This window comes from Symphalangus syndactylus, chromosome 7, assembly GCF_028878055.3.
Source record: "Symphalangus syndactylus isolate Jambi chromosome 7, NHGRI_mSymSyn1-v2.1_pri, whole genome shotgun sequence".
Lineage (NCBI taxonomy): Eukaryota > Metazoa > Chordata > Mammalia > Primates > Hylobatidae > Symphalangus > Symphalangus syndactylus.
Window position 1 is genome coordinate 136,675,453 of NC_072429.2, and position 72,089 is coordinate 136,747,541.

Consider the following 72,089-nt stretch of genomic DNA (forward strand, 5'->3'; position numbering starts at 1 on the left):
CTATTTCTGGTGGCAAATCAGGACACTTCTTTGCATTACTTAATTGAAACTTCTTGGCCTAATAATCTTTGGTCAATTTATTTTCAATCTTATATATTTTTGTAGATCCCTTATGTCTTCTGTAAGACTTCTTGAATTAAGAAAGTTATATCACTTTCATTAATTTTCATTGGCAAATGTTTGATTAAGCTACGACTTTAGAGAAACTTGACTCTGCTGGAATCTGCCATGGTGAGACTTAACGTTCTTTGACAAAGCAAATAGCTAACAACAGTTTTCACTATTTAAGAAAATCTTCAAAACAGGCACTGTTTCATTTTAATGTTTGTGAATAGCAGTTTGTTATGGAATTTTAATGGTTTGATTATAACAACCATTTCTAAAATGAATCACAGTTATTATCATTTAAGGTATGGCATAAATTGTCAATTGTAATTGATTACAGACTTTCCTAAAACAATAATAGGTCTACATCATATCTGGAGCTTGCTGTTGACTTAATAAACTGAGGAAAGGTTATCACAAAACTAAAACAAAAGATGGAATGACAGAGAAAGACTGCTGTAGGAATAAAGATTTACTATTTCCTCAAAGTAAAAATTAAACTGAAATTAAAGCAGCAAAAAAGGTAATTTTCACCTTCAAACTTATAATCTTTATTGCATCTTCCTTTACTAGGGTCTGTGAGAATTTTATGTAGAAAGAATACTTGAAATTGTTTCAGCTAATGGATTTTTAATTTCTTTTTTCTTTTTTTTTTTTTTTGTCTGTCGCCCAAACTGGAGTACAGTGGCGCGATCTCAGCTCACAGCAAGCTCCGCCTCCCGGGTTCACACCATTCTCCTGCCTCAGCCTCTGGAGTAGCTGGGACTACAGGTGCCCGCCACCACGCTCGGCTAATTTTTTGTATTTTTAGTAGAGATGGGGTTTCACCGTGTTAGCCAGGATGGTCTCGATCTCCTGACCTCGTGATCCACTCACCTCGGCCTCCCGAGGATTTTTAATGTTTTTAGCTGTGGACCTCTCATTAAGAAATTACTCATAGTCTCAATAGGAAAAATAGATTAAAGATGGATTTTTTATACATTTGAATCAAGAGCAAAGGTTTCTGGACATTTGTACCTCAATCTGATCCCCCATTCCTTATCTCCTATTCAATTTGATATGCCCAAGTCACCAATGAAGGGTATAAACTCTGCAGCACTATTCTACTCATCTAATTATTTGACTGAAAATATTAAAACCAGAAAATAGACATGAATTTGCCAATACTTCAAACCTTATTAGTACAATACTTCAAACCTTATTAGTAAAAATACTTCAAACCTTATTAGTACAAACCTTATTAGTACCAAGTACAATACTTCAAACGTTGTTAGTACAAACTCTGGACTAGGAAGTCAGGTTTCTTGGAGGTAATAGGGAGAATATTCCATTGTGTTGGCTACTGTTCAAGAATCTTAGGATTTCTCCTACATTCATGATATTCTTCTGGAACTTGCAGCTCCTTGCCTTGTTATTAAATGCTAGAATGCCCAACTATCATTTGGCTAAAGAAATGAATTGTAATTATGTGTAGAATATGCCTGAAAAGGTGGCTATAATTCAAAAATAATTTGGAAAAATATGAATATCTATTTTTATTTTTACCAAAACCAAAGAAGTCAAGGGAACAGAACATCTAAAATAGAAATGGTAAAATTTGAAGAGTTGGAACATTACTTTGTGAGCCAATATTCTAAGGGTAAGTTAATAATCTTCACTTAATGAATTCAAATTATAACCCTGTGTATCTTTGCCAGTGACAGAGGCTTGTTTTTTGAAGTTGGACTTATCAAATTTATTTATCATCTGCTGAATTGATAAATCAGATTCCTGCTATAATACTGCCTTACACGTAATCCCACAAATCTTAGTGGCCTACAATAGCAAATATTTGCAGGTCAGTTGCAGTAGGTTTCTTTCAGGCTGTTGGTTGGTATATTCACCTGCTTCCCAGGTAAGACAACACTATTGTACATACTGAACATCACATGCACCCACACAAATACAAACACACACTTAATGTATTTAGACAAATCCCCTAAAGAACAAATCATTGAATCAAATATTATGTACTCTAAAATAATGCCAATGGATTATCTTTGAATTGCTTCTCTAATGACTTGGGATTCACCTAGTATTTTCCTTTTAAATTTTCTAATCTTCCTTACTGACTAATAAATTTGTAACATTAGTCCAACCAATCAATGGCGTTTGGTACATGAAGAGCAAGTAAGAGGCCGGGTGCGGTGGCTCACGCTTGTAATCCCAGCACTTTGGGAGGCCGAGGCGGGCGGATCATGAGGTCAGGAGATCGAGACCACGGTGAAACTCCGTCTCTACTAAAAAATACAAAAAAAATTAGCCAGGCGTGGTGGCGGGCGCCTGTAGTCCCAGCTACTCGGAGAGGCTGAGGCAGGAGAATGGTGTGAACCCGGGAGGCGGAGCTTGCAGTGAGCCGAGATTGCGCCACTGCACTCCAGCCTGGGCGACAGAGCAAGACTCCGTCTCAAAAAAAAAAAAAAAAAAAAAAGCAAGTAAGGATCCTGTGTTCCTATATATTGAATACAATTTTTTCACTATTATTATTGAGCAATTTTCACCAATAAGCAACTTTTTCTACTCATAGTTTCTAGTTCTCATATGTAGCATGCTGGCATGGTGAGTCATTCGTATGTGCCTATCTGCAGAGGTGTGGAGTTTTCTTTCAAGTTTTATGTTTGTTCTCTCTCTCTCTCCATATTTCTTTTTCTTTTTCTCTTTCCATTATCAAAAGCTCATCAAATAGTGAAAAGGAAACTTAAAAATCAAATTGTCAAAAATTGTATTAATCAGCCTTCAGTTTCCTTGATTATTTGTTTGATTCTTTTAAGAACAAGAAAAGTGAGTATCCAAAGATTTTCCAGCCCATAGGCTTTTACAAATGCCATTGTCTTTAAAACAAAAAGATGGGGAAAATCTAACAGTGCAACAACAAATAAGCTAATGTAACTAACTCCATTTTTGTTTAAGGGCCTTTACTCATTCCTCAACACAGGCTAGGATAATTTTAGAACACAGAGATGAAATGCAAAAAACAGCAATCATATAGTTTTTGAAACTAACTCTGGGATTAAAGAAGAAATATGTAGACAACTAAAAATGTTTTGTTGAGTTAATAGGAGCATCATGAACTGACCAAAGACAAAGGTCTTCCCAACCTCCTTAGACCCTCTCTGGTGCCCAGATGTCTGAGGTCATCAGTCACCTCCTGATCCCAACCCCCTCTTTTCCCCCTGTCCTTAACACAAAAAGAGTCTGAAATTTGTACCAACTTGAGATGCTAGTCCACCATATTCTCAGTTTGTTGCCTCTGTGAATAAACCTACTTTTCCTCCCACCAACCCTCATCTCTCAAGTTTTGGCTTTTGAGCGGAGAGCAGCTGGATTGCTGTTGATCCATGTCATGTCATTGTTAGCAAACACCAGGGGTTTGGTCCAAATCCCATTGCTTACCACACAGAAAACCAGTCACTGAAGCAATGAGCATCACCAGGAAAGAAAAAAAGAAAACACTTTATTTTATGGGTGACATCTGCCAGAGAGATGGGAGCCAAATCTCAAATCTGTTTCTCCTCTCTGACAAAAGTTGGGGGTTTATGCAATGGAGAAGGAAAAAAGAGAGGTGGGGAAGTGGAGTTGGTTAACAAGCAGCAGATGGTCAGATAAGGGCTCTAGTATTTCATTGTAACCACAGGCAGAAAAATAGAAACTAGAGAGAGATAAGGTAAGGAAGGGAATGGGTCAATAGGCAGCAGATGTGTCTTATTGTCCAGGTGTGGGGATCCCAATAGCCTCATCTCCCTAATATCATCTGGGAGGCCTGAAAGTCGATTTTGTAAGAATGGATGTAAGTTTAAAATTGGGCCAATTTCATCCTGGTTTCTGATCTTCAGTTCTCCAAGCAAAGAATTATCTTATTTGGAAAGTTGATTTTGTACCCTAGGTAAGTCCCTTTAGTTTGGGCGCTCAGAGGCTTTCAATATGCTTTTCTCTGTGATGTGTTTATCTGATCCTGATCCAGAGACTTGTTGTTTAAAATTCTTTCATTTGTATACTTTAAAAATTTTTAATTTTTAATTTTTGGTGTACATGGTAGATATATGTATTTATGGGGTACATGACATATTTTGATACAGGAATATGGTGCATAATAATCCCATAATGAAAAACAGGGTATCCATAAACACTTATCATCTCTTTGTGTTACAAACATTCCAATTATACTCTTTTAGTTATTTTTAAATGTACAATAATTATTGACTGTAAGCACCACATTGTACCAGACCTTATTCATTCTATGTATTTTTTTTAACCTATTAACCATCCCCACTCCCATACCAACTACCATTCCCAGACCTTGGTAATCATCATTCTTTTTTCTTATTATTATACTTTAAGTCCTGGGATACATGTGCAGAACATGCAGGTTTGTTACATAGGTATACACGTGCCGTGGTGCTTTGCTGCACCCATCAACCTGTCATCTACATTACATATTTCCGGTAATGCTATCCCTCCCCTAGTCCCCCACCCCCCCGACAGGCCCTACTGTGTGATGTTCCCCTCCCTGTGTCCATGTGTTCTCATTGTTCAACTTCCACCTTTGAGTGAGAACATTTGGTGTTTGGTTTTCTTTTCCTGTGTCAGTTTGCTGAGAATGATGGTTTCCAGCTTCATCCATGTCCCAGCAAAGGACATGAACTCATCCTTTCTTATGGCTGCATAGTATTCCATGGTGTATATGTGCCACATTTTCTGTATCCAGCCTATCATTGATGAGCATTTGAGTTGGTTCCAAGTCTTCGCTATGGTTAATAGTGCTGCAATAAACCTACGTGTGCCTCTGTCTTTATAGTAGAATGGTTTATAATCCTTTGGGTATATACCCAGTAATGAGATTGCTGGGTCAAATGGCATTTCTGGTTCTAGATCCTTGAGGAATTGCCACACTGTTTCCACAATGATTGAACTAATTTACACTCCCACCAACAGTGTAAAAGTGTTCCTATTTCTCCACATCATCTCCAACATCTGTTGTTTTCTTTTTAATGATCGCCATTCTAACTGGCATGAGATGATATCTCCTTGTGGTTTTGGTTTGCATTTCTCTAACTACCGGTGATGATGAGCTTTTTTTCATATGTTTGTTGGACACATAAATGTCTTCTTTTGAGAAGTGTCTGTTCATATCCTTTGCCCACTTTTTGACAGGGTTGTTTGTTTTTTCTTGTAAATTTGTTTAAGTTCCTTGTAGACTCTGGATAATAGCCCTTTGTCAAATGGATAGATTGCAAAAATTTTCTCCCATTTTGTAGGTTCCTTGTTCACTCTGATGACAGTTTCTTTTGCTGTGCAGAGGCTCTTTAGTTTAATTAGATCCCTTTGGTCAATTTTGGCTTTTGTTGCCATTTCTTTTGTTGCCATTTCTTTTGGTGTTTTAGTCATGAAGTGTTTGCCCATGCCTATGTCCTGAATGGTATTGCCTAGGTTTTCTTCTAGGGTTTTTATGGTTTTAGGACTTATGTTTAACTTTTTAATCCATCTTGAGTTAAATTTTGTATAAGGTATAAGGAAGGGGTCCAGTTTCAGTTTTCTGCATATGGCTAGCCAGTTTTCCCAACACCATTTTTCAAATAGGGAAGCCTTTCCCTATTACTTGTTTTTGTCAGGTTTGTCAAAGATCAGATGGTTGCAGAAGTGTGGCGTTATTTCTGAGGCCTCTGTTCTATTCCATTGGTCTATACATCTGTTTTGGTACTAGTACCATGCTGTTTTGGTTACTGTAGACTTGTAGTATAGTTTGAAGTCAGGTATTGTGATTCCTCCAGCTTTGTTCTTTTTGCTTAGGATTGTCTTGGCTATACAGGCACTATTTTGGTTCCATATGAAATTTAAAGTATTTTTTTCTAATTCTGTGAAGAAAGTCACAATGGTAGCTTGATGAGGATAGCATTGAATTTATAAATTACTTTGGGCAGTATGACCATTTTCATGATATTGATTCTTCCTATCCATGAGCATGGAATTTTTTTCCATTTGTTTGTGCCCTTTCTTATTTCCCTGAGCAGTGGTTTGTAATTCTCCTTGAAGAGGTCCTTCACATCCCTTGTAAGTTGTATTCCTAGGTATTTGATTCTCTTTGTAGCAATTGTGAATGGGAGTTCATTCATGATTTGGCTCTCTGTCTGTTATTGGTGTGCAGGAATGCTTGCGATTTTTGCACATTGATTTTGTATCCTGAGACTGAAGTTGCTTATCAGCTTAAGGTGATTTTGGGCTCAGACTATGGTGTTTCCAAATATACAGTCAAGTCATCTGCAAACAGAGATGATTTTGGGAGGTGAAGCCAGCTGGGCTTCTGGGTCGGGTGGGGACTTGGAGAACTTTTCTGTCTAGCTAAAGGATTGTAAATAAACCAATCAGTGCTCTGTGTCTAGCTAAAGGTTTGTAAACACACCAGTCAGCATTCTGTGTCTAGCTAATCAGGTGAGGACATGGAGAACTTTTCTAACTAAAGGATTGTAAATGCACCAATCAGTGCTCTGTGTCTAGCTAAAGATTTGTAAACACACCAATCAGCACTCTGTAAAATGGACTCTGTAAAATGGACAAATCAGCGCTCTGTAAAATGGACCAATCAGCAGGATGTGGGCGGGGCCAAATAAGGGAATAAAAGCTGGCCGGAGGAGCCAGCAGCGGCAACCCGCTCAGGTCCCCTTTCACACTGTGGAAGCTTTGTTCTTTCGGTCCTTGCAGTAAATCTTGCTGCTGCTCACTCTTTGGGTCCGCACTGGCTTTATGAACTGTAACACTCACCACAAAGGTCTGCAGCTTCACTCCTGAAGCCAGCAAGACCACGAACCCACCAGGAGGAATGAACAATTCCAGATGCACCACCTGTAAGAGCTGTAACACTCACTGTGAAGGTCTGCAGCTTCACTCCTGAAGCCAGTGAGACCACAAACCTACCGGAAGGAACGAACAATTCCAGATGCCCCGCCTTTAAGAGCTGTAACACTCACCACGAAGGTCTGCAGCTTCACTCCTGAAGTCGGCGAGACCAGAAACCCACCAGAAGGAAGAAACTCTGGACACATCTGAACATCTGAAGGAACAAACTCCGGACACACCATCTTTAAGAACTGTAACACTCACTGTGAGGGTCCACGGCTTCATTCTTGAAGTCAGCGAGACCAAGAACCCACCGGAAGGAACTAATTCCAGACACAATTTGACTTCCTTTCTTCCTATTTGAATACCCTTTACTTCTTTCTTTTGCCTGATTGCCCTGGCCAGAACCTCCAATACTATGTTGAATAGAAGTGATGAGAGAGGGCATCCTTGTCTTGTGCCAGTTTTCAAAGGGAATGCTTCCAGCTTTTACCCATTCAATATGATACTGGCTGTGGATTTGTCATAAATAGCTCTTATTATTTTGAGATACGTTCCATAGATATCTAGTTTATTGAGAGTTTTTAGCATAGAGTGCTGAATTTTATTGAAGGCCTTTTCTGTATCTATTGAGGTAATCATGTGGTTTTTGTCATTGGTTCTGTTTATGTGATGGATTACGTTTATTTATTTACATATGTTGAACCACCCTTGCATCCCAGGGATGAAGCCACCTTGATGGTGCTGTGTAAGTTTTTTGATGTGCTGCCAGATTAGGTTTGCCAGTGTTTTGTTGAGGATTTTTGCATTGATGTTCATTGGGGATGCTGGCCTGAAATTTTCTTCTTATTGTGTTTCTGCCAGGTTTTGGTATCAGAATGATGCTGGCCACATAAAATGGGTTAGGGAGAAGTCCCTCTTTTTCCATTGTTTGGAATAATTTCAGAAGGAATTGTACCAGCTCCTCTTTGTACCTCTGGTAGTATTTGGCTGTGAAATCGTCTGGTCCTGGGCTTTTTTTGGTTGGTAGGCTATTAATTACTGCCTCAATTTCATAACTTATTCTTGGTCTATTCAGGGATTTGACTTCTTCCTGGGAGGGTGTTTGTGTTCAGAAATTTATCCATTTCTTCTAGATTGTCTAGTTTATTTGCATCGAGGTTTTTATAGTATTCTCTGATGTTTGTATTTCTGTGGGATCAGTGGTGGGATCATTTTTTATTGTCTATTTGAATCTTCTCTCTTTTCTTTTTTATTTGTCTGGCTAGCAGTCTATTTTGTTAACCTTTTTAAAATACCAGCTCCTGGATTCATTAATTTTTTGAAGGGTTTTTCTTGTGTCTCTATCTCCTTCAGTTCTGCTCTGATCTTAGTTATTTCTTGTCTTCTGCTACCTTTTGAATTTGTTTGCTCCTGCTTCTCTAGTTCTTTTAATTGTGATGTTAGGGTGTTGATTTTAGATCTTTCCCGCTTTCTCTTGTGGGTATTTAGTGCTATAAATTTTCCTCTAAACACTGCTTTAGCTGTGTCCCAGAGATTCTGATATGTTGTGTCTTTGTTCTCACTGGTTTCAAAGAACTTATTTATTTCTGCCTTAATTTCATTATTTACCCAGTAGTCATTCAGGAGCAGGTTGTTCAGTTTCCAAGCAAAAGCAAAAGAATGGAAATCATGACAGTTTCTCAGACCACTGTGCAATCAAATTAGAACTCTGGAATAAGGAGTCATTATTCTACACTCTATATCCATGAGTTCAATAGTTTTAATTTTTAGCTCCTACAAATGAGTGAGAACGTGTGAATTTTGTCTTTCTGTGCCTGGCTTGTTTCACTTAATTCCCTCTAGTTCCATCCATGTTGATGCTTTAAATAGCAGGATCTCATTTTTAATGGCTGAATAGTATTCCATTGTGTATATGTATCACAGTTTATTCATTCATTTGTAGATAGACATTTAGGCTGCTTCCAAATCTCAGCTATTATGAATAGTGCTGCAATAAACATGCGGGTGCAGCTATGTCTTCTATATACTAACTTGCTTTCTTTTGGGTATATACATAGAAGTGGGATTATTAGATTACATGATAGCTGTATTTTTAGCTTTTTAAGGAACCTACATCCTGTTCTACATAGTGGCTGTACTAATTTACATTCCCAGCAACAGTGTATGAGTTTTTCCTTTTCTCCATATTCCCACCAGCATTTGTTATTGCCTGTCTTTTGAATAAAAGCCATTTTAACTAGGGTGAAATGATATTTCATCATAGCCTTGACTTGCATTTTTCTGATAATTAGTACCTTTCATATACCTGTTTGCCAGCTGTATATCTTTTTTTGAGAAATGTCTATTCAGATCTTTTGCCCATTTTTGAATCAATTACTACATTTTTTCCTCTAGAGTTGTTTGAGCTGTTTATATATTCTGGTTATTAATTATTTGTCAGATGGATTGTTTGCAAATACTTTCTCCCATTCTCTGGGTTGTCTCTTCACTTTGTTGATTATTTCCTTTGCTGTGCAGAAGCTTTTTAACTTGATGTGATCCCATTTGTCCATTTTTGCTTTGTTTGCCTGTGCTTGTGGGGTATTACTCAAGAAATATTTGCTCAGATCAATGTCCAGGAGAGTTTCTCCAAAGTCTTCTTTTGAGGCCTTAGATGTAAGTTTTTTATCCATTTTATTTCATTTTTATATATGGTAACAAATAGGAGTCTAGTTTTATTCTTTTGCATGTGATTATCCAGATTTTCCAACATCATTGATTGAAAAGACTCTCCTTTCCCCAGTGTACATTCTTGGCACATTTGTTGAAAGTGAGTTCACTGTAGATTTATGGATTTATTTCTGTGTTCTCTATTTTGTTCCATTGGTACATGTATCTGTTTTTATGCCAGTACCATGGTGTTTTGGTTACTATAGCTCTGTAGTATAATTTGAAGTCATGTAATGCGATTCCTCCAGTATTGTTATTTTTGCTTAGGGTAGCTTTGGCTATTCTGGGTGCTTTGTGGTTCCATATAAATTTTAGGATTTTTTTCTACTTCTGTGAAGAATGCCATTAGTATTTTGGTAGGGATTGCATTGAACCTGTAGATTGTTTTAGTTAGTATGGACATTGAGGAAAGATTAATTATTCAAATTCATGAAGATAAAATATCTTTCCGTTTTTGTGTCTTCTTCAACTTATTGCATCAATCTTTTATAGTATTCATTGTAGAAATCTTTCGCTGTTGGTTAAGTTTATTCCCTGACATTTTATTTTATTTTTGGCTTTTGCAAATGAGATTATTTCTTGACTTCTTTTTCAGATTGTTCACTGTCGGCATATAAAAATGCCACTGCTTTTTGTATGTTGATTTTGTTTCCTGTAAATTTACTCAATTTTATCAGTTCCAATGGTTTGTGTGTGTGTGTGTGTGTGTGTGTGTTTGGAGTCATTAGGTTTTTCTGAATAAGGTCATATCATCTGCAAAGAAGTATAATTTGAATTCTTCTATTTAAATTTAGATGCTCTTTATTTCTTTCTCTTTTCTAATTGTTCTGGCTAGGACTTCCAGTACTATGTTGAATAACAGTGGTGAAAGTAGACATCCTTGTCTTTTTTAAGATCTTAGAGAAAAGGTCTCCTGTTTTTCTCCATTCAGTATGTTACTAGCTATGGGTCTGTTGTATACGGATTTTATTGTGTTGAGGTATGTTCCTTCTATACCCATTTTATGAGGACTTTTTTTGGTTATGAAGGGATGTTAAATTTTATCAAATTTTTCTGGATCAATTTAAATGATCATATCCTCTTTGTCCTTTGTTCTGTTGATATGATGCATCACATTGATTAATTTGCATACATTGAAACATCCATGCATCTCTGGGATAAGTCCAACGTGGTCATGATGAATGATCTTTTTAATGTGTTGTTGAATTTGATTTGCTAGTGTTTTGTTGAGTTTTGAAACAATATTTAAGAATAATATTGGCCTGTAGTTTTCTTTTTTTTCTTTCCTTTTTTTAATATGTCTTTCTCTGGTTTTGGTATCAGGGTAATACTGGCCTCATAGAATGAGTTTGGAAGCACTCCTTCCTCCACTATTTTTTGAAATAGTTTGAGTAGGATTGGTATCAATTCCTCTTTAAATGTTTCACAGAATTCAGCAGTGAAGACATCAGGTACCAGGCTTTTTGTTAGGGGCCTTTTTATTACAGCTTCAATCTTGTTACTTGTTATTGGTCTGTTCAGGTTGTGGATTTCTTCATGATTCTATCTTGGTAAGTTTTATCTGTTTCTTCTGGATTTTCCAGTTTATTGACATATAGTTGCTGGTAGTAGCCACTAATGATCTTTTGAATTTATGTGGTACCAGTTGTAATGTCTCCTTTTTAATCTCTGATTTTGTTTGAGTCTTCTCTTTTTTTATGGCTAAAGTTTGTCGATTTTGTTTATCTTTTCAAAAAACTCGCTTTTTGTTTCATTGATCTTTTGTATTGTTTTCTTTATTTCTGCTCTGATCTTTATTATTTCCTTTCTTCTACTAATTTTTGGTTTGATCTTCTCTTGCTTTTCTAGTTCTTTAAGATGCATCGTTAGATTGTTTATTTGAATTTTTTCCTCTCTTTTGAGTAGGCACTTACAGCTATAAATTTTTCTCTTAGTTCTGCTTTTGTGATATCCCATGGGTTTTTGTATGTTGTGTTTCCATTATCATTTGTTTCAATTTTTTTCTTCTTTCTTTATTGTTCCACCAGTCATTCAGGAGCATATTCCTTAATTTTCATGGGTTTGTACAGTTTCCAGAGTTTATCTTGTTATTGATTTCTAGTTTTATTTCATTCAAAGAAATACTTGGTATGATGCTAATTTTTTTGAATGTTTAAAGACTTGTTTTGTGACCTAACATATGATCTATTCTTCAAAATGATCCATGTACTGAGGAGAAAAGTGTATACTTTGCAGCTGCTGGATGAAAGGTTCTGTAAATATCTATTAGGTTCATTTAGTTTATAGTACAGATTAAGTCCAGTATTTCTTTTTTGACTTTCTATCTGGGTGATCAGTTCAATGCTGAAACTGGGATATTGAAATCTATTATACTGGCGTCTATCTTTTTATTTGTATAAATTTAAGGGGTACAAAATCATAAGTTAGCCCTTCCAAATCTGTTCTTTACTTTTTTTTTTCTCTGTTGAAGTTGTGTTTCTTTGTTTTTTAAAGGTATTTTTTAAAGGTATGTTTTTTTTTTTGGTATTCCATGAGGGAAATCTGAAGTGATTATTTTTACCCTAGAACTTCTACAGATTAATTTACATAATTATTTTCTCAGTATGTTACAGTAAAGATTTTGGGCAAAGAGGATTAAGAATGATGAAATAAATAACTGGAGTCAAGATTTCTGTTGGCCAAAATTGGAAATTTGATGAGTATTCCTCCTGGTCCTTTACATAAACCTGACCCTCAGTCACAACACTCTCTAGAAAGTTCATGAAAGCAACCATGGTACCAGCTTTATCTCTGGATTTTCCCAGATATCCTTTTTTACTAGCCCATTTGACAAACTGTTGTCTGCACCTCTCTTCCTAGCCTATCATCTAGCTTTATATATCTCATCTTCATATTTGTCTGAGTTCCTTTTTCCTGCCAGCACCCTCTATCCACATTGTCAGGTAAAAGTGGGAGAGCTAAGGTTCTTAAGCTGTCACCACCTGAGATGTCGGGTCTGTTGCCCTGGGAGCAGTGGTGACAGACAGCTATGCCCCTCACTGTATCTAGGCCATAAAAAGCAGCTTTGTGATGACAACCCAAGGTTGCACCTACAGGTAACAGCCCTAAAATGTCAACTGTCAGAGGCAAGAAAGGACTGGCCTCTTCCAGGCACCACCGACCCTGTGATGCCTATAGATGCTGTCTGTGTCCAAAGAGTTTCATGGGGAAATTCGCCACATTTCTAGCTTTATAATGTAAAGAGGGAAACTTGAATGAGTAGAATGTTCTTATGACTGATAATTTCAAGAGATTGAGTGGCCAAGCATTATCCTCTGTTTGCCACTAAATGCTGTTCAAACCAGTTTCTTGAGCTCGTCTGTCAAAGTGCAGCGAATAAAAATAATTTTTGACTTAGAAATGATTTGATTTGGCTGGGCACAGTGGCTCACACCTATAATCCCAGCTCTTTAGCAGGCTAAAGTGGGCGGATCACAAGGTCAAGAGATTGAGACCATCCTGGCCAACATAGTGAAACTCCGTCTCTACTAAAATACAAAAATTAGCCCGGTGTGGTGGCGCGTGCCTGTAATCCAAGCTCTGTAATCCCAGCTACTTAGGAGAATCCCTTGAACCAGGGATTCGGAGGTTGCAGTGAGCCAAGATCACACCACAGCACTCCAGCCTGGTGACAGAGCGAGACTCTGTCTCAAAAAAAAAAAAAAAAAAAGAAAAGAAAAAAATGATTTGAATTATCGTCATTCTCAGTAACATGCATCATCTGACAAAGAAAACTTGTCGAAGGGACAGTGGGACCTAAACCCAGCAGATCCTAGGGGAAATGCTCTGCGGATCTCACCTTCACAAGCCTGCATGTTGTGCCCTTGCCTCGGACTACGATATTCTGAAACCATTTATTGCAAACTGGCTTTTAACATCCCAGTCTCATCTTGTCAGTCATCCTTCAAAGAGGCCTTCTCTGACTACCCAAATTATAACTTTCTTTTTTCTGATTTTAATATTCTACCTCTTTCATATGCTTGATTAGACTTCATGAGTCTTATAATTATTTTATGTATTTTCTTTCCAGCTTGTTTATCACCTTTATCCTTTGAAGGAATGCAAGCCTAATAAGGACTGAAATTATGTCTGTATGTCTACCTTACTTGCTATTTTATCCCCAGGGTACAGATTTTTACACATGGTAAATTATAGGCAATATATCAGGTATCCTGACTGAATGCCACTAAACCACTTCTATTCTCTTTCCTGAAACTCCTGCATTTTGGCAACAAGTTCTGATACAACTTCTTTTTACCTCATGCCTTTCCTGTCTGGGCTACTGTTTTCCAAATCCTCTACCTATGGTTCCTTTATGTGGCTTACAAACCCAGCGGTTCATGCCCAATGTCCTTCTCTGCCTTCTCCTGGTCTGAGCATGAAGTCTTCTATTCTGAAAGCTGACATTCTACATGTTTAAAATGCAATTACTTTCTACTTACAGACTCTAGCGTCGTCTAGCTCTATTGGTTCTTTATAGCTTCCTCTGTTTCTATGGAGATGGATGGATTTAGCTACTACTGTGTAGGGCCAAAGATTACAGAAACAGAAGAGATGGGATTAACTTGGACACTCTTTGTGTAATTAGCATCTAATGAATCCATCCTCAAAATAGATCAGTTACAACCCCATTAGTCCAGAATCATAGCCGCTCAGACTTCATGTTATAAGAGGTCGAATGATGATTCACAGCAGGGACTCTAGAAAGCACTTCTGGGGGAAAATGTTTACTGAATAAACAGTCTGATCACCAGAGAGAGAATGACTCATTTTCGTTTCCTGCCTTAATGTGTGAAAATGCTTTTCCTATAGAAATGGACCGCATTAAGAAGCTTGGAGGCATTTTGCCAGACTCATTTGTTCAGTGGATTAGGATCTAAATATCATTATTGAATTGTATGTCTTAGAGAAGAAAGAGAAGCATGTGTGGTGTGTGCAATTTCTCTTCACTTTCAAAACCATGCTACAAGATTTTTTTTTTTTAACTCTGGTAGGAAAGAGTCTATAAAAGTCTTCCCTTTCACAAAATAGAAAAATTAGGCTGAGAAGACAAGGGATTAGAACAATGTTAAAGACCTAATAAGTCACACAGTGAGCCTAAATCTTGGGTGCCCCGATTCCTGATACTTCTCAAGGCAGAACACTTTCTCTCAATTACTTGGCAGCCTCTCACACTTACAAAATTTTAAGTCATATATCATGACAGAAGATGGAAGCTTCTTGACTAAAGATAAAAGGAAAATTACAAAACCATACAGCAGAAAGTAGAAATTATAATGGAGCTCATGGCCAGAAAGTAATTTCAAATCAGACTGCCCTCTGTCCTCACTTAACAGAAAGCATTCCCCCCATGTTTCAAGGTGTCTCTGCTGTTGCCCTAAATTGTGATCTAAGCTTAAGTCTCATGGATTAACATGTGTTGCTTATTCCATTCAATCACACTGCTTTGGGACAAACTTGAATGGCCCTAAAGGGGTGTGGTGGAAATATTTGCTATCGTGTCTCACAGTGTCATGGTCCCCCTTTTTGATCCAGTAATTGTGGTATCAACCACCTGTATGTAAGTGTAGTCTCATGGCTCTTGGTGTCAGCTACACCATGCTTAACTTGCTCCCATCTGTGGTCTCTTTTTCTCTTTGTGGCAACAGCATGCAACATCAGGAAAAATAAAGGGATTAATACCACAGGGGTGATATTGACAAACAGGGCATGGACTTCAATGGACAATTGTCCACTTCCCCATGCCTCATGTAGATTACACTGAAGAATACTCTCTAGGGTTTCTCACAGGGTGCTAGTGAAAGTTAGCATTCATTGCCCTGTGCAGCAAGCAGCTCAATTATTCTCCCTTGCTATTTATTTTCCTGAAACCTTCAATGTTTCGCAGGCCACCCACTTTTTTCCCACAGGGTTACATTCTAAAATAAATTGTCTGTGTACATATGCTTGCTTACTCTCTGTTCAGGAAGAACACAAGCTGCACAGGACTATTTCTTGTGTACTTAGTAGATGCATTAGCCATATTTCTCCAAAGAAACAGAACCAATAGAATCCATCTGTCAATTGATTTATTACAAAGAATAAACTCATGGAATTATGGAGACTGAAAAGTCTTAAGATCTGCAGCTGACAAGCGGGACACCCAGAATAGCTGATGGTACAGTTCCAGTCCACATCTGAAGCCCTGAGAAGCAGGAGAGCTTTTTGTGCAAATTACAGTCCAAGTCTGAGTTCAAAGGCAGGAGATAAGAAAAGTCTCAGCTCAAAGATAGGCAGAGTTCCCTCTTATGTAGCCTTTTTGTTCAAGTTAGGTTTTTTAATTAATGGGATGAGACCCACCCACATTGGGGAAAGCAATCTGCTTTTCTCAGACTACTTATTCAAACGTTAATCTAATTCAAACACACTCTCACAGTCACACCCCAAATAGTGTTTAACCAAATGTCTGTTATCACATAGCCCAGTCAAGTTGACATATAAAATTAATCACAGTGGGGTAGAGTATTGCATTAATCAAAATTAATAAAAAAGCTGTATGTTCTAAAATTTATATATGTTATGTTATAAATCCTTTTAAAAACCCACGTATCAGATAGATAGTCATTTTTAATTTTAACTTACAGAGACAAAAAACTAAGGAACAGCCTGGCACGGTGGCTCATGCCTGTAATCCCAGCACTTTGGGAGGCCGAGGTGGGCAGATCACCTGAGGTCGTGAGTTCAAAACCAGCCTGACCAACATGGAGAAACCCCATCTCTACTAAAAATACAAAATTAGCCAGCCAATTGTGGTGGCACATGCCTGTAATCCCAGCTACTCAGGAGGCTGAGGCAGGAGAATTGCTTGAACCTGGGAGGTGGAGGTTGCCGTGAGCCAAGATGGCACCATTGCACTCCAGCCTGGGCAACAAGGGTGAAACTCCGCCTCAAAAACAAACAAACAAAAAACTAAGGAATGGTGGGTTAGATAAATTAGTCAAATTCACACACATACTTACAGTAAAGGATCAATATAACACAAAAGTATACAATTTTTCTAAAATTAAATACTACCTTTCTAAGGAGGTCAAAGTCATGTCCTAGGCACACCAAAATAATTTGATTTATTATTTTTTTCTTCAAAATCTAAGCTCCTTAGTATGTTACCCAAATCAATTATGATGATTACACTGTTATCTATTCATGCTTATTTATTTTCAACAACCCAATCTTTATTGGTTTGTTTTATGACAATTAAATGAGATAATTTGTAAAAAGTACCAATAAGTACTAGTTATTGCTGTCCTTTGACTTCCACTTTATTAAGAAATAGAGATATAGGTATGAATAAATATAAATATATAGACACAGAAATGGAAAACAAATAAGTGTATTCATAGCTTCATTTGAAAATGTCTGTTTTAATGTTCTTACATTACTTGTTTCAACAATGTTCTCATGGAAATTGTATTAGTCCGTTATCATACTGCTATAAAGAAATACCCAAGACTGCGTAATTTATAAAGAAAAGAGGACTAATTGACTCGCAGTTCCACATGGCTGGGGAAGACTCAGGAAAACTTAACAATCATGGCAGAAGTCACCTCTTCACAGGGTGGCAGGAGAGGGAATGAGTGCAAGCACAGGAAATGCCAGATGCTTATAAAATCATCAGATCCCATCAATCATCAGAGACTCACTCATTTTCATAAGACTAGCATAGGGGAAACCATCCCCACGATTCATTTACCTCCAGCTGGTCCAACCCTTAATATGTAGGGATTACGGGGATTACAGTTCAAAGTGAGATTTGGATGGGGACACAGAGCCAAACCATATCAGAAATCCTCACATATCACTTTAATAACATTTATTTCTAATTTCTAAAGTGACACAAAAATGAATAAAGTAATGCGTGTGTTATAAAAAATTTGTAAAGTACCATAATCTATATTGAAAAAAAAACATATCTTCTCTACCACCTTGAGAATAACTATTAATATTTAATGATAAGGTATTTGTGTGAATGTACATTTCTGTCTTTATGTTTGCTTCTATATACCCATCCATATGTTCACCTATATCCATTACAGCAGTTTAGCTAACATATAAAAATATAGGTGTGATGATTAATTTTAGGGGTCAACTTCATTGGATAAAACATAGCCAAATAGCTGGTAAAGCGTTATTTCTAGCTGTGTCTGTGAGGGTGTTTCTGGAAGGCACTGGCATTTGAATCAGTGAACTGAAAAAGGAAGATTCACTCTCATCCAGTATGGGTGGGCACAATCCAATCAGCTGAAGGTATATATATATATATATATATATATATAGCTTTTCTAGCTTCCTAGCTTGCAGACAGTGTGTCATTTTCACCCTTTCTTATCATATGAGCCGATTCCCCTAATGAAGCCCCTCTCATATATTTGTCTTTTATCTAACAATCAGTTATCTATCTATCCTATTGGTTCTGTCTCTTTGGAGAACCCTTGCCTAATAAATCGGAAAATGATGATCTATGTATTTTCTTTCAGATGTTTCAGTTTGGAGTGATGTGATGTCTTTTGAAGGCTGCTTCAGTTTCAGTGAAAGCAGATGATTAAGGGAAATAAAAACATTCATAACAAGTTTTGTAGGGTGGGATGGTGGCATTTGAAAGTGAGTTTGGTAAGTAACTGAGAAGAGACCTTGATTGACAGGATTTTCCAGATTACTCAGTCACTCACAACAGATGCCAATTGTCAATATTAGGAAGATAGGAAAGTGATTATTAACACAGACACTGTGGAAACGATCCCAGGAGTTTCTCATCTCTTATAAGGCACCAGAGGAAGGTGTATGAAATCAGAGGAAAGCTATCTGTCTCAGCTCTCTTTTACTATTGGTGTAGGCTTGCATATATGCTGTGATCTGAATGTTTGTGTGCCCTACAGATTCATATATTAAAACTATATCTCCCTGGGTGATAGCGTTAGGACGTTAGGTTATTGAAAGGTGATTAGGTGATGAAGGCAAATTCCCTTCTGATTGGAATTAGTTTTCTTATAAGATAAGCCAAGAAGTCTAGCTAGCTCCTTTTACTATGTGAGAACATGGCAAGAAAATGCCATTTGTGAATCAGAAAATGGGCCTCTACCAGATATCAATTCTTTTAGCAATTTGTTTGTGGTCTTCCAAGTCTCCAGAACTGTGAAGAATCAATTTCTGTTGTTTCTAAATCACCCAGTTTTTGGTGTTTTTTCATAGCAGTTTGAACAGATTAAGAATATATTTAGCTTAATACATTTATTAAACTTTATTTTTGTTCTCCATAAAATGAGAATCAATAGTCACTCTATTAAGTCTTCATGTATTACTATCTATTCAACAAATATGTTGAATAAATGAATGAATGAACAAATATAAAAGGGCCTTATCAACTGTTTGCTTTATAAAAAAGTGTAAGCAGCAGAGGAGGCCGAGCAAGATGGCGGAATGGAAGGCTCCACCAATTGTCCCCCCATTCAAAGGCACTGATTTAACAATTATTTACACAGAAAACAACAAAAAAAAGCACCTTCCTAAGAACAAAAATTAAGTTAACACTCACAATACCGGGTTTTAACTTCATATCACTGAAAGCAGCACCGAAGAGGTATGAAAAATACTCTTGAATCGCTGATGCCATGCCTCCTCCATCCCCTGGCAGCAGCAGTCTGGAGAGCGTTTCTGTGCGTTGGAGAGAGGGAGAACTCAGCAGTTGTAAGGCATTGAACTCAGTGCTGCCTTGTTATAGCAGAAATAATAAGCAGACCAAACTCAGCTGACACCTGTCCCTGGAGAGAGCATTTAAACCAGCCCATGCCAGAGGGGAATTGCTGATCCCAGCAGTCAGAACATGAGTTCCTCCAAGTCTCGCCACTGTGGGCTAAAGGGCTCTAGGGTCTTAAATAAACTTTAAAGGCAGTGTAGGCCACAGAGACTGCAAACCCTGGGCAAATCCTAGTTCTGAACTGGGCCCAGAGCCAGAGGACTGCAGGGGCACAAGACCTACTGAGACACCAGCTGGGGCAGCTAAGGGAGTGCCGGCATCATTCCCCCCTTAAGCCTAGGCTGCAGAGCTCAGGGCTCTAAAAGGGACCCCTTCCCTCTACTTGAGGAGAGGAGAGAGAACCGTAGCGAAGACTTTGTCTTGCATCTTGAACACCAGCTTAGGCATAGCAGGATAAGGTACCAAAGACATGAGGCTCCCTTTCTAGATGCTACCTCCTGTACAACATCTCTAAACACACATGGGCCAGAAGGGAACCTGCTGCCTTAAAGGAAAGGATCCAGTTCTGGCGGGCTTCATTACCTGTTAACTGAAGAGCCCTTGGGCCTAGAATAACAAGTAGTGATTCCCAGGTACTACATAGAGGGATTGGGTGAAACATTGAGACTTGCTGACTTCAAGTGAGACAGCACATCCCCAGCTGTGGTGGCTATGGGGCGAGACTTCTGCTTGAGAAAAGCAGAGCAAAAAGTCAAGGGGATGTTGTCTTGCATGTTAGGTACCAGTTTAGTCAGAGGGTAGAGCACCAAGTGAGCTGTGGGGGTCCCTGATTCCAAGCCTTGGCTCTTGGATGGAATTTCTGGACCTACCTTGGGCCAGAAGGATGCCCATTTTCACCATTATTCAGTATAATATTAGAAGTCCTAGCTAGAGCAGTCAGGCATAAGAAAGAAATACAGGTAATACAAATTGGAATGGAAAATTTCAAATTATTTTGGTGGGCAACTGGTATAATCTTATATTTGGAAAAACCTAGAGATGCATAAAAATACTATTAGAACTAATAAACAAATTCAGTAAAGTTGCAAGATACAGAATCAATATACAAACATCAGTAGCATTTCCATATGTCAACAGTGAACAATCTGAAAAAGAAATAAAAAGTCAATCCCACTTACAATAGCTACGAATAAAATTAAATACCTAGGAATCAACTTAATGAAAGATGTTAAAGATCACTATAATGAAAGCTATAAAGCACTGCTGAAAAAAAATTGAAGAGGACACCAAAATAAATGGTAAGATATTCCATGCTTATGAATAGGAAGAATCAATATTGTTAAAATGTCTATACTATCCAAAGCAATGTATAGATTCAATGCAATTCCTATCCAATTACCAATGACATCCTTCACAGGAATAGAAAAAACAATCCTAAAATTTATATCTAACCACAAAAGACCCAGAATAGCCAAAGTTATACTAAGCAAAAAGAACAAAACTGCAGGAATCACATTACCTGACTTCAAATTATACGACAGAACGATAGCAATCAAAACAACATAGTACTGGCATAAAAACAGACACATAGACCACTGAAACAGAATAGAGAAGCTATAAGTAAATCCAAACACCTACAGTGAACTCCTTTTCTACAAAGGTGCCAAGAACATACACTGAGGAAAAGACAGTTTCTTCAGCAAATGGTGCTAGGAAAGCTGGATATCCATATGAAAAATAATGAATCTACACCCCTATCTCTCACCATATACAAAAATCAAATAAAAATGGATTAAAGGTCATCTGCCTATATCCAAACATCTCACATACTCACTAAATATATACAACTACCATATACCCACATACATCCAACAACTACCATATATCCACAAAAATAAAATTTCACATTTTTTTTAAAAAAATATGAGCAGTAACCATTAACAATAGCATTTTCAGGTCAGTGCCTTTGTGATGAATCTTTCCAGTAAGAAGAGGGAAATCATAAGCCAACAAATCCAAAAGTATAGTGAGGCAACATGGAGGAATGAAGAAACAAAATGTACTGAGATGCAGATGTTCTAGGTTTACAATGTAGCTGCTTATGTTTCCTTTCAGCAACTCGATCAGTTTTGCTCCACTTTCTCCATCTCTATGATGGGCTTCATCTTTTAATAAAGGACTGATGACTAAATGTTAAGAGCTCACTCCATGCCAGGGATATGTCTAAACATGTAGAGCTCAGTGGCATGTCTCTCCTACAGCCACTGTCCTCCTGTGTTATAAGAATGTACTTCATTTTCTCTAGTAAAACATCCTTTTCCAAATTCAACCTCATTGTGTAGGAGGAATTGACATGGCCCTACACCACAGGATTAGCCACCACTTTTATTCTTGACTTGCTAAGTAAATCAGCACATTGTCCTCCACTGGCTGCAGGGATTGATTCAGGGTCAAAATTTACTTCCAAATCAAGCCAATGAGAATTAAGGCAATGCTCGCTGGGGTTTCTGGGAATGAAAGATTCTTCCACTTCATCTAGACATTGTGTGAGAAGATCAGCAATTTATTAGCCCAATCTGAAAATGAAGAATGTGCTCAAAAGTAGTAAGGCTAAAATATGGGTACTGGTAATTACATGTGCAGTTTGTATCTTTGTAATTTATATTTATGTAAACCAATATGTGCATGTAAATTTATTCAAACGAAGTATTTTCTGTTTAAACCCAAATCACTTTAAGATGGACTTTCTATCAGTTGACAAACACGTGAAGACTTCTGTCTAATATCATATGATTATCTCTTAAAATAGCCCTCTGTCATTATATAGACACAGTCATTCTCATTCTCATCTTATGGATCTTAAAGTTGAGAAAGCAAGAATTTTAATAAATTCTGAAAATCCTACAATTAATAAGAAACAAAACCAATTTATACTGATTGTAAGCTTAGTGTCTGGATTTTCAAGCATTCTGCAATACTGACTCTGCAGATTTAGACCCAATTCCGTTTTCCACATTCTGTTGTACGCCAACAACTGTGATGTAGTGCAATGATGCTATAATAGTTCTTTATATGAACAGAAATGAGACCAAAGAGGAAGCGGTCATTAACCATTTGCTTTATGTTACCTTATAGGTATTGGAATACTGATAGATCTGTCTTTCTCACAGAGTAATTTTAAGGAAACAGTAGCATAAGCAAGATTAAGTTTGAAAGTCCACTGAATGTTATATAGTGAAGCAGAAAATCTTTCACCTTAGTCAGGAGACATGAATTTGAGCTCTTAGTTTATTCTAAATATATCTACACTTTTCTGGTCCCTGTTTTTCTTATTCATAGGAAAGGAAATTCAACTAGATTTTCTCCCAGATCTAACTTTGGAACTCTGTGGCTCTTTGGCGTGTTTCTATCAGCTAGAGCTCTGCTCCCTGCACTTGTGAGTGTGTGGTGGTGAGAGTCCTGATGGTGATCATGCTTCCAGCCTTTCTTATCCCTGTGCCTTCAAACTGACCTGTGGTTTGATCACTGGTGTGCAAAATGTTGCAGAATTTCACCCCCAAAGCAGTTGCATTTCAGATGGCAACCCTATAATAGCAGGTGAGAAATAGATGAAATGGTGAAATAGCATAGTTATCAAACGCTGTGACCAGAAAAAAAGCAGAACAGCTTAAAAAATCAGCCAATCAACAGTTGCTGCTAATGCCAAGTTTTCCATAAATGATTAAGGGGTAGGTTATTGCTCTGCCTGCCATCGCGAATTCCTTAATTATATTATGTTCCTCAGCAGTGCCTGGCACAGGCTTGGGAGTTTTCAAAATTCTCCTTTAAATAATTCATAATTATCAACAATTAAAAATGTATCAGTAAGAGGAAACAAACAAAAATCTCACATGAGCAAGTATTCACACAGTAGATGAAAGGCTAAAACATGGAATACCCATGAGAGATCTTTCTATATTATTTAAACAATGAGCTCAATAATCTACTTAGCTTAGGAAGGGCATGTCTCTATGATACCTAATTCCATAAACGTGGAGATTCGCTGTGACAGAGGAGAGTGAAAAAGATACATCTCCGTGTGTGTGTGTGTGTGTGTGTGTATACACATGTGTGTACTCATTCAGTTTTCAGAATGGCAATTTATTAAAATTATCCACCCAGTATTGGTGATAATATAGTGAGACAACCTCTTTCTCCATCCCGAATATTACTGGTGAGTGTAGAAATGACTGTTGAATTAGTAAAATTTTAAATTAGTGAGCTCAGATTCAACAATTTAAACTCTAGAATTTATCCTAAACAAAAAGAACTTGTGTACAAATATATAATTTTAAGGTTTATCACAGCAAGTTTTATAAAAGACAAAATCACAAATAACTAAGTTATTAAAAAGGGGATTACTGAAATGAAACAAAAAAGATATTAATACAACAAACTGCTATGTAATAATTAAAACAATGACTGGTAATGATTTACATCCACTGTCATGCAATTCTTACTCATAATATAGTGTGCGATATGGCTTAAAAACACTAACCCATGAATTCCTACTCTATATATGTTCACAGAAAATATTAGGTGAAATGAAATACAGTGTAATGAGTGGCTACCTCAAGACAATTACTACTTACTTTACTGCCTACAATATTTTATATTTCCCAAATATTATTATCAACAGTTCAAAGAACATATGTTAAACCATGATAGTTAATTTAAGCTGCACTTTCCTTTGTATGTTTCTAGTTCTTTCACTGATCCTGGAGGAGAAAAAATGGTGCTGAAGAAAGTATTTGCATTTATTTTTAAGTATATTTTCATTAACTCTTATCTCATCTTTACTCTTTCCCCACTTAAAGCAACTCCTCATCCACTTCAGGCCCCAAATAGCCATCTCCCTGTACCAGGAATTTAGGGAAGAAAGAGCTTTCAATTCAATCCCAATAATGTCCTCAGGAAGCTCACAGTTTTATCATGTAAAATAAGAAAAGTTCATAGAATATTAATTGAAAGGTAGAATGTAAAAAATGGGCTTGTTCAAATGAGAGAGGCATTGTTTCTAGCTAAGGTAAACCAGGGAAGTCTTGAGAGTTGAAGGGTCATTCAGTAGACCAGAAAGATAGAATAGGAATTAGATCTTAAATGATTAAAGGAGACTATCCAAGGCAAAATGATAAATCAAGGCCATTCTGCATGGGCATGACTGAGTCATAGTGAATAAATAGGAATTGTGGGATGAATATCTGCATACACATATTGGATCAGACTGAAAAGGTCTAGAGGTCATTTTTAAATATTTAGGGCCTTATTCTACTATCAATATGGGTTTTTGGAAGGCTTTTAATGGAGAAGGGTGTATTATTGTCAAATTCACAATTTATAAGTTTTCATAGTTTGGTGTAGTGATTTTAAATCAAACTTAATCTTTTTATCATTATTAGTTCCTGTATTCATCTACTCATGTCATGAGCATTTGAGCTCCTTCCATATGCAAGGCAAGATGCTATTAGGTCAAATAATACCGCTAGGATATTTGTGGTGTCACCAGAGATGAAAGTATTACACAGAAGGTCAGACATCAGCCAGCTTCGTGGACAGATATCACAGTCTCTGAATAGTGTGGTGATAAGACATGAGCTTTGGGCTAAACCAGACCAAAGGATGAGTCCCAGCAGGAGCCAGTCCCTCCATATCCTGAACTTTAATTTCCTTTTGTATTGAACCAATGTTCATATACATGCCATAAACTCACAAGAAGGTTGCAATGAGATACTGCAAAACCAGATGCTTCACACATGTTAAATCTCTCTCTGCCTTCACTTTTCTCACCTTTTAGTTTATATCTAAGTAATGGAGAAAAAAAGCGATGTTGCTTTACTGCTGCTAATTGGATACACACAGTAGATTATTTTATCTCTATATTTAATATGTTTTGAAACTCTAGAGTCATGTATACAACTGTCTAACAGACATGTCTATCTCACTATTTCTTAACATACTCAAACTAAGTATGTCCCATACTGCCAAAATGTACCACTAGTCTCTGTCCATAACTGTCCATACCCAGACACATGAGTAAAAACTTTAGTCTCATCTTCAAAATTCTTCTTCCTCTCAAATGTGATGCTCATTCCTAGGTCTTTAATTTGCACTTTTATTGTCTCTCTGGATGACAAGATTGTAATTTCAATTATCTCCAGCTTCCTGCACAGTATCTGGCAAAAAAGGTACATTCAAGTTTATTCATTTGAATAAACTTTTGTTTTTCAAAGCTCAGTATAGGAAGTACTTGTAGACTAACCACAAAGAAAATAAATTATGGTTTGTTGCTAGTCTCCAAAGAGAGAAAGTCAGACTGATGGAGATATATTCAGAGAAAGAGGCTAAAGAAACCATTTATTTCACTCAAGGGTGATGTTTACAACAAGTCATAAAATAGGTAATGTTCCTTTACATCTCCAGTGAATGATTTGAAGAGAGCTAACTACACAGAGAGTGTGGTTTTTCTCCCAATAGGGATTACATCGAGATTATAATGAATTATTTAATTCCAGTAATTCAACCTTAAAGCAGATCCAGTCACTTTTCCCTTAACAGTGTAATTAATGCTCCAGGAAGTATATTTCCCTGGATGTTACTAAAGATTTTACTGTACTAAAACTGGAGAATAGAAATGAGCAATTTGGAATGCTCTAGAATGTCAAAGGACTTTTTGGGTACATTTTAGACAGACCAGCCCTAAAAATGTCTCTCTCTGTTTCCATAGTGACTACAGAGGACAGAAATAAGGTTTTGTTGAACTAGTCTACATAGCTTGGTTCTAGTACCTAAGGTTTTAGTCTTTCTTCAGGATTCTATACATTAAAAGAGGAGGCAGAACATTGGAGGACTACAAAGGTGGGCATTATCATGAGAGTTTATTGATCCTTTCTTCCAACTGTTACCAGATGAGATTCTGTGATATAACACACAGGGTGAAAATTACTGGAAATGCACACAAGGAAGCGGTTGAATTACAGGAGAGCAGGGCAAGAATTCCATACCCAGACTTGAAACCATGGGAGTGTGAGAAAGGAGCTGAAGATGAGAAGATACTGTACATCAATGAGATTTTGTTCGTACTGACCTTTCCCCAGAGCTCAGCCCTCAGTGCCCCTATTTTCCTTTACTCTCATTTTTGGTGACCTCACTCTTTCTCATGTTTTTAAACACATGTTTATGTTCGCAATTCTGATGTTTATATCTCCAGTTGAAACCTTTCACTGAATTTCAAGATCTCATGCCCAGCTTTCTACCCAATTCCTCTGCTTAGACATAAGCATATTAAACTTAATTTCAACACTGATATCTTAAGAGAGTCTTGTCTTAAAGTGTCATCTTCCCTTAATAACTGCTCTTCCCATCTCATTTGCAACCATGAAAATAGAACCATGTTTGGTCCATGTCGTCAGGCTATAAAACTGATAATCATCATTAACACCCTTCCTTTTGCACCACCATATACAAACCGTACTTCCCTTTGTTGATTCTACCTCCAAAATGTCTTGAATCTTTCCACTTGTCTCTACAACAACTGCCCCTCACTTACTCCAACTTGTCATTAGCTCTAACCTTGATCACTCCAATATCTCACTTTTTTCTATATTATCACTTTCATCCGCTTATAATCAATACTATGCACAGCAACATAAATAATATTGTAAAGAATCAATCCTTTTATACCAAGCCCAAGCTTAAGTTTGTTCAAGGGTTAAATAAACATGTTTTCACTTAAGCTAAATTCCAATATCCCTATGTGACCCTTATGGCCCATATAGCCTGTCTTTTGCCTACTTTTCCAATTACACATTATTCAGCTTTCCCAGTATAATTCAGCAAAAGTGGCTTTATTTTTCACCAGTTTCTTTCTCATTTTAATGGCTTCTGGTATTTTCTTTACCTAATATTCTCCTCTCCAATTATCTGTAAATCTGGCTCCTTTTCATCCATTACGTCTCACCTTATACATCATCTACCGCAAGAAGTTGGCCATGTCCACCATGAGCAGGCAGGCATTTAGCATTAGGAATTATCTCTCCCATGTGTTTCCTTCATAGCGTTTATCACGAGGTACATGATTACTTCATTTTTCTTTATTGTCCCTCATCCCCAGTAAACTGCAAGCTCCGTAATGGCAGATGTGTGGATATATATACAGTATACATTTACCAAGGTGAATAACTTGCAGAGACTCTGTCACGTAGTGGACACTGAGCACATATGTGAAGAACAACTCATGGACATACTGAATGAATGAATGAATGAATGAATGTCTTGCATTGACCTAGAAAGCTAGCTGCTCTTAAAAATATAAAGCCTTCATTCAATCAAATTTTACTGTATGCTCGTATTTAGGCCAGTGTGGGTGTTCCAGGTCATGAACTGCTGCTAGGATACTTTTCTTCACCAAGGACTAAGTCTCTTCTATCTTGCGCCTTCCCCAATTTTAGATTCCCAGAATTGTCTCCATTCAACCTCTGGATGGAAAAAGAGAGATCAATGTGAGAGGTCACTATAGAGCAGACCTGGAAGTGCATCCCGACTGCTCACTTTCCTCTGGACATGCCTGTCACGGGACCCACCACATGGCCCTACCTAACTGCATGTGGGGCTGGGAGACGTAGTCAAGCTCTGTATCTGGAAGGTAAAGAGAAGAGTTGGGTCAAAAATCTGACCATCTTTGACATAAAAATTTTAATTTCAGGGTGTGAAACCCTATGCTGCACCTTGATGTTTTTCTACAATTTCAAATCTATAGTTCATCAATCTCGTGTGAACTCATGGTGTGAGCTAAAACTATTAGTCAATTATTTGGACATGTTTTCTACATATTTTCCAACATTGATCTTATTTCAAAATGTGTGTGCATAAGGGAATGATTAAGTATCCAAAGTCGAGGTGGAAGAATGAATACTTTACTTTCTATTTGTCCTTTAAGTTATGTGCTTCAAAGCACGTAGTAAATGAGGAGAATTCCACAGCTCCCAACTTCGATTTGGGGAATTCACTGGCTGCCTATTACGTAAGCCCCAAAGTGCAAAATTCTCCCACATGCAAACATTTCTGATAATAACTTGAGATAATATCCTATGATAGAAAACCCTGACATCTGAGGAGGCAGTGGACAAGTGATTCTTTTTTCTTTGTCGTTCTGGCAAGGACAACAACTCTGAGCACTATAATTATAATTGAGACTTCCCCTTAACAAAATCCACAAGCAATAAGAGTAATGAAAAGACACTAGGGAAGGAAAGATAATGAAAGAGCCCACACACAAAGCTCAGAGAATGTCCTTGGCAAAAGAATGTGAGTAGGAGATTAAGAAGTGCTCGAGAACAAAATAAAAAGGTAATACAATTAATTCTATGCTGGGGCAGCTGTTTTTGCTATTAAGAAAATTGAAGAAGATGTACTTAGCCCTTGGAATAGCACTTCAAATGTATGAGAGGAAGGACCCTGAGGGAGCTGAAGGCTCCATGCACTCAATTTTCAATACATGAGTGAGCACATGAATGAAGCAAGACCAGGGATGAGGGAGGCATGCTGTGCCAGCTAGTTTGTCAGGGTCCTTTAATGTTTCAGGACGTTCTGGAATATGGTCAACATAGTGGTGAGAACAGGGTGCAGACACTGTAAGTATGGGAGGATCAAAGGATCGATATCCTCAAAAAGGCCCCCTCAGTGAAGTCATATAGCAATGTCCCATTTTCACCTGGAGTGGTGTTAAGCCCAAGACTGAGATAAGGGTGATGGCAGTAAAGCAGGCCCTAGAATGCAGTTACCAGATGAAATAAAGGACACAATTTAAATGTGAATTTCAGATAAACAATATTTTTTACTGTCTCCAACATTTTATGGAGCAACCTAATACTAAAAAAAAATCTATGTATGCATATATGTGTGTGTGTATATACACACATATATATACTTTACAAATATATATATAAAGTATACATATACTTTTTATATATATACATATATACACTTTACAAATATATATATATATTACAAAATAAATACAAGTATACATATATGCTTTATATTTATATGTATTTATTCTTGCTTATACAAATTTTCAATTTGGGGGGAAGCTGGTATTTATATTTGCTAAATCTGGAAATACTAAACTAGAAGATCTAAAGATTATACCATGTCTTTGAAAAGACCTTTGAGTTTATAGCCAAAGCCCAAAGCCCAGTATCAACATTTTTTCATAGGCTCTCACGCCTGAGTAATAAGAAGCATCTCATGACTTACACTCAGGCACACAAAGTCACCTGAAGCATACGTAGTTGTTTAGGTCAAGGTCTTTGCTCCATAATGCAGCATCCTCCCTTTTTGGAGCTCTGAACTGTTAGCATAGCGGGCACTGCAGGAGTTACTAGGTGATATGATTTGGCTCTGTGTCCCCACCCAAATCTCCTCTCAAATTGTAATCCCCATGTATTGGAGGAGGGGCCTAGTGGGAGATGATTGGATCATGGGGTTGGATTTCTACCTTGCTCTTCTTGTGATAGGTGAATTTTCACAAGAGCTGATGGTTTTAAAGTCTGACATTATCCCACCCCACCCCCCACTTCTCTCTCTCTCTCTCTCTCTCCTCTCTCTCTCTCTCCTGCTGCCATGTGAAGAAAGTCCTTGCTTCCCCTTTTGCTTTTTGCCATAATTGCAAGTTTCCTGAGGCCTTTCCAGCCATATGGAACCATGAATCAATTAAACCTTTTTTCTTCATAAAATAGCCAGTTTCAGGTGCTTCTTTATAACAGTGTGAAGCCAGACCAATATAGAAAATTGGTACCAGGAGCTGAGACACTGCTATAAAGATATCCTGAAAATGTGAAAGTAACTTTGGAACTGAATGATTGGCAGAGGTTGAAACAGTTTGAAGGGCTCAGAAGAAGACAAGAAGATGTGGGAAAGTTTGGAACTTCCTATAGACTTGTTGAATGGTTTTGACTAAAATGCTGATAGTGATATGGACAATGAAGTCCAGGCTGAGGTGGTTTCAGGTGGAAATGAGGAATTTATTTGGAACTGGAGAAAAGGTCACTCTTGCTATGCCTTAGCAAGGAGACTGGTGGCATTTTGCCCCTGCCCTAAAGATCTTTGGAACTTAAAACTTGAGAGAGATGATTTAGGGAACCTGGCAGAATAAATTTATAAGCAGCAAAGCATTCAAGACATGACCTGGATTTTTCTAAAAGCATACAGTCATGTGCATTCACAAGCATTCACAAAAAGATAGTCTGACATTGGAATTTATGTTTAAAAGGCAAGCAAAGTGTAAAAGTTTGGAAAATTTACATCCTGACCATGTGGTAGAAAAGAAAAACCGATTTCCTCGGGAAAAATTCAAGCTGCCTGCTGCAGAAATTTGCATAAGTAAAGAGAAACTGAATGTTAATAGCCAAGACAATGGGGAAAATGTCTCCAGAGCATTTCAGAGATCTACTTGGCAGCCTATCCCACCATAGGCCTAGAGGCCTAGGAGGGATAAATGGCTTCATGGACTGGGCCCAGGGCTCTGCTGCTCTCTGTAGCTTTGGGACATGGCACCCTGCATCCCAGCTGCAGCCATGGCTGAAAGGGCCAAGGTACAGCTTGGGCTATTGCTTTAGTTTGGAAGCTTCCACTGCCAAGGCTTGGGGCTTGCACCCTCTGAAGCAGTGCTCCTTTCAACACCACATGGTGTTAAGCTTGCAGGTGTGCAAAAGACAAGAGTTGAGCTTTGGGAGCATCCATCTAGATTTTAGAGCATGTATGGAAATGCCTGGATGTCCAGGCAGAAGTCTGCTACAGGGATAGAGCCCTTGTGGGTAACCTCTACTATGGCAGTGCAGAAGGAAAATATAGGGTTGACACCCCCACCACAGAGTCCCCACTGGGGCACTGCCTAGTGGAGCTGCAAGAAGACAGCCACCATCCTCCAGACCCCATTAAGGTAAATCCACTGACAGCTTGCCCCATGCACCTGGAAAGGCTGCAGACACTTAATGACAGCCCATGAAAGCAGCCAAAGGGGGCTGTACCCTGCAAAGACATGGTGGGGGAGCTGCCCAAGGCTTTGGGAGCCCACCCTTTGCATCAGCTTGCCTTGGATGTGAGACATTGAGTCAAAGAAGATTATTTCAGAGCTTTAAGATTTAATGACTCTCCCACTGGGTTTCAGACTTGCATGGGGTCTGTGCCCCCTTTGTTTCTGCCAATTTCTCCCATTTGGAACAGGAACATTTACCCAATGCCTGCACCCCCACTGTATCTTGGGAGTAACTAACTCAATTTTTATTTTACAGGCTCATAGGCAGAAGAGACTTGTCTTGGCTCAGATGAGATTTTGGACTTGGACTTTTGAGTTAATACTGGAATGAGTTAAGACTTTGAGGGACTTTTGGGAAGGGATGATTGGTTTTGAAATGTGAAAAGGGCATGAGATCTGGGAGAGGCCAAGGGCAGAATGGTATGGTTTGGCTTGCGTCCCTACCCAAATCTCATCTTGAATTGAAATCCCCACAAGTTGGAGGAGAGGCCTGATGAGAGATGTCTGGATCATAGGGGCAGATTTCTCACTAGCTGTTCTTGTGATAGTGACTGAGTTCTCACAAGATCTGATGGCTTTAAAGTGACACTTCCGCCCTCACTCTGTCTCTCTCTCCTGCTGCCATGTGAAGAAGGTCCTTGCTTCCTCTTCACCTTCTATCAGGATTATAAATGTCCTGTCACCTCCACAGCCATGCAGAACTGTGAGTCAATTAAACCTTTTTTTCCTCATAAATTACCCAGTTTCAAGTAGTTTTTTTTTATAGCAGTGTAAAAACGGACTAATACACTGGGCATGGTTGCAGCCCTTTCCAACCAGTAAAAAACCATAAAATCTCCTGAGAGGAGTAACCCAGGAGTAAAAAGGCAAAGAATCCTAAAAGAAGGAACCAATTTTATTTGGTATTGTACTGTTGTTGTTTCTTAGAGGAAATAAAAGTTACCCCTTGAAATTGAAAGTATCTCTCTTATAAAACTATCTTGGTAGCTCTATAGTGTTCGTGACCCAGTGGAGCTCCAAGCATATCTGTGGAAGATAATTCTTCACAGACACTGTGGGATTTCATTGCTGCTTTTGGGTTGTGACTCAGCTCCTTTGGTAAATATAGCCCATTACATACTTTCTCCAAGAGCTGAATTATAGGAATTCAATTTTTGAAATCACAAAACATTTTGTCACATAAATTAACCCAAAGGCTTTAAATTATATCATTTCTTGATGGATCACTTATATTTCTATTTTCTTGATTTCTTACTGGATTTTAAAAATAGTCCCCTTTGGTCTTTCACGTGATCTTATTTAAGCCCCTTTCCCCTAGTGTGACTTTCTTTACAATAAAGTTATTGGGTAAAACTCATTAATTCATTGACAGAAGGTATTGAACTCCTGGGTGTTTGAACAGATATACAACAGTTGAGTTGAAGAGAAAAAATTGGAGGGAAAATAAGTGGTTCTTTGTTTGCAGAGATACAGTAGGACAACTGCATAGCTTGTCTCTGTTGGTCATGGAACTAATCATGAAGAGGATAATGAGAACTAGAGTCTAAAGGGAGAGATTTGGAGACAGATGAGAGAATAAGGCTTCTCATCCAATTAGCTGTGGTCAGACTAAAAGTGGTACAAAGACAAACTAACATTACAAACACCTTGACTTCATTTAGATATGGTTCCAACAATGTATCTATATACTGTACAAAAAGCAAAATCTATTCACATTTCTACATATTGATTTACATATTGTGGTAGCTGCTGTTAATGGCCAACAAAAATCTCTTCAGCAAATATCACCCTATAACTTCGCATTGTGTCCTAGTATAACCACTTACAACTTTCTACTTGCATGCTTTCTTTTACACTGGACCAGGCAGTCAGGACATGCTAGGGAGTAAAACTCCTGAGACAGTCTTCAGCTGGTACTAACAAGTTAAGATAATTTTGAAGTATTTTTATAAGGTCTCCCACAGGTTGCAACAGGACCAAGTGTCTGTTCCCTACAGCAAAATCTGCTCAAGAAAATAGTGCCGGCCGGGCACGGTGGCTCACGCCTGTAATCCCAGCACTTTGGGAGGCCGAGGCGGGTGGATCATGATGTCAGGAGATCAAGACCATCCTGGCTAACATGGTGAAAACCCGTCTCTACTAAAGGCACAAAAAATTAGCCAGGCGTGGTGGTGGGCACCTGTGGTCCCCACTACTCGGGAGGCTGAGGCAGGAGAATGGCATGGACCCAGAAGGCAGAGCTTGCAGTGAGCAGAGACCATGCCACTGCACTCCAGCCTGGGTGGCAGAGCAAGACTCCGTCTCAAAAAAAAAAAAACAAAACCAGAAAATAGTGACTGCATGGGCTTTCTCCTCTACTTAGTATCACTGTTAGTTTGATGGAGGATTCTTTGTAGGTGAGAAGACATTTTTATCTTGCTGGTTTTAGAATTCTCTGTTTGTCTTTGAGTTTAGACAGTTTGAATATAATGCATCATATAGAAAACCATTTTGTATTATATCTCGTTGCTGGTATCAGAGCATCCTTTAGTTTAATATTTAAATTTCTTGCTAGACTTGGAAAGTTTCCATTTATTGTTTGATTATTATTTTTTTACTCTTTCATTATTTCTTTGGCCTCTGAGACCCCAATTAATTGAATAATTATTCAGTCTATGGTGTCCCATATGCCACATATGCTTTGTTCATTTTTAAAAAATACTTTTTCTCTATATTATTATTTGGCTGGTTTATTTAAAAAGACCTGCCTTGAAGTTCTGAGATTCTTTCTTCAGTTTAGTCTAGTGTATTGTTGAATCTTTGGAATGCATTTTGTATTTTATTCAATGAATTCTCTAGTTCTATAAATTCAGTTTGGTTCTTTTCTTATGATAGCTATCACTTTGGTGATTTTCTCATTCACATTTGGAATTATTTTTTCGGATTTATTTGTTGTGTTTTTCAGAATTCTGTTGTATTTCTCTGAGCTTATTTGGAATAAAAAAATTGAATCATTTTTCTAGAATTTTGTAATTATTTTTATTAAGATCTGTTGCGGAGAATTATTGTGTTCCTTTGGAGGTGTCGTATTTCCTGGCTTTTCCATGTTTCTTGTTTCCTTAGTTGATATCTACACATCTGGTATAACAGTTACTTCTTCAAGTTTTTAGAATTTGTTTTTGTAGGAGAGGACTTTCTCCTGAGGATGTATCTATTATGTTTTTTGGGCAGGGCAATCTGGCTTTGATTCTGAGTGTGTGCAAGAGTGTAGTCTCTGTATGCTTTATTTACCTGTAGACGTTTGTGTTATTTGCAATTTCCTTAGTGGCTTAGGATACAGTTATAAGTGGAAGTTGTGGTAAAGTTGAGTGGAGATTAACCTGCCAGGTAGACCAGACTTAGATCTCTAATGGTGGCAGTAGTGAGCTGAGCATGCCTATCTTTAGGCCTTAGGGTGGTGTATGCTGGCACCTGTGTTAGTAGGTACAGTCAGGATGATTCTTGACCCTCCAGGTGACTTACTTAGATGCTGGTAGTAGCATAGTAGCATCAGTGAGCTTGGTGGGTAGATGGGCTCTCAGGCTCTGAGAAGCTGGCAATGGCAGTGGCAAGATGACCTTCTGGTTCTTAAGTGGTATGCACTGGTGTTGGCAATGGCTGTGATGGACCGCATGGACCAGTCTCTAGTTCCACATGTGGCATAAGCAGGTAGGTGCCAGTTGAGATGGTAGTGGCTGGGTGCTTAGGTCCAACATCAGGCCCCTTGGTAGAGGTTTAGAAGCCAACACTGGTGGACAGGACTGTGTGATCCCTTGGTTCCTGGACTGTGCGCTTTGGTCTGGGGGTTAGGGGTAAAGGCAGGCCAGAAGGCCTTGTCCTCAGGCCCCTGATGATGTGTGCAACGGCCAGCAAGGGCAGGGTAATCCCCAGGCTACCTGCGGAATTCTTGGGTTGGGGGCTTCGGTGGCCATGCTGCTGTTCTGCCACTGTAAAGAGCAGAGGTACTGGCCGGTAGAGGATGCACACACCGCTCATGCCTCAGCTTTGGTAAGTGGCACACTTTGGGCCTGATATAGTAGCTGGTGCCTTGGAAATGTCTTAGCTCTGAAAGTTGTAGCACATGATCATTCGTATCTCAGCCCTTAAGGTAAGAGTCCATGCTTCTCTTGTCCCTCAACCTCAGAGTCAGTGGGCTATAGGAGATTATACATCTGTTGGCGTTGGGCTTTAAAATGGTGCCTTGCTGCAGCTGCTTATGTCTCAGGGAGTGTGTAGGGCCTGCAAATCCTGTCTCTTGGAGCAGTCCCCTCACACAATTGTTTGGAAGTTCCCTATGTTAGGGAACTTCCCAATACTTGGGAAATACACTTAATTTAATTAATTTCAGCGCCAGTGAGGGTCAAAGAACTCTCCTGTTGCTAGAATTGCAGCTGTCCATGGTGAGAATGTGGACCACTGGGGTCTCTCACTCACTTTTTCCTTGTATTAGGGAGTCTCTCAAGGCTTCCAGCCAATCCCAGATGAGCAGGCAGCCTGTCTTCCTTCTCCTTATTTGCTTTGGGTATTGCCTTCGACTTTATGTTAAATTTCAGTGTTCTCTCTTAGATGATCTATCTGAAGTGGAATTATCTACCCTCTATTTTGGTTCCTTTTAGTGGACAAGGTTTTCATCACCCAAATAGTCTTACTCACAACCTCCTTAGATGTGTTAATTAATTATAGCATCATCTACCTCTTTTCCTATTGTGGAAACTGTAATGTCATCTGCCTTGTTTGGTTAAGGCTCTCATGAGGAAATCATCATTCCCTATCAGCTGTTTTTTTCAATTCAATCCCCAGACAGTAGGTAAATTTAATATACCCTACTGTATTACATGTTAGAGTTTTGGCTTCAGCTTCAGTAAGCACTTCTACACTGCTGAGCTGGATGGAGTCACACTTTAGCCCCCTAGTGAATGACAACTATGAAATCCTATTTTCCAAACCTCCTTGTCTACATTCTACCTAATTTCTTTGTGGTGCTTTAAGGAATAGGGCAAAAATTGCCTCTTTCCAAGCCACAGAGAGTCTCAGGTCCATCTGGCTGCAGTTGTCCTGCAGAAAAAAAAAAAAAAAGAATTCAAGTTTGTTCAGAAGTAAGTGATTACCATTACAGAGAGCCACATGGTAAAGCAACATTTATAAACACACACACACACACACACACATATGTGTGTGTGTGTGTGTGTGTGTGTGTTTTACATCTGAAATATATTACTGAGTATGAACTAACTGGGCATGTCAGCTACTTCACTAAAATCTTTAGGACTAACAAAATTTCTTCTCCTTAACCTTGGAAGGAAGTGAGAATGGGGAGGGTAAAGCAGTTCCTTGTTTTTACCAGAGATTGATGTGGTAATGATTTATTTTTGTTTTAATCTTATCATTACAGCCAAAGTCACCAAAACATGAATGTGAAAACATTGTCTTTAAAGGCAGTGAGTAAGGTTTATTCATCGCCCTATCACATAGACAGCTATTAGAGAAAAGAGGAATGAGTAAATAATTGCTTAAATAACTGTGCTCAGTTCTAATTGCCATTGGACATCTGGACCATCTCCAGAGGAAATCAAGCAGCTACTGAATGGTCTAGAAACAGAGAGAGATGATAGACCTAAGGATGTTTAGCTTGGGAAAGACAAGGCACAGGGGAGACACAAGAGCTATCATCAGATATTTTAAAGACTGTTGTGTATAAAAAGAATTAGCCTTATCTTGAGAACAAGAGTCAATATGAGACAGTCAATATGAGAGCTAATATGAGAGAAGGCAGATTATAATGTTATTTATAACTTCAGCAAATAATTATTTTTAACTGTCACATAGGCATGCATGTATGAAGTTGTCAATATTAATAAGATGAGATATTTGTCATTATAGACCCTTTAACATAAAGTTGAAGATAGACAAATAAATTAGTCGAAAAAATTAATAATTAAAAAGTATAGAATCTTTGAAGTTTAGTCCAGACTATTATTAAGTTGGTAAAAATGCAAACACATATCTTTCACTTATTCCAAGCACACACTCTTGAGTATCTTGATATATTGAGCCCCTTTTATTGAGTAATGCCCAGTACTATTCCTATGATGATATAAAGATATAACTTTATAGTCCTTGCCTTTAAAGATGAACACAGCCAGGAAGGTAAGACATATGTGCATTAAATGGGAAGTCTCATATGCAAGTGATATATTTATCAGAAATATATTTAGGATTACATATAAAATGTTTGTGGTCCTAAGTGTCCAAAAAAACGAGAGACTCACTATGGTCAAAAAATTGAGAGACACTTCACAGAGGAGCTAGGAGTCAGGCTTGACTTCAGGGTAGAGTGAGGTTTATTAGATGGAGAGAAGAGAGAAGGTGCTGTAACTAGCAGAATCCCAACAGGACCATAATGCCAGAAGTCCTCATGAAACAATCTGTGATTCGTGGAAATAATCAGACACAATGAATGCTGCCCCTGGAAGAATTGGCATGCCAGGCCATTGAAGCCTATTGACTACTTAGCCAAGTTTCTGTGCCCACTTTGTGAGGTCTCAAGCAACACAGAATGGTGGTTAAGATTGTTATGAGTACAGAAGGGAGAGTAAGCACACAAGCCACCACCCACAGTAAAAAATGTGTGTGTGAGTGTGTGTGTGTGCAGCTGTATACAATTTTGTAAATGCATATACACATATGTGTACATATGCATCATATAATAAAAATACAAATATATATAATGATATACAATTTAGATATATTTGTATATGGAATAATTATATACTGATATAACACTCTCTTATTATAGTTCTAGCTATAGGTTATAAGAAGTTGTTCATCTTGATGTAATCAAGAGAACTGAAATTGCTAAAGAATTTTGGAGAGGAATATTGACTATCACCTATAGCATTTTATACTGGGAATGTGTTCTGTCACAACACATGCCAGATTATGTCTGCTTCTTGGGTAAATGATAATTTTGTTATCTTTTTGCTTATTTCTATTTTCTATCATTCTACAATAAACATTGTTATTAATGAAATAAATAAGAAAATATGTATTTATAAGAAATATATTGCATAATGTTGTATAGTGTGTAAAAAATTTCAATACATACTCATTTATTTAAATTGTACAACATTCACAGCATTTGTCCAAGGGGAAATTCGGTATTGGTTATCTGGCTGACCTGCCACGGCCACAGATCTAGTAGGCATCAGACTAAAAAGGCAACTACCCACAGCCTGTAAAAGAATCTGGCTCACCTCTGTTGTGCCATTTTCAATGAACAGAGAATCAGCTCTGCCAGCCAGACCGTCAGAGTGGAGTGGGGTGGATTTTCCTCTCCGGGTGACTCCACAGCTGCCCTTGCTGTGACAATCTGATAACCTTCTTTCTCTATAAGTGCAGAGAGTAGCAGAAACATGCAGGATCAGATAGGAGAAAATGGATTTTGACAAGGCATTTTCAGGTTTTCAAAAGGCAGGTCTTCATCCTGGCCCGATGTTTCATCTGGATTTGTAATCTCCCCATTATGAGAAAATCAAAAGAGGTCATTTGGAGAGGTTTTATCTTCTTCTTCTGTAAAGTCCTTATGAAACATTTATGAGTTTTCTGACGATATCAAACCAAGCTTTCTTTGCCATTCTTCCTTCCAAAGCTATGCCCTTCAGAGGTTCCCGGCTTATTCCAGTTGATAGTGAATATGACCTACACTGTCTTTTGAGATTAACTCATTAATGATGAAGGTTTCCCCTTCTGCAAATCTCTCAATCTCTACCACTCCTAACTTTCTGAAATAACTAGTGCTGAATTTATCAAGTGCAGCTGCTTAATTTTAGAGGTTAATTATCTACAGCAATTGTTTACTTTGCAATTAACCCTAAATATGAGATAGCATGCAAACACTGAAATAAAAATTGGGTTTTTTATTGGATTAAAATTAGATTTTCTCTCTTACTAGTTGCATGTTCTTGAACATGACTCAAGATTTCTTAGTCTCAGTTTCTTCATCTGCATGCTCTAGGTAGAATTAAAGCTTACAGACTTCTGCTGTAGGAAAGAAAATTTTTGCAAGTATTTTGTTAATATGTATGAGCTACTTAAATATGAAAAAATCAATATTAGTAACTTAATTTTTCAAATATTTATTATCTACCACATGCCAGAGCCCTTGCATCTGTAGTGTGATCATTCCATGGATGAATATGGTTACAAATACTTAAGATCTCTGAAAGAAAACACAAGAACAAACTATTAAATTCAAATAAGTCAGAAGTATAAACACCAATAGAAAACTGTTGATAGATCAATATAATAAGAAAGAAAAATAATTTAAAAATTAATTGAACATCTATGCACAAAAATTTAAAATATTGTTTCAATTCTTTCTTATAATCATTCAGCTTGGCAGATCGCATTATTTTACTGTTACTAACAGAAAAAAGAAGTGATGTTAGGGAATATTAACCTGTCAAAGGTGTAGGAATAGAATTTTAGTAAGTTATATGCAACTGCAAACATATTTTTTCTATTTTTTCCTACCACACTATATTCTTTATTTTGTTCGCCTGTTTTGTGTAATATGACACCATAAAAAAATCTTTCTTTCTCTTTCTCTCTCAAATACACACACATAATACATATATTTTATATATTATAAATATATACACACAATATCATATAATGTTATATTCATAAAGGCTCTATGTGTGTATACACACATACTTATATTAAGACACAATTAATATAATTAATATAAATAAAATATACATAAAAGACATAAGTAAAGATTCACAAAATAAAACTGAAAACAAATTGTGCTCAATTAAATTTAAATTCAACTCCATAATAAATTAAATTCTTTTTTTTTGAGACAGAGTCTAGCTCTGTCTCCCAGACTGATAAATTAAATAAATTCTTAACATACTACAATAGCTTCCTTCAAAATTAACTTACTTTTAATTTCAAAACACCGTGCATTTTGCTTAACAGTTTTCTGTTTTGTCTGTGTGTGTGTGTTAACTGTTCACATTCATATTAAAATCTGAGATTCCCACGAGAAACAAAAAGCAGAAAGTTGTATGCTTGCTGTTTTCATAAGAAGTGTATAAAATTGAAGCTATTTAAGTTTTGAACAGTGTACTAAGTTTACTGTAAACAATCATGAAGACTTAATGTAAGAACTATAAGAAAACAGTAATTTAATAGTGCTAAGTTTTGAAGTACCAACTAAATCTTAGCTAAACCCTGTTGTAAAGAAGCTTCTGTAGTAAGTGTCTTTTCACAAACTTTTCATTACCCAGTCTCCAGATTCCAGAAGTCTATATCTTCTTCTTTCAAACCCGGACGGACTCTCATGACTGACTTGGCCAAAACAGTATGAAAGACATCCAACTCTAGGTCAAAATATTCTGTGCGCTTCTCCCTAGGTATTTTTCTTTGGGCAGGCAGGTGCCAGAGAAGATGGGAGAATGACTGACTCCTAAAACACTAGCCACCATGTTGTGAGAAATCTCCAGACGTCTTTAGAGGAGGTGACATGGAAAAGAAACAATACACAAGCCACATTCTCAGCTGGGCTGCTGGGCAATAACCAGCACCAACTTGCTTAGCCTTGCGAGGTCGTCATCTTGAAAGTGGATCCTTTACCCTCCAGTTAAGTGCCCAGGCTGATGCTGTGTGGAGGAGCGACAAGTTTTCCCCACTACACCCCACCTAAATTGCAGATGGATTTATAGGCAAACTAAGGAGTCATTGGTGCTTTAAGCCACTAAATTTTGAGATGGATTGTTACATAATAGTAGCTGACTTATTCACTTCCTAAGAGAAATGCTCTACAGAGACTCAAAGTCTATAGACCAAAGTCTACAGCGAATATAGCATGATCAATTTTCTTTTATTTACTAATTTTTGTATTACTGGTGTTTTCTAAACCGAGGTTTTCAAAACAGGGATTAAGTGTGTTCTTGTTTCATCCCCTGGTTACAGCACTGTACATTGGAGTTTTTTTTTCAGTACGTATGTTCAAAGACTGACATAAGTTCACCCTTGCCAAATTATGTACTGGGAAACATGAGTTCAGAAAAAAGATGATGAGTTCTTAAGGAACAAAGGTTCAGTTCTCTACTAGATTTAGGCAAGACGTGGAGCACCAAAACACTTATTTGATATAGGTAATCTATGAGAAGTCTTACAGGACAGGACTTTTAAATTTTGTTTAATACTTAAGCAAATATTTTGATCAACAAATTTTACTTTTATTATTCGCTTTTACAAATGATATTATTATATAGTTGTTTTACAACAAACTACACATATATGAGTTTTGCAATTTGGTAAGTTTTATTATATTCATGCACCTGTGTGACTACAATCACCATCAGTATAATGAATCTATCACCCCCAAAGCTTTCTCATGTGTAATCCTGTATAATCAATCCCTTTTGTAATTAAAATTCCTCTCTCCCACCTGTTACCAGCACCTATCTAGGCAACCACTGCTCTGCTTCTTTCACTATTGTAAAAATGAAACCAACTGATGTGGTGAGCGTCTGGGCATGATGCACTGAGGACATAACATTATCTCTGTTGTATTATTGACAAAAATATTTAACTGAATATAATTATAAGAAAAAATTAGATAAAATTTAGAAGATGGGTAGTTCTACATGACAGATGTCCTGGACTTTTCAAAAATAGTAATATAATGAAAGACCAAAAAAGATGAGAACACTATTTTAAAACTATTTTAAAGAAGATTAAAGTTATATGGTAACCAGCTACCAAACAGGATAGTTGTTTGAATTTTGAAATAAAAAATAAAAATAAAAAATTTGAACAGTTAAGAACATTTGAATATGAATTATCTTCTAGGTAGTATTATTGCTTCAATGTAAAATTTCTTATGCATATGAGTGATTATGTGGAGAATATCCTTGAGTCCCAGAGATGAGCTCTGAAATATTCAGGAATGAATGTCATGACATCAGAAAGTTTTTTTTCAAATCAAGAGGCAAAGACAGTAAAATGTTAAAATTGACAGATATAGATAAATTTTGAGGGGATATTTGTTGTATTAAATTGTCTATAGGTGGAGATATTTTAAAATAAAAAGTAATTAAAAAGCTGTTATTTATCAGTAGTCTTAGTTGAAAGCAACTGAGACCTAATCTAGCTAATTAAAGCAGAAAATAAGTTATTAGAAGTTATTGGGTAGTTCATAGAAGCTCCAAGAAGGCCAGATAGTTAGGTGTAGAACTTCATCACCAGAAACAATGCCAGTGAGCTCATTTCATGAAGATAGCGTCACTGATTATCCTGGGAATGGACAGTGCTGCTGACACTACACCTGAGCAAGGACAGAGCAGCTCAATCCACCACCCCTGTGCCCATAGGAAGAAGCTGCTCTCTTTTTTTTGCCAGAAAGGATTATGCAGAGTTTCCAGGTTCTGAGACAAAGTCCAACTTACATCCAAATGATAGGCTAAGCTTTATCATAGGTTCCCAGGAGCCGAAGAAATCTGAAATATGACTTCTTGCACAGTTAGAGGTGGTTTTCGCCTTGTGCTAAAACTCACAAAGTAAGACGGTCAATTAAGGAAGAAAGGGAGTTGGCATGCTGGACGGATGTCAAATGACAAAGGCCCAAATGACAATAACCTTCACCAGTAACTTCAGCGTGACCCTCAGGTAGCAGGAATCTAACTTAGGGTATGATTTTTGGAAAGTAAAAGATTAAACTGATCTTTGAGGTTTCTACATGGTACAGCACAGCTAACCGGGACAGGAAGCAAAATAGGAATTGGGACCTGGAAGCTTTTCAATGAATAGCGATTGATCTGCTTATTGGCCTGGAGAATGCCTTAGCCATGGATGATAAAAATAGACCTCAAATACCAAATAAAACTACAATGCACTATTGTACTAGGATTAGTGTTGGGATTGAGAACACCAATCTCCTGATTCTGGTTGTATCTTCTCTTGGTAGATGAGATGGACATTTTAGGACCAGGCTAATCTTCCAGGGTCTTTTATAGCTTCTTTGTATTTACCATAGAATAAACTCCCTTACCTCCCCTCACTCAACAGGGAGCCATCAGCACCTCCTGGAGTATCTGTCAGTCTCATGAGGTCTGTTTAAGGGTTCACCTTCACACAAAGCCTCATTGGCCTGGCAGCTACAATAGCTGAAGGAAGCGATTGCTCACCTGAAAGGGGTCAACATGGTGAAGCTTTTCCCACCCGCTGCAATGAGACTGGGCTTTTCCCTACAGGCTTTCCTCTTTCATCGCTTTGCAAATATCTCCTCTAATCCTGGTCTTTTAGGTATGTTTTCCATTATAATTGTAAGCTTTTTAATAAACCAGGGTATTTTGTCTTTTTCCTTTGCATCTCATGTTCCTCTACCATAGGAGGCACACAATAAATGTTTGTTGACAAAACACCACCAATGAAAACAAAACCACACTAAAACAAAATGTTATCTTTAACATGATTTTTCCATTCTTATTTAAAGTATAAAATGAATAGAAAATTTCCAGAGATTTCACCCAAAATTCTAGAGGTTGTATAATTCTAATAGATTGCTACTCTCATAAAGTCAGTTCAGCAAAGTTTCGTGTTCAGCCCATTATGAACAAAGCTGTTGTTGTAAATTGTATGTGCTTTATTTTATGTGTGAAAAACAACAAAGACTTGTCTTTCAAGATTACAAACTTATTTGGAAAAATATACTTGTCAAATACCATATTTATACTCAGCTTTTAATTAATGTCAGAAACTGTTTTAATACATAGTACCACGCATTCATGTGACCCTCATAACAATCATATGAGTTGATACTTTTATATTAATACCTTAATTTACTGATGAGAAAAATGAAACACACAGACATACACAGCTAGTAATCTAAGAATTCTAGCATTAGAAGCCAGGCAGTCTGACATCAAACTGGAAGAGAAAAAGAATATTAGAGAAAACTAAAGAAATCTGAGCAAAATATACATTTTAGTTAATAATAATGCATTGATATTGGTTCATTAGTTGTGCCAAATGTACCATGTGAGATGTTAGCAATTGGGGAAACTGGGTGTGGGGTATGTGAGAATTCTCCAAGCTATCTTTACAACTTTTCTGCAAATCTAAACTCTTCTTAAACAAAAAGTTTGCTCAAATACAAAAAAAGGAGAAAGCACTGAAAATAATAAACTTTCCAATAAAATTTATACAGGAAACATTATTTGAACCTGCATTATATAAATGCATTGAAAAATCCTTGAAGTATACATAGCTAAGAGTTTACCAGTGTTTAAGGAGGGGCTGCATATATTTCTATGTAATCTAACTATTTTATAATAAGAATGTTTTTTGTATGTCACATTTATTTTGGGCAATGCAAATAAGATGATAAAGGAATTTTGAAATGGGTCATATTTAAAATTTATAGAGAGGAGTAAGAGAAAAACATTCTGGATAGCAACAACATTATAAGGAACAGGTCAAATTTAAAATGTGACTTATTCAATGTCTGGAAAATGTGTAGCTATGAATTCTCTTTTTTATGCCTATAATTTGGTCATGTTCTATGAATGAATTTCCACTCCCATGAACTTTTACCATAAATTCAAACTGTCTCATATGAGGTCTATGTAATCGAAAATGCACCTGCTCTACTGAAATCCTGGGCAGGGTGGGGGGCAGGGCCATGGATATAATCAAGAAGCATCAGTCACCTCGGCCAATGGCAAGCAGCCTTGGATATGGAGTCAGTGTAAAAGCCCCTTCTGACAGATGTCTTTTTCAGACTCTTCATTTATATCTGAGAAGTCGCTGTAAAATTGGCATTTGAGCAATAACAAGACTTTGCAATTCTCTCTTTGGGATTGGAGATTCATGAATTATGCATGTCTATGCAGATTTTTCACCTGTGACAGGTGTAGTATGGGCAAATTCTCTAATATATTAAGAAAACCAGCCATGATACCAGTAACGGATGTAAATGAAATATTCCCATCAGTTAAGTCAGTTTATTTAACTATTTCACATCAGCATGTGTGGTGGGAGAATGCTGAGCATGGAAATAAGTTATTGATGAGAATCTTACAGATAGCAGCCCCTGATCATGTGGTTCTCAGTTAAAAGATGGACAGGTTGTTGCTTGCTTACTGCTTCATTTATGTATTTTTTTTTTTTGCTGAACCATACCACCTGAGCTGTGGCACATCCCGCATGAGAAACCAGATGGTTAGCTCTGCAGAGCATTTCTCTGAGAGATCAGACAGATGTCAAAAAAGGAATAAAAAAATTATCTGTAACCAGCACCCTCTCTGAATGCATTGGCAGGCAAGGGGTTATAACTTGATGTGTTTTGGATTTCAGGCATTTGGGTCTCCTAATTCCTCCTATTGAGGCTCCTCATTCTCTGTCATCACTTTAATCTGGCAAAGTCCTAAATAAATTATATTTAGGGAAATTAGATATTGCTTTTGGTACCGTAGTGAACTATGTATGCTAAAGATTAAGAAAATATTTTCACAGTAAGAGAACTCTGGACTGGGAAAATAGGAATCTCATTTCTTGCCAAGACTGTGGAATTGACCAGCCACATGCCTCCAGAGGGAAGTCACTTGACTTTGCTGTGTCCCACTTGCCTTATCTAAATGTAAAGCAATAGGACTTAGTTATATTCCAATAATGAAATGCCCCAAGCCTTTCCTCTGTTTACCAAAGAAATGTTGACTTCCAAGACAAACAATTTGAAATGAACTCTGCTTAAATGTTTGCTGCTCTTCATTTCAAATAGCTATACTCTGCAGTCCACAGGGATGACAACAATGCCTCATCTTTATAGTCTTACTGTTTCTCTTCCCTCAGGTTGTTCCTTTATTATTCCATGTGCTGTATCAGATCACACCACCAACAGACCTGAAGACGCAGCCAGTGTCCTCATCATTTTTCACACAAAAAAAGAAATCCACATACAGAAGGAACCACATCATGTGCTGCAATGCGGCTTCTTCTCCCTGCTCTCTCTCCTCCTCTCTACTTGGTGTTACGTCAGTGTGATTGCCCTTAGTGTCTTTTTGTCCTAAACCAAGAGGGCACCATCAGACTCTCCCATTGTGCAGTGGGCTTATCCTTAATGTCTGCTTGTCCTAACCCAAGCGTGCAGCATTTGACCTTCCTGCTGTGCAGTGTGCATGTCCTTCATGCCTGCTTGTCCTAACCCAGGAGGGCACCATCTGACCCTCTCACTGTGGAGTGTGCTTAGCCTTAATGTCTGCTTGTCCTAACCCAAGAGTGAACTATCTGACCCTCCCACTGTGCAGTGTGGTCTGTCTGTCCCACCCCTCTACCACATCTCTCATGGTTAGAGAAGCATCTTGCCTTTCTATCCCTTCTGTAATGGTTAGGCAAAGCAACAACAGCAACTACAACAGTGACAAACAACAACGAAGGTCCTCTGTCTTGGTTCAGTAGGGATGATTGCATAGAAATGGCCAGTTATTTATCTTGCTTATATTAAAAAACAAAGTGAATCCATGTGAATTTTTTTTTTTTTTAATTAGGCTGGGCGCAGTGGCTCATGCCTGTAATCCCAGCCCTTTGGGAGGCCAAGGTGGGTGGATCACCTGAGGTCAGGAGTTCGAGACTAGCCTGACCAATATGGTGAAACCTTAGTCTCTACTAAAATTACAAAAATTAGCTGAGTATGGTGGTGTGCACCTGTAGTCCCAGCTACTTGGGAGGCTGAGGCAGAAGAATTGCTTGAATCTGGGAGGCGGAGGTTGTGCCGAGCCGAGATCACACCACTGTACTCCAGCCTGGGTAACAGAGCGAGACTCTTCAAAATAAATAAATAAATAAATAAATAAATAAATAAATAAATAAATAAAATGTGAAAAGTATCAGGATGTGCTTTTTAGTATTCGGGGTGAGAAATAAAATCTTACTTTTCTTTAAATAAACATGAAGGCAAAATGCAGAAGATGATGATATTTGCCATGAATCTTTGAGGAGAAACCAGGGTAAGGTTAATGAGAATCTCCAACTAATTTGTGCACTTCTTAAGAGCAGGAATCATGTTTTTGTTTTAATTATCTCTCCACTGCCACAGGCAGTTCCTAAAACAAAGTTGAAAGTGAACACAGACAAAAATATGTTTGCTTAATGAGTGACACAGGTTATCGGATCCCCCATAAGACCCTGTGAGGGAAAAAGGGCAGATGTCCCTCTTTCATAGTTGAGAAAATGAAAGTACAGAGGGTAGAGTGACTTGCCCACTGTCACTCACTGACATTTGGCAGAGACGTGTTGCCTTGTTGCCATCTAAGACCCCAGCTGGCGTCTCTCATGTATGGTGGATTGAGCTGACTATCTTACATTGCCTGGATAGAACACCCTTTATAGATAATGAGCCTTTCTTTCAGTCTTGGAAAAACCACAACTGAGGGCCACCTGCTATGAGTGGCCCTCATAGCATAGTACCGTAGTGAACTATGCATGCTAAAGATTAAGAAAATATTTTCACAGTAAGAGAACTCTAGACTGGGAAAATAGGAATCTCATTTCTTGCCATGACTGTGGAATTGACCAGCCACATGCCTCCTGAGGGAGGCATTTGCCTTTACATTTAGATAAGGCAAGTGGGACACAGCAAAGTCAAGACAAGCTTCAGAAGCCACTTGTTGTGGTTATAAGGGAAATTGAGACATGTACTAATGCGGGTGTGGCAAATGATTTCAAAGTGAGAATTAATAAACTGGGTTGAAAAACTTGGCTATTGACCATGCAGAAGCTGCTATTTGGTGGAGTACTCACCAGCCATGCTGCTTGTGATAAAATGCAGTTTTTCCATATGCTCCTGTGACGGTATATTAAAGAGGCCTGAGATACCATTATTAACATGTAAAAGGATACCAGATATTTCCCTAAGAACCTGCACTGATAGCCTATCATGGACCCTTAATAACCCTTTGATCTGCTCAAGTCATAGGACCTTTCCCAGGACAAGCTCCTCACCTGTGATTTAAGGAAAGTGAGAAATGGCATTTGATAAGAGGCTAGGTACATAGAAGATAAGTTTACAGTCCAGTCTCAGATGAGATAAAATAAAACACATATATAGCATTTGTTTGATATTTGCTGTGAATCTTTGTTTAATACCAGGTACCATTTGTTTAATACCAGGTGCCCTTGTCAATGCTTAATGAATATGAACTCACCTAATTCACTAAACTCATTAGAGAATAAAATAATTCCCATTGTAGTCATGTGGGATATGAGAAACAGAAAGTAATTTGTCCAAAGTTCAATGGCTGTAGGTGGCAAAGCCAGGATATAATCCCAAATCAAATAGAGACGACAGTAAAACAAACAAATTAAAAAAAAAAACAGGCTTTGTACTGCATTTCTACTTTTCTGAAATTGGATGAAATAGACTAGGTCCGAGTAGTTTGCAGGATTCTGACTTATTCTGTGAGAGAGCTACCTTAGGTGCAACTAAATCTCTATGACCTGTGGTTTTGGTGATGGGAAGAGGGTGAGCCCATAGGCCTGACTTGTTTCCACTTGGCATCTCTCATGTATGGTGGATTGAGTTGACTCTTACATTCCCTGGATAGAACACAGCCCACCCTTGATAGCACACTCCAGCACAGAGAGCAGCGTAGCGTAGCAGCTAAGAGCAGAGGCTCCAGTTGGGTTCCACTACTCCCAACTCTTCTCTTTCTGGGGGTGTAACTTTGTGCAAACCAATCAACTTCACTCCAACTCGGCTTCCTCATATTCAAATGGTTGTGAAAATGTGCAACCCTTCCAGCCCATTGTGAAGATTAAATTACATACATATATATGTATGCATACATGTGTATATATATATAATAAATTCTAAAATATACTCTAAAACAAAATTTAAAACTGTAATGTGTGTGTGTGTGTGTGTGTGTGGCTTAGTAAATGATATATAAGTACTAGCTATATCATATTTTTTGCTTAAATATAGCAGAATTCATTCTGAATATAAGTAAAAACTAATACATGGAAATAGGTTTAGATTTTTAATAAACATAATGAAAACTTAGAGTCCAATAACTTGGTTTTGTAATTATGCTTTCCAGTTTATTATATGTAAGACTATGGATAAGTTACTTAAACTTTCTGAATCCTGATTTCCTTCATTGTAAAATATAGATAATTATATGTACTTTTAAGATTTTCTATAAGGAAATCCATTTCTGGCACAGTCTAGATGATCAAGGAAATTGAGATCATTCTCCTTCTGCAGAAACATAGGCAGGACACTCCTCCCCACTCTTCTGTAGATTGCTGGTTTGTAAAAGGCATATGATGATCAAATATATCCCTATGGTATTGACAGGTAAGTTCAATTAAGGAACAAGCAGAGGATTTGAAAAATAGCTATCCGATAGAATCTGTTAGAGTACACTCCACTAGATATTAGTCACTGCCAATTTCTCTAAATGACTATTAAACTTGAAGTATATGGGCTCTTAATCATCAAAAACAATATATATCTGTTAATTTACACTCCACATCTGAAAATGCTGAGACTCCACAACTACTGTGGCAGGCAGAAAATGTTCATAACAATAAAAAGGATTCCTAAAGATGTACAATTGGTATTCACGTGATACTGAAATAAAACCCTTGGTTGATGACTATAAAAACAAACAAAAACAAACAAACAAAAAATACATCAACGTCCTACAAGTTATGACACCTACCTGAGTAAATTCCATGAAATCATGCACTGCCTTTTAGGTTCACTTATAAGACTGCCAGTCTCCTTTCAAGCCTGAACCATGTTGCATAATTGCCGTTCCTTCTGCTTTGGTCATTCCAGAGTTAACTGCCTTGAGATATATAAATTGTACTTCATTCTTCTTTCCCACATAATATCAGCCTCCCTCATCATAGGCAAATTACTCTGGAGCCAGATGGATCTTTTTAAAACATAAATCTCACCATGCCACATCATTACCTTGTTTATTACTTCTCTGCCTTTAGAATAAAGTTTGAAAAATACTCTATTAGGTGTGTTTGTCCTGGCAGGATCTAGCCCCTGAGTCCCATAATTTTAAATTACTAGGCTTGAGTTCCTCTACATCCCCTCACTCCCAAAACCTTCCACACCACACACTTCCGTTCATCCTTCCGGTCAAAATTTAATGTTCTTTGGTTCTTTGTTCAGGGAGGCCTTAACCTGATTATTCACATTTGGTGTGAAGTCCGCCTTATGTAACATTCACCCCACTTGAATTTTCCTTTATTGTTTCTTCTTGAAACTTAGCCCACTGTCTTTATTTGTGTGAATGTCCATTAAGACCATAAACTGCATGAGGTTGAAAATGAATATTCTTGTTCACTGCAATAGTCTCTGCATGTAAGGCAGAGTCTAGTACTTAGCATGTACCAATCAAATATATGTTGAATTATATTAAAATATGAATATACCCCTTAGCTCATTAATCATGCTCTGTGATTATTATTATCATTATTTTTATTAGTAGTAGTTCTAATAATAAACTTTCTTTTTTAGCTGTTTGGCATGTATCAACACTGGATACTGAAAGAGGGACTTTCTTCCTTTTCATTTCATCTCATGTTTACCTAAGTTCCCTGTATCTGAAGTCCCTTCTAAAGTACTGTGACTTTCATCTTGATGGAATAGCCTATTATTTTCCTGTACTCAAGGACAGATGGATGCTTTTTTCCCCACTCTAGTCTAAGTTGATTTAACAGCTCCTATTAAACACTTCTTATAAGGAAAATGCATCCCTATAAAAATTCTTTTAAGGCTTTTTGTTGTTGTTGTTTTTCAGGGTTTCTTTGCATGTGTTATGCAAATAATGCAGCTGTGGTTCTGAAATACTTTCCATAAAGGAAAAAAAAAAGAAAATCTACTAAAATAGAATGGAGACAACACTGAATAACCAATTTTATACTTTTTTTTTTTTTTTACAAATTACATTGAGTATCACTAAAATCATATGAAATGAACCAGGCCTTTCCTACATGGATTAGTTTGTTTCCAGCTAAATGCTACAATTAAAAGTGGCTGCCTTGCCACTGGATATTCATGTGGCCAAACCACAAAGCTACCTCCCAAGAAGGAATCCTTGGTGAGCAGAGGTGTCCCATCCACTGTCCTCCTTCTCTATGACAGCCTTAGAACCAGAAGCCCTTTCCCCACGTCAAGGACATGCCCTAGTTTTAGCTCCCCCTTGTTTCTTTTCTCATAAACTTGGGATTGGTAAGAGAAGATAAATCTCTTTCAGAAGATGACAATAAGAGTTCTTCTACCTTCTCATTTTCTTTCTTCTTCTGTAAAAGAAACATTGGAGAAGAATAATCCACATAGAGTTTTAGCTGGAAGGATCCCTGTTGCAAAAGACAGGTTAACAAGAGAAAATCAAACAAAAGTTCACTAACATGTACATTTCACATATACATGGAGGACACCCAGAGAATGAGTATTCCTCAAAGAGGTAAATTTGAATTCCAGTTTATATGGCATCATTAATAAAGAACAATATTTTCACTCGCATCCGTGTGAAGAGACCACCAAACAGGCTTTGTGTGAGCAATAAAGCTGTTTATTTCACCTGGGTGCAGGCGGGCTGAGTCTGAAAAGAGAATCAGCGAAGGGAGATGGGGTGGGGCCATTTTATAGGATTTGGGTAGGTAAAGGAAAAACAGGGGTGGTTCTCTGGCAGGCAGGAGTGGGGGTCACAAGGTGCTCAGTAGGGGAGCTTTTGAGCCAGGATGAGCCAGGAGAAGGAATTTCACAAGATAATGTCATCAGTTAAGGCAGGAACAGGCCATTTTCACTTCTTTTGAGGTCGAATGTCATCAGTTAAGGCAGGAACCAGCCATCTGGATGTGTACCTGCAGGTCACAGGGGATATGATGGCTTAGCTTGGGCTCAGAGGCCTGACATTCCTGTCTTCTGATATTAATAAGAAAAATAAAATGAAATAGTGGTAAAGTGTTGGGATGGTGAAAATTTTTTGGGGGTGGTATGGAGAGATAATGGGTGATGTTTCTCAGGGCTGCTTCGAGGGGGATTAGGGGCGGCGTGGGAACCTAGAGTGGGAGAGATTAAGCTGAAGGAAGATTTTGTGATAAGGGGTGATATTGTGGGGTTGTTAGAAGAAACATTTGTCATTCAGAATTATTGGTGATGGCCTGGATAGAGTTTTGTATGAATTGAAAAACTAAACGGAATAAGAGAAGGAGAAAAACAGGTATTAAAGAACTAAGAATTGGGAGGACCTAGGACATCTAATTACAGAGTGCCTAAGGAGGTTCAGCATAGTCCTGCCAGCAAAGATTATTTATTTACTTTAAGAGTTAAGAGTGGCGGTTTGGAGATAGCACCAGGAGATATCAGCTGTGATGGCTTAGAGAAACAGTGTAAACTGGTAGTGTAAACAAGAGCAGGGCATGTATGAGTAGTTGAGAATGGTGAATAGGAATATGACTAGACAGAAGATAGTAGGGATGACAAGTTTTTTGGGGCACAGTCCAAGTTGGTCTAGTGTCTGGAATGAGACTGGGGCCTAATAAAAAGGGGTGTCTGTACAGGGGCTCAAATGGGCTGTACCTTGTAGCATTCCAAGGACAGGCCTGAATTCTGAGAAGGGAAAGTGGTAAAGGTATTGTCCACTCCTTTTTAAGTTGGTGGCTGAGCTTGGTGAGGTGTGTTTTTAAAAGACTGTCAGTCTGTTCTACCTTTCCTGAAAACTGAGGACTGTAAGGGATATAAAGATTTCACCGAATACTAAGAGCCTGAAAAACTGCTTGGCTGATTTGACTAACAAAGGCTAGTTTGCTATCGGACTGTATAGAGGTGTGAAGGCCAAACTGAGGAATTATGTCTGGCAGAAAGGAAGAAATGACCGTGGTGGCCCTCTCAGACCCTGTAGGAAAGGCCTCTACCTATCCAGTGAAAGTGTCTACTTAGACCAAGCGGTATTTCAGTTTCCTGACTCAGGGCATGTTGAATAAAGCTAATTTGCCAGTCCTGGGATGGGGCAAATCCCTGAGCTTGATGTGTAGGGAAGGGAGGGGGACTGAATAATCCCTGAGGAGTAGTAGAATAGCAGATGGAACGCTGAGAAGTTATTTCCTTGAGGAAAGATTTCCACGATGGAAAGGAAATGAGAGGTTCTAAGAGGCAGGCCAGTGGCTTGTACTATATAGCATAGCCTGCCTTTGCTGGTGTGTGGCTATTAGGCCTGGTGGAACTGCCATCAATAAACTGTGATCAGGGTGAGGAACAGGAAAGAAGGAAATATGGGGAAATGGGGTGAATGTCGGGTGGAGCAGAGAGATGCAGTCATGAGGGTCAGGTGTGGTATCCGGAATAATGTGGGAGGCAGGATTGAAGTCCAGGGCAGGAACAATGGTAATTGTGGGACTTAACAAAGAGTGAGTACAGCTGAAGGAGCCAGGGAGGAGGCAGTATATGTGTCAGGTGTGAGGAAGAAAATAGATTTTGGAAGTTATGAGAACTGTAGAGAGTGAGTTGAGCATAGTTTGTGACTTTTAGGGCCTCTAAAAGTATTAAAGCAGTGGCAGCTGCTGCACGGAGACATGAGGGCTAGGCTAAAACAGTAAGGTCAAGTTGTTTGGGCAGAAAGGCTACAGGGTGCGGTCTCGACTCTCGTGTAAGAATTCTGACCGCACTAACCATGCCTAGGAAGGAAAGGAGTTGTTGTTTTGTAAGGGATTGGGGTTTGGGAGATTAGCCGGACACGATCAGCAGGGAGAGCACATGTGTTTTTACGAGAATTATGCTGAGATAGGTAACAGATGAGGAAGAAACTTGGGCATGACTGAAGTAACGGGGGCTGTCTGTGAAGGCTTGAGGCAGTACAGCCCAGGTAATTTGCTGAGCCTGATGGGTGTCAGGGTCAGTCCAAGTGAAAGCGAAGAGAGGCTGGGATGAAGGGTGCAGAGGAATAGTAAAGAAAGCATCTTTAAGATCAAGAATGGAATAGTGAGTTGTGGAGGAAGGTATTGAGGACAAAAGAGTATACAGGTTGGGCACCACAGCGTGGATAGGCAAAAACAATTTGGTTGATAAGGCACAGATCCTGAACTAATCTGTAAGACTTGTCCGGTTTTTGGACAGGTAAAATGGGAGAATTGTAAGGAGAGTTTATAGGTTTTAGAAGCCCATGCTGTAGCAGGCAAGTGATAACAGGCTTAAATCCTTTTAAAGCATGCTGTGGGATGGGATATTGGTGTTGAGCGGGTTAAGGGTGATTAGGTTTTAATGGGATGGTAATGGGCATGTGATTGGGTGCCAGGGAAGGAGTACAGATGTCCCATACTTGTGGGCTAAGGTGGGGGGATACGAGAGGAAGATGCAAAGGAGACTTTGGGTTGGGGAGAAGGGTGGCAATGAGATGCAGCTGTAGTCCAGGAATAGTCAGGGAAGCAGATAATTTAAAGTGTCTGGGCCTAATAAGGGAACTGGGCAGGTGGGGATAACTAAAAAGCAGTGCTTAAAAGAGTATTGTCTAAGTTGGCACCAGAGTTGGGGAGTTTTAAGAGGTTTAGAAGCCTGGCTGTCAATACCCACAACAGTTATGGAGGCAAGGGAAACAGGCCCTTGAAGAGAAGGTAATGCGGAGTGGGTAGCCTCCATATTGATTAAGAAGGGGACGGACTTACCCTCCACTGTGAGTTACCTGAAGCTCGGCGTCCATGATGGTCTACGGGGCTTCCGAGGTGATCGGGCAGCGTCAGTCTTCAGCCACTAAGCCTAGAAGATCTGGGAAGGAGTCAGTCAGAGAGCCTTGGGCCAGAGTTTCAGAGGCTCTGGGAGTGGCTGCCAGGTGAGTTGAACAGTCTAATTTCCAGTGGGGTCCCGCACAGATGGGACACAGCTTATGAGGAATCCTGGGCTGCGGGCATTCCTTGGCCTGGTGGCCAGATTTCTGGCACTTGTAGCAAGCTCCTGGGCGAGGCGGTTCTGGAGGAATGCCTGGCCACTGCGGTTTAGGCCTTTGGAAGTTCTTGTGTGCTGGAGATGTGGCTGGGGTTTGTCTCACAGTGGAGGCAAGGAATTGCAAGTCAGAAATATGTTGCAACTTGGCTGCCTCTACTCTATTATTGTACACCCTGAAGGCGAGGTTAATTAAGTCCTGTTATGGGATTTGAGGGCCGGAATTTAATTTTTGGAGTTTTATTTAATGTCGGGAGCAGATTGGGTAATAAAATGTATATTGAGAATAGGATCAGCCTTTTGACCTTTTAGGATCTAGGGCTGTAAAGCGTCTCAGGGTTGCTGCCAAACGAGCCATGAATTGGGCTGGATTTTTATATTTCATGAAAAAGAGCCTAAACACTATCGAGTTTTGGGTCCACGGATAAAACGTGTCTCCTTTGTCTCTACTAGAAAATGAAAGGAATTGAAATTAAGAGAAGGGAGAGATTGAAGTGTGGCACCAAGATTGAAAGGAGAAAGAGGTTGAGGGATAGTGAGGGAGGTTGGAGAAGAGAGTAAAAAGAGGCGGCTTACTGGATTTGAAATTGGTGAGATGTTTCTTGGGCTGGTCGGTCTGAGAACCTGAGGTCATAGGTGGATTTTTCTCACAGAGCAAAGAGCAGGAGGACAGGGGATTGATCTCCCAAGGGAGGTCCCCCCCCCCCCACCCGATCCGAATCACGGCACCAAATTTCACTTGCGTCTGTGTGAAGAAGCCACTAAACAGGCTTTGTGTGAGCAATAAAGCTGTTTATTTCACCTGGGTGCAGGCAGGCTGAGTCCGAAAAGAGAGTCAGCTAAGGGAGATAGGAGTGGGGCCGTTTTATAGGATTTGGGTAGGTAAAGGGAAAAGGAGGGTTGTTCTCTGGCAGGCAGGAGTTGGGGTCACAAGGTGCTCAGTAGGGGAGCTTTTGAGCCAGGAGAAGGAATTTCACAAGATAATGCCATCAGTTAAGGCAGGAACAGGCCATTTTCATTTCTTTTGTGGTGGAATGTCATCAGTTAAGGCAGGAACCAGCCATCTGGATGTGTACGTGCAGGTCACAGGGGATACGACGGCTTAGCTTGGGCTCAGAGGCCTGACAAATATGTTTTTAGAGAAGTGACAAGATAAAGGAAAAGAATTTTGAGTCTCTAGGGGCAACAAATTGCGAGAAGGCAGATAACTGGCAGATAAAGGCTGGTTGGTGAAATTTGTTAACGTAGATTCCTCTGGTCCTATTGCCAGGTCTATGAGGGTTCAAAGTTGTCTTCAGTAGCTACCTCTGTTTCCCCTGACAGAGGAGGGGTGGATCTCTTGTCTTTGTCAATCTAAGTTCTGCCTTTAGGCAAACAGAGGGAGGGCAGAGAGCTTTCTTCTATTTTCTTAATTATCTTCAGCTTATCAACCCTTCATATTTTGGGGAGGCATATTCTGATCTCTCCAAGAAGATAAATATGATTTTCCTTAGATCTTTCCATGGCCTCTCCTTTCTCAACTTTCAGGTTCCAGCTTGATCAATGTTATTTCCTCTAAATGAAGCTTCCTTAACCAACCTGCTTTACTCTGATTTAGTATCTGCAGGGACTTACCTCTGGTTCCCTCACTATGTGAACTATGAATATATGAACTATGAGGACAATTAATCCAACTTTTTCAATGCCAAATTTTTATCTATCACAGTGACAGGCACACAATGACAGTCAGAAACATATTTGTGGAAGACGAAGCAAGGAAGGAATAGGGGAGGGAAAGAAGGAATATTTAACTAGCAAAATTTTAGCCTAGGGATGACTTAAACAAGGATAACATCTAAAGAGCTAAAAGTATGCTGGGGAAGGGGTGAGGGAAGGATCTCTTAAGGCTAGTTTTTAATCTAGGCTCATAAAGGGATGACCAACGGAACCTTTTAAGTTCCCTATTTAGTCTTGTTCTCCAGAAGAGAAACATGAACTTCAGAGAAGGCTTAATCCCCGGGAATGCAGGGTAGTTATTTGGCTGGAGTGATCATGTGCTGGCTTTGAAATGTGGGTTTGATTTACTTTCCAACACAGCATGCAAAACTCACTAATAGACAAGACCACCAACAACAAATGATATGACCTTGCAAGAAAGAGACTAGAATAAGGTCTAGGAGAAAGAAAAGGGAAGCCTTGGGCTTAGGGCTCTGTTAACCTTTAAAGGAAAGGCCTTAAAATGTTATCATAGTTTCTGCATAAGGGAGCTTTCAACAATTTAGGAACGTAAAAAGAAGTTCAGGGCAAAATCTTCAGGCTGCTAAGTGTTACAGATGCAGGTACAACTCAGGCAAATATATTTTTAATAAATAAATGCTAAAATATGCTCTAAAAACATAAGTTAAACAACAGTATTCAAATTTATATATAGTCACATAGTAATTATCTCCCTAAAGCGTTCTCACAGGAGCATTCCTTTCTTTGAAGCCATTGTCTTGCTTAAGATTTACTATTCCTCCTGCTAGTGAAAAGATTTAATTCCTCAAGGATCCTGCCACATCAAATGTTTGATTGTATGAGAACAATTTCTAAACAGCATAATCCTGCTTGACAACAACCCACTTTGTGGAAAGCAGACAAGCTCTGGGAATCCCCCGGGTGTTTCCTCAGTGCACAATGTATTTTAGTCAACTCAGACCACGTGTATGCACTCTTCCTTCCGCTCACATACCAGGCGTCTGTTATTCTGCTAGTTCCTATCAAGGACAATAGAAACAACTTCTTTCTCCTAACATCAGTGCGAGGTCAATGCTTTTATTTCAAGTCCTGGATGTCTGGAGGCTAACATCCTCCAGTCCTTTCAGAGGGGTTGCATCAGTCAGGAGAGGCTAGGCTGTTACAAAATAACATAGGGCACCAACCTAATGGTCTAACGCAACTATATTAGTCTGTTTTCATGCTGTAATAAAGACACATCTGAGACTGGGTAATTTATAAAAGAAAGAGGTTTAATTGACTCAGAGTTTCACGTGACTTGGGAGGCCTCACAATCACGGCGGAAGGCAAAGGAGGAGCAAAGTAACTAACATATTTCATGGCAGCAAGGAAGAGAGCACGTGCAGGGGAACTCCCTTTTATAAAACAATCAGATCTCGTGAGACTTACTCAGTTTCATGAGAACAGCATGGGCAAGACCTGCCCCCATGATTCAATTACCTCCCATGGGGTCCCTCCCATGACATGTGGGAATTATGGGAAGTACAATTCAAGATGAGATTGGGATGGGGACACAGCCAAACCATATCAACAACAAAAGCTTATTTATTGTCCTAACAATGTCTGCAGCATGTTCTGTCAACTTGCAATCAAACTTCCTGATTATCCTGGCTCTCTGAGAGTGGATGCTTCAAACTTGTGGCTTTTCAATCCCAACCATCCTTTCATCATTGCTGTATCACGAAAAAGAAACATGAAGAATTGAGCACCAGCTTTTATTTATTTATTTATTTATTTATTTGAGACAGAGTCTCGCTGTCGCCCAGGCTGGAGTGCAGTGGCGCGATCTCGGCTCACTGCAGGCTCTGCCCCCTGGGGTTCACGCCATTCTCCTGCCTCAGCCTCCCGAGTGGCTGGGACTACAGGCGCCCGCCACCTCGCCAGGCTAATTTTTTGTATTTTTAGTAGAGACGGGGTTTCACTGTGTTAGCCAGGATGGTCTGGATCTCCTGACCTCGTGATCTGCCCGCCTCGGCCTTCCAAAGTGCTGGGATTACAGGCGTGAGCCACCGCGCCCGGCAAAGCACCAGCTTTTAAATGTTTCAGCTTGGAAATGGCACCCATTACTTCCTGATATCATCAATTGCTGGGAACTGTTTACATGGAACCCCGTTAAGGAAAGGGGAAGAGAAAGGTAGTCTTCCATGCATCTTGGAAATATTAGACACACCAAGATTGTCTACCACAGATTGCTAATAGGACTTTTAGTCCTTTTCTCAATCTTTCAGCAGATTTTCTGTCTTACAATTCAATACGTTCTTCTGCACTCCAGCTCTGTATAACCGCACTTATCATATGGAGTGATGGTGGTTGGAGGTAGAAGGTGGAGACAAGAATATTGAAAGAAGAAGGAAAGTTCAATAAGCTAAATCATAATGTCAGGAAAAGAACAGTTCAGATATATTGTCCTGTGAAATTGGTAAATAAGAATATTGATAGATATACATAAAAAGCATTCATAAAATTAGTTACAATGACTAGGGAGGATTAGATGCCAGAGCCTCTGCTATGCATTTTATGTAAGTTGACTCCACCTTCCATCACACCCCTCCATGTAATCCCTAAAGTCATACGGTTAGAGCACAGGAGGGTTTGATGGTAACTCTGACTGGCTTCAAACCACATCCTTTTTCTACCACACACTATTAAGCAGTGACTATTTAATTAATGTTTGCTGGTCTGAACTGCAGAGAGATGAATAAATGCAAAGAAAGCCCTGGATGAATTGAGGGAGAAAGTTCTGAAGTCTAAGAGGATGTAGGTGGTTGCTTGCAAGCACTTCTTTAGGTGTTTCAATGTCAAAAATTCAATGAGAAATAATTATATTCATTTCCTAAAGACCATTGAATGCTTATGATAAAAAGATAAGGGGCTTTAACAACTGTTAGTGGAACTCCCTGAGACATTCAGAGAAGTTTAAAATGTAGTTCCCTCTTTCATTTTCATGGCCAGAAATGTTAAGTACTTTATTAGCATTTTAATTAATTAGTAACTCTGAAATAAAAGGGAAGATCAAGTATGAAACTATCTAAAAACAGAAACACTATCTCCAGCCTACTCACTCCAATATCTTCTGGGAAAAAACCAAAGATTACAGAGAGCTCATGGTTGATATTTTAGCACTAGCCATCTTTCACATTTAAAAGGTGATTTCATTACTATTTAATTTTAGATATTTGAAAAGTTATGCTGGCCTTGCAATGAACTTAAATCCATCCACATCACCTCAGGGGAAAATAAATTTCATTGCTTAAGTATTCATAATAAAATAATTATAAGGGAAAAGAGAGCTATATCTCAATGTTATGCTCCACTACTTGATCTGCAAGAAGATACAGATAATAGCTACTGGGTTTTGATTCACTACTTTTGTTAGTCTCTGTTCAAGGTTTTGCATGTGTTTATGAACTTATTCCTCATCATATTAAACATCACAGCTGGATGAGGTATTATAAACACCTCCAGTTTACAAATACGGCACCTAAGACACATTCTAGAGGCTTGGTTAATATTTGTTAACATTTACTAAGTATTCATGAAGTGACAGATTCTATTAAATGCTTTCTGAATTTAACAGTAAAATCCTCACATCAGTCCTATGAGATGGATACTGACACTAACCCTCTTTTACAGATGAGAACACTGAGGCTCATAGAAATTAAATAACTTGAGCAGGGTCATCATAAAAGCCATAAGTGACAAAGCTAAGATTCGACTTTCACACATTGTCCTGGTAGACCTTAGATCAAAACGTTAGCTTGCCTGGTTCCAAATGTAAGAATGTTTTCTTCCTTTCTAGTGGCTCTGTAATTAAAACAGGGATGTAATTTTTTAGTTTATTTTATGGTTCAAAAATATGCTTCATTAATCCATAGTGATTAAGTCTTCTTTAAAAAGCTCAAGCACTCCTAGAATGTCTGTAAGTTTCTTCTGGAGTCCTAAAAAAGAGAAATTGTGATATCTAATCATTAAAATTAACTGCACCAAAAGGTGCTGGAAACTCAAGCTTCTAAGCCCTGCTTTCTTGGTCATAACCTCTAGTGGCTCTTATCCAAAATACAACTGAAGCTGTCTACGGCATTTGATGCCACTCACTTCTTTTTTCTCTTCTTGTATTATCTCTTCTGCTCTGGATAACTTGATATGATGGTATGACTTTGGTAGAGTTTGGGGATTTGGTGCTGACCCATTAATTTTATTTATTCTACATATAATTTGACTCATTCCTTGGCATGAAATCAGATCTTAACCTTACCATTCAAATATCCAGGCATAATGTGTATCTGTTGTTGAAAAAGTTCATGAATAGATGAAGGCACATATGTTCTGTGTCTCTGGGGGATTGCAATCTAAATCCCTCTCATATTCCTTGAGTATTACAAATCTATTGCTTCTTCCCTCTTTCACATTCTTAAACCTTCTACTTCTGAGGGAATGGAGACAATAACATTATTCATAGCTAACGTTAGTGCCAGAAACTGTTTCAAATATTTAAAATATATTAGCCCATCTAATTATCCCAATGGTAACATGAGTCAGGAGCTTCCGCTACCCTACCAACCTAGAAAACTGGCACACAACATACTTCAGCCAATTAAAGTGCTCAGTTGGAGAAAATTTCTGAGAGCACTGGAGGTTGACATACTTCAGTCATTTCCCTCTTCCCTTGCTAACAGAACATTGACTTTCCTGCCCACTGCCATATGGCCAGTCATTAGCACTCCAAGCCTTTATTGTAATAAGGTAGTCGTGTGACCCAGATATGAAGGGCAGTATGTAGGGGTTAGAGGAACCCTTCAAAGAGAGTTTGTTTTCTTTATAAAAGCATGGAATCTTACAAGGAGAAAATCTTTTTGCCTCTGATTCTTCTTTCCTGTTTTGTTGTCTGCACAAAGGTTATAAAGAATAACAGAGACCTTTTTTTTTTTCTTTCATAATGCAAGAGGCACACAGGCAGCAAATGTAATGCCTGGACGTAGTAAAGAATAAAGAGGGAGCACATCTATTCTCTGATTGCGTTGCTGAGCTGCTGAGCCAGCACTGTGGCCACCTACCCTCAGAAAGCCTTTGATTTCAGATGGCTAATACCTTGACTAATTAAACATTATAAATTGATATTCTGTTACTTGCAGCAAAAAGTAGTTTTAGCTAAAACGGAATTTCACACTCGAAGTGAGTGGGGCACTGCAAGTTACAGACCCAAGGATAAGGATTTGGCTAATTAACAAATATAGTTATAGCAGGAGATAAGAATCCAATATTTGCAGGCATGTTAGACAGGATTCCAGCCTGACCCCCAAGGTTCCTGCCTCTTGGTGTACTCATACCCTCTCTGTTATTCTGTCCATCACTAACCGAGGTACCGCTGTGAAGAGGTTTTGCAGATATAATGAAGTTCCCTAATCAAATGACCTAAAACTAGAAAGACTATCTAAATGGGTCTAATTTAGTTACGTGAAACTTTTAAAAGCTGAGAGTTTTCTCTGGATGGCTAAAGAAGAGAAAGTCAGAGAGATGTGTCTGGAAGTTAAAAAAATAAAAAAATTTTAGAAAGCATGTTTGGAACTAATATGGAAGCCACATGTCAGGGAACATTAGGCAGCTTTATGGATGTGAGAGACAGTCCCTGGCCAACAGCCACCAGGAAAATGGAACCTCAGTCAATAGCTGCAAAGAAATTAATGTTTCCAACAATTGGTGAGCTTGGAAAAGACCTTGAGTCTCAAATAAGAACCACATGCTCTGCCAGCATCTCAATTTCACCCTCGTGAGACCCTAAGCAGAGAACCCAGCCATGCCATCCTGTTCTCCGAATCCATGGAAACAGTGAGATATATTTTAAGCTGCTAGATTGTGATAATTTGTTATGAAGCAACAGAAAACTAATGCAGTGGGCTAAAAGTAGTTGATCCTGGTTATAGAGGAGGAAGCATTTAATTAAAGTATCTGTGACTGCACATTGAGACTAAAACCACATCCCATCCGAGGCTGTAATGTTAGGGGAAAGGAAAAAAAAGCATAATAATGGATATTTAAGTTTCTTATAGTTGTCAGCAATGCTGTACAACAGAGATATCAGATTAGGTATGTGGTGAGAGAGCTAGACACACAGAGAAAAAAATATATAGCCTTCTAAGATGGACCTTTTTCGCCAGTATCCCGCAACCTTAGTTTACTAAGAATTTCATAACTTGGAACCATTTTGTATTATAGAAGTCAACTTTTGTAACTCAAACTAATGTAAGTAGTGCAACCCAAACAGTGGATTCAGCAGAAGTTTGACAAGAGGTCCATGAATTTCTCGAACCCTTTCCATTCAGCAGTTTTAAATGAAGCAATTCATGTATGCCAGCAAAGTAATATTAAAGTTGGTTCTGTGCCCAGGACAATAGACTCAAAAGGCCATAGGTCAGACACAAGTAAACTACAAGTTAGAGGAATACACGAGGTAGCTTTGACAATTAAAGGGCCTATTACAATGTCATTGGGAGGAAGATAGTATCTCCAGTGCCCACTTGAAGAAATGACCACTGAGTTCGCTTAGTTCTCCACGCCATACCCTTGGTGACAGAAAGAGCCTGGATGGGTCACAATTCCCCAGGAATTTTTATACCACACCTAAGTTGCACCCCTACTTAATTTTAACATGTGTCTTGTATATACTGCCAACTAGTTTCTCAGCTATTCTGCATAACAGAAATAGTTCAGAATTTTAAGCTGGGCAAGCCTGTGTTTGCCCCCAACTCTATCACTTATGAGATGAACTGTGGCCACTTGACTCACCATGTTTGTTAAATTATTCTAAATAAGTAGTTGATGCATAGGTTAATGATCAACCTCTACTTCTATACAGGATTAAAACATATGAACAGGGGCTGTGATTTCAAATATACTGACTGCCAGTATTCCCTTCAATGCTTAAAACAGCAGTTCCATTCTCAGAAATGTTTCTGTTTCTTGTGTTCCATGTTAATGTGCAGGGAATGGCTGAAAGGACCATTTTTGAGTCCCACATATGTTATTCACTAGCTGCATGATTTTGGCAAAATTATTTCCCGAGGCTTGGTAAAGTACCTGACACAAATTCAGAATACATAAGACGTTCAGCACCCTCCCCCATGTTCCTTCCAAGGTTTTAGTCCCTGTATCTCTAAGGGGATTCATTACTTAATGGGTACAATGTATACTATTTGCATGATGGATATCCTAAGACTCTTGATTTCACCAGGATACAACCTATGCATGTAATAAAATTACGCTTGTCTACCATACATTTACACAAATAAGTAAGATATTTTTCCATTTGGAAGCCTATTATTTTATAATTTGAAGCACTTTTTTCTGTAGGGTACAAGGAGACGATGGGGTTCAGCAGACAAAGACACAATGTTCATTGTATAAAAATGAACGGTGGGAGAAAATCACGTCATGCCTAAGACCGACTTGATAATCCATATGGCTCAGCACTGTTGTTAGGTAGCTGACTTCCTTTTATTCATGCTAAAATGGCCCCAAAGCATTCCACATATTGACCTCAAGATTCCTTGCTTACAAGGTTTTGTGATTAGTTTTCAATAATTATATTTGTTTGACCTCCCCAACTCCCATACCTCTGAAACATAGTTAATTATTGTTAGGTGATTAAACATCATAAATGTTATTTTTAGAATCACATTTTAATGAATTGATCCTTCTGTGATTCTCAGAGACCTTTCAATTCAAATGTCATTTGGTTCTAATCACTATCCTACCTATAAAGTATGTCAGTTTGTTGGAATAGATTAATTCAGGAATAGCCACAACTAATGCCTGGACTTTGAGTAGTTTGGCATAGCACATGTGCCTTTCTTGGTGACGTCAAGGTCTGCTGTGCTCAAGCACTCTCTGAGGGAACTGTGCTGTAATATTGACAAAGGGATCTGACCTCCTTACATCCACGAATGTTGTCATCTTAAGGTGATGTATTTTCAGCAGCAAAGACATGAGAGAAAGAATGACAGAGTTTGCGGGGATGTTTTAGGGCTTGTTCTGAAATTAAAGAGCATCATTTCCAACCACATTCCATATGACAAAAAATCAGTTGCATTGTCTTGGGCTCACTGCAATGGGTTTGGAAATATAGAGTCCACAGGGCTCACTGCACAGGGTTTGGAAGTCTTGACTCCACATATACACACCTCCACAGGTGTAGATAGATAGACAGAGAGATAGATAGATAGATAGATAGATAGATAGATAGATAGATAGATAGATAGATAGATAGATGATAGATTTTTAAACTTCCGCAAAACTTGGGTTCTAAATCAGTTTATTCCATTTATGAATTCTTTGGTAGAATGTTGTGTAATTATATTGAGCCTATTTCCTTAGCTATAAAATAGTACACTTGTTTTTAATCAACTTTTTGTTTTCACAACTAAGAATCACTATATGTCAGGCACCCTACTGGGCATTTAGGAAACAAATATGAACAAAGTAGATACCCCCTTTTTTCATGAAAGTCACATGGCAGCAAAAAAGGCAGTTGCTAATAAAATAATGAATAATCAGAAATCTAAATGGAATGCTATATTGGTTATGAATGTTAATAAGAGGGTGTGCAGGACGTTATTAGAAGGTATTTTGGGGTATTTGTCATAAGAAGCTATGGAAGGTTTTTTTGTCATAACTATAATTGATGTGAGCTCTGAAATAGAAAATCAGTAGACTAAAAAATAATGTGGGGACATTTTCAAAGGGATTAAATGGGATATATTGAGATTGGAAAAATAAATTTCTGTTTTCCATACATCAATAGATGCAATGAAGAAGATAAAAGTTATTATTTCTTATACTGTGTGTAAGAAAAGATATTACTCCACAATCCACCCCAAACACAAAAGCAAAACAACAACAACAAAGGAAAAACCTCTTTTCCCCAAAAGACAATAAACACTTCTTTAATAAATGTATCCTGTTTTAGAGATGACTATTACTTAGTTCGCCTCCGTTCTTCATTTTAGCAGTTACAGGTCCTCTTACACTGGGTTGCAGACTCCAGCCTAAAAATATCTGTGATGTCTGAGCTTTCTGCTATGTGTCCTTTTGAAACAATTCATCATTCATGCCTGAGATATGGACCACACCTGAACTGTTCTTTGTGCTAAAGGAATGGCACAGTGCCTGGTATACAGTCAGTGTGTAACGCATTAGTTAGTTTTTACCCTTGATCTCCACAGCCCTAGAGGTGGAGACAGGTAGAGATAGAGCTGCCATCATGATGGCTACATTAACCAAAGCAGACTTTAATTAGGTTGTCTTTAATATGTTTCTTAGAATCTAGAGGTCATGTCTCCCTTGGTGAGAATTTTCTCTGCATGTTTCAGAACATTATGTCTCATTGAGCTTTATTGATATTATCACTGACTCCCAGTCACCAACTAAAATCTGCTGGATTTTGTCTTGAAGTTTCATAGTGCCCTATATTTAAAAATCCTAAGTCCCATAAACAGATATGTGGTTATTAAAAATCATTCAAATTGATGATATATGATAACTTAAGCATAGATGAAACACATCTGATACTTAAAAGAATAGGCTTCTTTTCCTCAATATTCTATTCTTTTTCATATTCCAGGCAATAATTATAAATTAAGATTGAGTGTGCCTTTTCATATCAGCTGAAGTTTCGATTCCATAAAATAGACACCAGTACAAGGTTCTGGGTGAGCAAACACCTGCAGTCTAGATTCGATTTTGCCATTTTTCACGAAAGAACATTGGATTCAAAGAGCAGTATGTGCAAATGTTGGTTTTACCACCTACTTAATTGGTATTAGGTTTAAAGGACACAGCAATCTGGGCTCAGCAGAGGAATTCCATGATGAATTAGTGATGTCTGTCAGGAGCACAGGGAGGAGCTATGATGAAGGGGGTATGTGGCAGCCCAAGATTTACTTATTTGTCATCCCTGTAAAAAGCAATTACTGTGACTTCCCACATTCCATAATATCCCTTGGCAGCAGTGGCCTCATGAGTCTAATGGGTATAATCACATCTACTGTAAAACCAAAGAAAATTACTGAGGCAAGTTTAAATCAATTTAGAGGTTAATTTTGCCAAGGTGGAGAACATGACTGGGAAAAAGGAACAAAAAATTGCAGGAACACCTGTAATCAGTGCTTTCTTCAAAGAGGGTTTGAGGACTTGAGTATTTAAAGGGGAAAGAATGGACAGTAGGGAAAAAAGGAAAGAACAAGATGGGGTGGGTTGGTAAAAGAGGCAAGTGGTTGTATTATTTTGAGGCTTTGATCCGCATTCACTGAATTCACATTTTACATGTGAAAGAGGGGGAAGAACAGTCAACTGTGAATTAGCCTTGCACTCAGTGAATCTGTATTTTTCATATAAGGCGAAGTAAACATAGAGTAGAGGAAGCAGTCAAATATGCAATAGTTTCAGATGAGTGGAGGGATGACTTTTAGTCCTGTCTTTGTCCTGTACCTTTTTTTAGATTGCGCTTCAAGGTATTTTTTTTTTTTTCTTTTTGAGACGGAGTCTCACTCTTGTCACCCAGGCTTGAGTGGAGTGGCACTATCTCGGCTCAGTGCAACCTCTGCCTCCCGGGTTCAAGCTATTCTCCTGCCTCAGCCTCCTGAGTAGCTGGGATTACAGGAGCCTGCCACCATGCCTGGCTAATTTTTGTACTTTTAATAGAGACAGGGTTTCGCCATGTTGTCCAGGTTGGTCTCGAACTCCTGACGTCAGGTGATCTGCCTGCCTCAGTCTCCCAAAGTGTTGGGATTACAGGTGTGAGCCACTGTACCTGGCCGTCATTGTATTTTTTAAAAACATTTTTCTAACTTTTATTTTAGGTTCAGGGGCACATGTTCAGGTTTATTTTAGGTCCAGGGGTACATGTGCAGGTTTATTTTAGGCTCAGGGGTACATGTGCAGGTTTATTTTAGGTCCAGGGGCACATGTTCAGGTTTATTTTAGGTCCAGGGGTACGTGTGCAGGTTTATTTTAGGTCCAGGGGTACATGTGCAGGTTTATTTTAGGCTCAGGGGTACATGTTCAGGTTTATTTTAGGTCCAGGGGTACATGTGCAGGTTTATTTTAGGTCCAGGGGTACATGTGCAGGTTTATTTTAGGCTCAGGGGTACATGTGCAGGTTTATTTTAGGCCCAGGGGTACATGTGCAGGTTTATTTTAGATTCAGGGGTACATGTGCAGGTTTGTTATATAGGTAAATTGTTGTGTTGTGGTGGTTTGGTGTACAGCTTATTTCATCAACCAGGTAATAAGCACAGTATTCAGTAGGTATGTTTTTGATCCTCACCCTCCTCCCACCCTCCACCCTTAAATAGGCCCTGGTGTCCCTTCGTTGTGTTATATGAACTTGATGTTTAGCTCCCACTTGCAAGTGAGAACATGAGGTATTTCATTTTCTGTTCCTGCATTAGTTCACTTAAGATAACGGCGTCCATCTCCAACCATGTTGCTGCAAAGGACGTATCTCATTCTTTTTATGGCTGTGTGGTATTCCATGGTGTATATGTACATTTTCTTTATCCAGGCTACCATTGATGGGCATTTATGTTGATTCCATGTCTCCTTTGCTATTGTGAATACTGCTGACACGAACATATGCAAACATGTGTGTTTATTGTTTTGTACCTTTGAAGATAAGCTGTTTATTTACACTGGCAGGATAAAATTTAACAGAACTTTGTTTTAGGGTAAAGATAAGAGGGCCCACAGGGATTTCCTTGTGAGCGAATGCTGAGGAAGTTCCTCTGGGTGGGTACGTGACCTTCTATCTTTGCAGCTATCTACGAAGGAACAAAATGGGAGGCAGTTTTGCATGACTCAGTTTCCAAGCTTAACTTTTCCCTTTGGCATAGTGAATTCCAGGCCCTAAGATTTTCTTTCCTTTTCACAATACCATACATCCATTCCAGGATAACAAGAACTTCAATTGAGTCGATGCCTGTAAAAATTCTTCAAAAAGCAAGGAATTGAAAAATAATAGGTTTGAGTAATGATGATCGCATCGTTGAGTCATTTAGTGGTCATAGTTAAGGTGGCTTGAAACACCTTATAATTTTATTGCGTCATAACCCTCAGGAGAGTAACACAAAATTAGAACAGATATTCTTGAGAATTAAATGAGTGCATTGATTTTGACATGAAGCACAATCTCACCATGAGTGAGATATGTTTGCTTTGAAAAAGTAAGAGTGCTGCACGGTTTAAACCTTTGTGGATACTGGTGTTCAGCAACTCTAAAATCAGAAAGCTTGCACTTCGTTATTTGCTAGCTCTGTTATCTTGCACAACTGTATCTCTTAATGTCTAGGTTCCCTCATCAATAAAGTTGTAATATTAAGAGTACTTAACACATGGAGTTGTTGAAAAAATTAAATAAGTTATATATGAATTAGAATTATTCCTGATATAATGGTTCATAACTATTATTAATCAAATGGCACTCAAAGGCAGAGGATTCTGGAACCAGTAAGCCACACAAGCATTTTAGGAAAAGGAGACATCTAAAATTATATGGGGTGAGGACTGAGAAACCAAAGGGGCTGGGGACCCCAAGCCTGGCCGGGGGAGTTCACTAAGTACTGTGCAGTTGTCAGATGCGGTACTAATCTTTATGAGATAGAACTTGATCATGACCAGCACCCTCAAATCACTGATGAGCCAAATACTACAGTAGATTTTCCTAAGGAAGAGAGCATACCTACCATTTTAATTATAATCTCTGTATTTAGTACTAAAAGGTGTTGGGCCTAATTTTCAGTTCAGTGGAAACTGAACCTGGTAAGCCATATAGCTCTACATAAGCAGACATAAATTCTGCATGGACACATAAAGACCACACAAGAGTATTAGGCACACAGTAAGCCTGCACTGCAGAATCATATCTCCTTGACCCCATTCTAATCATGCTGTAACAGAAACTCAAGTTCAGTTGTTCACCACTTGCAGTCCATTAATAAGTGCAAGGCCTGGTATAAAGAAAGCAACTTTTTATTCCGAAGCTAGCTAAGGAGAAGAAGTACAGGCTCACCGCCTTAAGGGTGCCACTTTGCTAATGGAGCAGAAAGCAGGTGCTTTTAAAAAGCATGAATGGCACATGGTTGTGGGAAAATACAGTGGGGGAGTCAATATAACTCACTTTGCTGCCTTATCTACCAGGCAGCTGAACTGGTGACCACTGATGCCGTTGTGGAAAGAACTAAGTTGTTAAAGTGACTGAAAGTCTCCAGGTGGGAGAGAGTTTCGTAACAGGCATACTTGGGGTTGTAGATCGACTGTTGTCTCTCAAGGCAATCTCCTGGTGGGAGAAAGTTCTGCTTTGGAGCTTCTAAGCACAAAGTTAGATGGACTTGCCCTGTGGGGAGTGTCTGGTGAAGGAGAGGTAAAAGGTTATAACTGCACTTCTAGAGCAAAGTAGGAAGCGGGAAAAAGGAGAAAAGAAGGAGGAAAATAATTAAAATATCTCTTTGAAAAATGGGGGTACTGGGTTACAATGTCCCTTTGGATATTGCTAATTAGAAAAAGTTAGCCCATAGGTAGTTAGAAAAAAAAAGTTTGCCTAATAACTATAATAGAAGTAGTCTGATTATCCCCATTTCTTTCTAAAAAGAGGATATTCCTGCATACTGGGGGAAGGGATACATGGGCAGTCTATATTTTCAAATCAATTTTGGTGAGAACCTAAAACTGATTAAAAAATAGAAAATATAAAAGAATATATATTCCTTCAAAAGGATGAAATAAAAAAAGAAGCAGGGAGAAAGAGTAATTCAAAGAGATTATCTCCCTGAAGGTATGAGCTTTGAACCTTTTTTTAAAATCAGAGTGACTAGAGCTTCTTGTCTTGTTCCTGGTTTGACTCGTCTCTATTAGGATTGCTTTTCTTCCTGGTAGAGTCAGATACATAATGCAAGGGAGAGGCATCTCAGTTAAAGTAGGGATGTGGTTCAAAGTTGGGATGTGGTTCAAAACACTACTATTAGTGATTCTAGCTACTTAATTTTCTATTAGTGATTCTGGCTACTTGATTTTGAGGCTACTTAATGATGAAGCTCAATGAAGAAGAAATAAGTCCACAATGCAGAAATAAAAAAGTGATTTGGAGAGTACAGCTGATTTCAAGAGACCAGAGGGAAGATTCTATTCTCATTGCTTTTAATCAAGGGTAACCAGGGTGCAGAGATGTCTTAATGTGTTCGGGCTGCCATAACAACACGCAAAAAACTATAAGCAACAAATATTTATTTCTCACAGCCCTGGAGGTGGGAAGCCTCAAGGTGACAGCAGATTAGGTTCCTGATGAGGGACTGTTTCTTAGCTTGTAGATGGCCACCTTCTTACTGTGTCTTCACATGGAGGAAAGAGAGGAAACACTGATGTCTTCTTCTCTTCTTACAAGGGCATTAATTCCACCATGTGGGCTTCAGCCTCACAATCTCCTCTGAAACTAACTATGGTCATGTGTTGCTTAATAAGGAGGATACATTCTGAGCCATGTGTTCTTAAGGTGATTTTACCAGTTTGTGAACATCATAGAAAGTCTTTCCACAAACCTAGCTGGTAGAGTGCACTACACACCTGGACTATGTGGTCTAGCCTGTTATTCCTGCGCTACAAAGTTGTACAGCACATTACTGCACCGAATACTGTAGGCAATTGTAACACACTGGTAAGCGTTTGTGTATCTAAACATAGAAAAGGTACAGAAAAAAATACTCTATAAAGGCTAACCAATTTAATTTATATTTAAACATAGCTGGAAGAAAAGATTTAGAATATTCCTAATGAAA

General features: G+C 38.5%; 1 long non-coding RNA gene across 1 annotated transcript; it reads left to right on the top strand.

Moving 5' to 3' along the window:
• The first annotated feature begins 27,957 nt into the window (after positions 1-27,957).
• LOC134737258 (uncharacterized) lies at positions 27,958-47,069 on the top strand. The gene is made up of 2 exons (XR_010121958.1): positions 27,958-28,136; positions 46,410-47,069. It is a non-coding gene; the product is annotated as an uncharacterized lncRNA (long non-coding RNA).
• The last annotated feature ends 25,020 nt before the right edge of the window (positions 47,070-72,089 follow it).